The sequence below is a fragment of the Zalophus californianus genome, chromosome X (genome assembly GCF_009762305.2).
Source record: "Zalophus californianus isolate mZalCal1 chromosome X, mZalCal1.pri.v2, whole genome shotgun sequence".
In the NCBI taxonomy this organism is placed as follows: domain Eukaryota; kingdom Metazoa; phylum Chordata; class Mammalia; order Carnivora; family Otariidae; genus Zalophus; species Zalophus californianus.
In genome coordinates, this window is record NC_045612.1 from 127,641,045 (window position 1) to 127,713,133 (window position 72,089).

At 43.0% G+C, this 72,089-nt stretch overlaps 2 protein-coding genes across 2 annotated transcripts in view; both read right to left on the minus strand.

Moving 5' to 3' along the window:
• Positions 1–16,750: 16,750 nt before the first annotated feature.
• Positions 16,751–46,678, minus strand: ARSF (arylsulfatase F). The gene is made up of 11 exons (XM_027608961.2): positions 46,657–46,678; positions 46,483–46,570; positions 36,250–36,399; positions 34,769–34,890; positions 32,645–32,767; positions 29,409–29,832; positions 26,184–26,320; positions 22,754–22,888; positions 20,956–21,118; positions 17,549–17,670; positions 16,751–17,118 (listed from the first exon to the last, which is right to left on the minus strand). The coding sequence occupies exons 1-11, from the start codon at positions 46,676–46,678 to the stop codon at positions 16,751–16,753; spliced, it is 1,854 nt and encodes a 617-aa protein (XP_027464762.1).
• Positions 46,679–68,076: 21,398 nt separating this feature from the next.
• The window catches only part of ARSH (arylsulfatase family member H), an 18,229-nt gene continuing 14,216 nt past the window's right edge, over positions 68,077–72,089 (minus strand). The window contains exons 8-10 of the mRNA XM_027608688.2: positions 70,962–71,124; positions 70,238–70,359; positions 68,077–68,444 (exon numbers count right to left, since the gene is read on the minus strand). Of these exons, the coding sequence (XP_027464489.1) occupies positions 68,077–68,444; positions 70,238–70,359; positions 70,962–71,124 (653 nt within the window). The remainder of the gene's footprint in view (positions 68,445–70,237; positions 70,360–70,961; positions 71,125–72,089) is intronic.

Consider the following 72,089-nt stretch of genomic DNA (forward strand, 5'->3'; position numbering starts at 1 on the left):
TGTAAAACACAGACGAGCAAATCCTCTTGGTTTTGCATGGTGAAGCTCTGTATGCTGATCTGTCCAGTCTCCCCTTGGTCGGCATTCAGATGGCTCACCTTTATTTCCATGCTATACACCACGTCACGACAAATATGATCTCCCCTGCCATTTTAACATATTTCCTGATATGCCTGGATCCCTGGCTTCTCCCAACGGTCTGTGCATTCACAAAGTTGCTTTCTGAGGTAGCATCACACTGCTAAGAATGCCCGAAACAGCCTTATTTTTCACGGGCGTCGGGAAAACACATTGGGAAGAGCACCTGTCAGGTTCTTGGAAGGGATGGTTCTCAGCCTCGCGGAGACGCCGTGGACGGCATCAGCTCCAATACATTGGATCCAAGAATCCAATGAGCCACACGTCTCACTACCGGATCTCTGTGCCCCCAGCAAACCCTCAGCTTCCTGAGGCTTTGGGATTGATGCGGGACCATATAACTCAACGTTGGCTTTAACACCTGTAAACATCTCTTCAGGGAACAGGAGGCCTGATATTTCAGGAGTGCAGGTATCCAAAGTATGGATATCAGTACAAAATATCAGTACTCCTGATATTTGAGGAGTGCAGGTATTTCCAAAAGCACGACAAAAGAGAGATTCACTGGACCTGATTGTGGGTTTCCACGGAAGACACACACAGTCCCAGCTTCCCACTGATTTCTGTGTGTGTGTGTGTGTGTGTGTGTGTGTGTTTATAAAGTCATCTCAACCCCCAACATGGGATTCGAACTCACAGCCCTGAGGTCAAGAGTCTCACACTCCACGGATGGAGCCAGCCAGGCGCCCCTGACTCTGATTTCTGACAAACAGTTGGCTGCCCGCATGAAGACCATGAGGACCCATGAGGACCACAGCCGTTGCATATAGACAAGCCTGTTTTCACAAGGACGTCTCACATTTTATCAATGGATCCTTACGTAAAAATATACATATATTTTTGTAAAGTATAAGGAGAAAATGATTATTAAAAAAAACATATGCTTGAATGTTCTAAAAAGGCACGGTGGCTCATTTTCTACACCTCTCATCTGCCGAGAGCCTACTTTCCGGGTGGCTGGATAAGCAAGCCACTCCAAGAGCCACTCCCATAAAACATGTCAGCTGACAGCGTGGTGACCTTTCCGCACACGGCTCACCCATGTCCAGCTCACGCAAACAAGGTGCACGTGTGGCCGACAGGTGCAGGAACAGGGGCTCGATATCACGAGTCACCAGGGAAAAGCACATCGAAACCGCAGCGAGGGATCTCCCCACACCGGTTAGGGTGGGTATCACGGAGAAGACACGTGGCATCCCACGTGTTGGCGGGAACGTGCACACAAGACAGCCTGAGCCACAAAATCTATTCTTGTAGGATTATTAGACTGGCAGACGCCACGCTCCTGCCGTGTGCTTAGTATCTTGTGCTAGGAAGTGACGGTGTTCAGACGAGTCGGTGAGGGGAGGAGCCTTGACCGAAGGGAGAAAAAGGCGCCCGTATTTCAAAAGATCACTCTGATGTCTGGCCTCCCATGCTGGATCTTATTAGGACCCCCTCTTCCTGTGTCCCACGCCTCCACCATATATCCCGTGGCCCAGCATTTGAAGGATTCTCCCCAATTTGTAAGTCTGTGACCCACTGTCCACCCAAACATCTAACTGGAAAATGGGTGTCTTTGGGGGAACCCCAAGTGCCAGAGACTCCCCTTGACCCAGAAGGCGCTTCCCCACCAGAACTGGCACAGTGGGGGCCCCAACCCCAAACCAGAGCCTCCAGCCACCCCACCCTCCCCCTGAGGTTCCAACCTTCCGTTCTCCGAAAACATCAAGACTCTACTACAGCTGACCTCATCCCAACACACGTAAGAGGTAACCTCACCACGTACTTCCAGGAAAGACAACACCCGTCAGCAGGGAATTCGCCCCGCTTCCAGCTCCCGGACCCACTGACCTCCTCGTCCTTCCTTCCCATCTTCTCGCGGAAGATGATGCAAGGTGTGCCCTTGCATGCTGTTGTGGGTTGAATGGTGTCCCCCTTCAAAATGCACATCTCCCTGGAACTTCAGAACCTGACATTATTCGGAAAGAGGATCATTGCAGGTTAAGATGAGGTCGTACTGGAGTAAAGTACGCCCCGAATCCAAAGGCTGGTGTCCTTCGAAGAAGGAGAGAGGACATGGATCTAGAGAAGAAGTGCTTGTGAAGAGAGAGGCAGAGATTGGGGTGATGCTTCTACAAGCCAGGAGTACGGGAGGGAAAAATCTTTTTCCTCTACCCTGTTAGGTTCTGTAACTGAAGCCCGCAAATTAAACCGATCGTAGACGCATAAGAGAATAACTAGTTTGAATTATGTATTTATCTACCCGTGGGCGTTCACAAAGAAAGATATAGCTGAAGGAGGCATGGCTGGTGTCCTTTGAAGAAGAGGCGAGGACACCGATCTAGAGAAGTGCTTGTGAAGACAGAGGCAGAGAATGGGGTGATGCTTTTACAAGCCAAGAATAGGGGAGGGAAACATCATTTTCCTCTACCCTGCTACGTTCTGTACCTGGGGCTTGCAAATTAAGCTGATAAGAGACTCATAAGAGAACAACTAGTTTGAATTATGTACTTATGTGCCCGTGGGAGTTCACAAAGAAAGCTGTGGCTGAAGGAGGCGGTCGGATGATTAGGGTTTGTGTAGCAACTTAGACTATACAAAGGAAAAGGAGTTTGGGCTTCCTGTAGGAGGAGGCAAAATATGGGAAGGGAGTGGAGGAAGTGTGTGATAAATAGCATTGTCTTGTTATGTATACAGGACTCTCTCAGGTAATGAGAAACGTCGCTGGAATTAACTGTCTTTCTAGTAAGAGCCATCTCTGCAAATGTAGATTTCCTTTTACAAAAGGGGAAATTTATATGCTCTATTTTTAGGAGTTTGGGAAAGGTAAAGAGCTTTTCTTGCGGCTGTGGGTTCACAATCACCTTTAGTTCACCATATACATAATGCTTGATTCTTCTATGCGTACCATTGAATTCGAAGATTTATTTTTCTCATTCTGCATGTTTGTGGCCATTTTTTTGGTAGCAAGACAGCACCGTGTACAAGGATAAGTTTAAATAAGCGTAAATCCGAGTGGAGTCTGTCTGGTGGCAATAATCCCCATCGCATTTTCTCTGGCAGACAAGGGTTTCATATCATGTATGTTCCACCTACTTGGCTTTCATGCGGCGCTGAGCTGGTGAAGCATTTTCACGCCAAGCAGCCTCAACTGGCTCAGAAGCTGGGTCCGTCCAGTTGTGCCTGAGATCCGCACCCAACACCAGCAACCTTCCTAATTCCCCTCGTCTCTGACCCCAAAACACGCCCCGGGGAACACCAGCCCTCCCGCCACACACAACACCGTCCCCGCCATCCCTTCTCCAAAACGAAAAAGTAGAAAGAAAAGTAGAGGTCACACCCTGAAACCACAGATTTTGAGGAAAACTTCCTTCTTCCAGATATGGCTTATGTGCTCCCAGTTTGGAAGATGTAAGAGAAATGAAGTGGAAATGTGCACCATGCCCTGGGCTTTGCACATAAACACCCTTCACTGGGCAGCCGAGGGGCTAGCATCTCTGATGGGGAAACAGGTGCACAATAAACAGGGCCTGGGGTGTGTGCGGTTGGGGGCGGGGAGGAAAGTCCATTCAGGAATAAATATCTCGGTTCCGCGTCTGTGTGTGTATGTGTGTCTGCCCCTGTGCCCGGCGTGGGACCTTTCATGTGTGTTTTGATCACACTCCGCAGCTCCATGCCCCCAAAGGAAACCGTACCCCAACTCCCGCAACCTTTCCCTGGTGGAGGCCTCGGGTGCTTTTCCGTCCGTCCCTTCCAGGTTGCCTCCATGGGTCTGGTAGGGAAACTGACTCCAGACACATCGACTGGAGGAAAGAGACATCAGTTTAATCCTGTATGAATGGGGCTCGTAGACACAGGAGGGAGGTGACTGGAGCTGGCCGCCTCTGTCCCCTTCAGACAAGGAAGCAACAGATCGGTGAGGAATCCACGGGGCAAACGAGGCTGGGCTTGGACACCAAATCAGGAAAAGTAACACAAGCATTGTGCGTACAGCCTGGTCGACCCCCGGCTCCCTGTGTCTGGACATCAAGACACCTCCCCACATCCAGGTGCCCAGCGGCCACCAATGCACACTTCTCTCCTGCATCCAGGCCACAGACAGAGCCCCCATATGCATCTTGCACCGGCTGTGTCCTAACCAATTTTAATTCAGAGTTGGCACATTTGGGGGCAGCCAGCCCCGAACCCCAGCAGCCCGCCGCACGACCTGGACTGAGAAAAATAAAAAGCCGACCGTCCTTGCAGAAAAAGTACACGTACGTTTCATTTTCACCGTAGTGAGAAAAACAGGTGATCAAGTTCTGCAGCTGCTAAACCTCACTGAGATGGAAGACACCAATTCTGGAGCTTGCAATGCTGGAAGACGGTGAACCACCACACGGGACAGTAAGGGACAGAGAAGGCAGGTGTCCCGGGTCCCCTAAAAGTATGCAAATAACTCTAAAGAGTGTCGGCATGTCTCAATGGTGGGCACTAGACGGTCCTACAGTTTCTTAGCGCCCATCCTTGCAACGGGGAGACTATTCTAAACATCACAGACAGAAAAGACACGTCCCCCCTTCAACCTGATTCTCAACAAAACAAAAATGCTCGGATCAACACATTCTCGGCACTTGGAAAATCGCCCCAGAGCTCACACGGGCCACACCATCCCGGTGGATGCACGGCGGCACAGAAACCAGCCTGCCCCACACCCCAAACCACCCTGAGCAAGACTGAATCCGCGGATGCTCAGGAGGAAAAATCCTGAGCAAGGGGTCCAGAAGAGGAATGGGATTGGGTCAGGGGACTTTGTCTTCCCTGCCCTGCAGCTGGCTGAATTCCATCCTTCTTGGGAGACCCCTGGGGGGGGGTCTTTGTGTAAATAAATGCCATCACTCTCCCCCCTGGGCTTCCATGGGGGACTCATCTCTGCAAAATGAGTGGGTAGGGTCACCCTCACAGCCAGGTGTGAACCACCCTGCTGAGCCACCGAGACCAAGCGTCTGTATATTTAATAGGCAAGAAAGACACACAGAGATGGAGAGACAAGATGGAGAGAGTGGGGGACAGGGAGTCCCACTCCATGGGCAGGTACATTTAAAAAGCCAACACACCCCAGGCCTCAAGCAAGACAACTAGACAGAAAATAAATCCCCATAGTCAGATAACTAGATTTTCTCCATTCCCCAGGAGAGCAGATGGAAAGCCCCGACTTATTTTTCTGGATCCTGACTCATCGGGGAAATTCCTCCCACGTTGTGGCAGTCATGGGCGTGCCCATCCTAATTTAGGGCCCAGGCAAACTCTGGGTTTTCTGTGGGTGGCTGGATGGATGGATAGATAGATACATAGAGGGCGCCTTGACTTTCTGGGAGAGGTGGGCGGGGGGCATCAGGAGGTGCCAGCGAGCTGGTGTTTAAGGGGAAGCCCCCTTGCCGAAGTGGGCACTCACACTCAGGCTCCGGCTGTCAGCTGGATGCTCTGTTTCATGCTCTTTTATGTTCATTGTGATGCTTTTGCACATTCTGATTCTGAAAAGGAGCTCTTTGTGAACACCTTGTCCCTCCCCCGGGGCTCCACTGTCAAGGACCCTCCTGAGGATGATATGGAAAGGTGGGGTTGCTTCTTGTCGTTTGCAAATTGAGTCAAGCCTGCCTGGCATTTGCGGGGGGGGGAGGGTCTTGGGGTTTTGCATGACATGCCATCACGCAGCCCTCATCCGTGATGAGGAGCACCACTCTCCTACTGTGCACTACAGTCGAGATGCCCATGTAGAAAAACCTTGAAAAATTATCTGAGCTTCCAACTGTCCTCGGTTTCACATGGGAAGCAAGTCTGCAAACACATAGAGGAAGATTTGCTGTGAACATACATGTGCTTCACAAGGATGGATGCCAAACAGGACAATGTCACCTTAAAGATGATTGAGGATACATAGAGACGTTTGCTGATGGTTGAAACTCTCCAAAGTGCTTAATGGCAATAACAACTTTCTGTCCCCTTCCATTGCCCTGCCTGACACAGACGGAACATTGCAGCCAACTTTCAGAAAGTTCATTCGGGCTGTTGTAGCAACTGACAATCTGATTCAACATCCAAAAATTCTTAGTGAAAGTCTCTACTAATCAGTGAGTGCTGCTTTCAGAAGTATTAATAAAGTTAAGAGGGTGGCCTTGGATGACAGTCTTCTATATACCATAGAATAAGATAGTCTTAAGAAAAAGTGGTGCTTGGACATTTTTTTCACTACTTGACATGTCTGTGTAATTCTTGATTCAAGTAAGTAACAAAATTGAATGATTAACCAATAAAATATCTTCACATGAATCTATATATCATTTATCTGTCATTTGTTATCTAGCAATCATATCTACTACCATCTATCATCTATCTATCCATCCATCCATCCATCTGTCCATCCATCCATCCATCCATCCATCTGTTATCTATCCATCCATCCATCCATCCATCCATCCATCTGTTATCTATCCATCCATCCATCCATCCATCCATCCATCCATCCATCCATCAATCCATCTGTCCATCCATCCCTCCATACATCCATCCATCTTATCTATCTATCCATCCATCATATCTTTCTACGTATCTATCTTTTTTTAAAGATTTTATTTTATTTATTTGAGACAGAGAGAGAGAGAGAGAGCACAAGAGGGGATAGGGTGAGAGGGAAAAGCAGACTCCCTGCCGAGCAGGGAGCCCGGTGCGGGACTCGATCCCAGGACTCTGGGATCATGACCTGAGTTGAAGGCAGTTGCTTAACCAACTGAGCCACCCAGGCGCCCTCTATGTATCTATCTATTCATCCATCCACCCACCCACCCATCCATCCATCCATCCATCCATCCATCCATCCATCCATCCATTCTACCACTCACTCACCCATCCATCTATCCATCCATCCATCCATCCATCCATCCATCCATCCATCCATCCATCCATCCATTCTACCACTCACCCACCCATCCATCCATCCATCCATCCATCCATCCATCCATCCATTCTACCACTCACTCACCCATCCATCTATCCATCCATCCATCCATCCATCCATCTATCCATCCATCCATCTGTCCATCCATATCTACCTGTTATTTATTCATTGTCCATCCATCCATCCATCCTATCTATGTATCTATCTATCTATCTATTCATCTATCACCTACCTATGCATCTGCATGGTTTCATCCCTTTCCCCAGGACGATATCGACATAACGATGTGAAACCAAGCAGCGACCACATTTTCAACAGCGTGTTCTGTGTAGGAGGCATTTGCAAAGAGTCCACATTCCTTTCTCTGCAGGAAGTGATCAGAGCCCTTTGGCAGTGAAGCCAGCTAAGCTGTGATTCCATTTGGATTTAATAAATGATTCCATGTAACTCTGCAAAAACAACAAGTGAGTCTAGATTTCACGCATGGTGACAAGATCTGGGATATGCATTAACGAGAGAGAGGCAATGATGAACTTAACATTTGTCTGGTATAAATAAGATTTGCCATAGGTTTGTGTGTGTGTGTGACCCAATTATAGTTTCAACATCAATTTTTAGAATTACTCTCTGCTTTTGTTAAAGGTCAGTGATGCCTTGCGGTTTATCGTATATCCATCTGTTCAGAATTCTTCTAACATTTTAACAATTTCCGTTAATATTTCAACTCCACGAGTGATGTTTAGAAAGCTAAAGAGTTTAGACTCTGGGTTGATCCCACTGTTTCAAAAGCACCAGTTGGGCTTATAGTATTTGAAGTGGAAGAATTTTTTTTCATGGGAGTGGAATTTCCACATGGCTTTTTTAAAAAGCACCTATGAGCCATGAAGGGCAAGATAAAACGCTTCCCCTAGATTTGCAGTTGGGTGTATACCAAGCATTTGCAAACCCAAACAGGCACAATAATCAAGGGTGTTTATTTAATTTTGCCAATAAGCAGAACCGATAGACATAGGCTTGTTTCATTTTTTTAAGATTTTTTTTATTTATTTGAGAGAAAGAATGAGAGAGAACATGAGAGGGGGGAGGGTCAGAGGGAGAAGCAGACTCCCTGCCGAGCAGGGAGACCGATGCGGAACTCAATCCCGGGACTCCAGGATCATGACCTGAGCCGAAGGCAGTCGCTTAACCAACTGAGCCACCCAGGCGCCCTCATTTTTTTTTTAAGAGTTTATTTATTCATTTGAGAGAGAGAGCATGGGCAGGGGGAGGAGCAGAGGGAGAAGCAGGCTTCCCGCTGAGCAGGGAGCCCGATGCGGGGTTCCATCCCCAGGACCCTGGGATCATAACCTGGGTCGAAGACAGACAGTTAACCAACTGAGCCCCCCAGGCGTCCCCTAGACTTGTTTCTTTATACACAAAATTCTGTGCAGCTGCATGACGCATGGGCCCTCACGTATCTTCTGGGCTTAGACATCTGCACAACTCAGGTTAACATAACATATAAGATGAGGCATTTCAAAGAACCATTTCAGAGTTTCTCCCACCAGAATAGCCATTTTATACATTCAGCAGCTCTTCTGCTGCCAATATCAATCCATTTTCTCCAAATATTGGAATTCTTTCCTTTACAAAAAAAAAAAAAGAAAAAGAAATGTGCTTTCCTTTAGGTCAGAACCAGCAAGCTTTGTTTTTAATGAAACGAAATCTTGAAAGTCATTCTGCCTTCATTTTTCTACCCGTTTCCAACCAGCTACTTTTTCCATTGACGTCGACACGTACATGGAATTCTGCTCCCTCGGAAATTATATTTCTCTTGCTGGTTCTGAAGCATAAAAGGTGTCTGGTGAGCTGGCAGGAAGTAGTAAGGTTTTAAGAACTTTTGACTTTTCCTCAAATTCATCCAAGACTCAAGTCAAACCAGTAACCGTCGATTCCCTGCTATTTACAATAAAGATTCATTAAAGCAAACGTAGAGACTTTTTAATTTTGCTAAAACACCCAAGTGGTAGGCCAGGAATAACAGTTTGTGATCGGTTACCTTTCAACCCTCAGAAACACACAGAAACCCAGTATAATCCACTGGCCACTGGGCAGATACCTAATATGGCAACTTTTGTGGGTTAAATGGTGACTCCCGAAATATATGTCCAAGTCTTCATTCCAGAACTTTTCAAACTGAATTTATTTGGGGAAAAAAAAGACTTTTACAGTTGGAATAAAGTTAAGGATCTTGAAATGAGGTCATTTTAGTTTACGGTGGACCCTAAATCCAGTATCACTGTCTTTATAAGAGACAGAAGAGGAGACACAGACACAGAGGAAAAGCCATGTGAGGACAGAGGTAGAGACAGGAGGGATGTGGCCACAAGCCCAGGGATGCCTGGAGCCCCAGAAGCTGGAAGAGGCAGGAAGGACCCTCCCCTGAAGCCTCAGGAGGGAGCACTGTCCTGCGTCACCTGGATCTCAACAGCCCTGCCCTTCCTGGATCCCAGCAGCCCTGCCCCGCCTGGATCTCAGCTGCCTGCCCCGCCTGGATCTCAGACTTCTGGTCTCCAGAGCTGGAGGAGGATGAATTCCTGTGGTTTTAAATCACTTTGTCTCTGGTCATTTGTTATAGCTCCCCCAGGACACTCCTACAGATATTTCCTGGATCTCTTGGCCTCTAAGTTTTTAGCAACACCCATTTCCTTTGTCTCTTTATGCAGGAATCACTCCTGGATGAAAGCAGAATGGGCACCTGTTTGGAAGTGGGGCTGTGAAGGCCCGGCCTCTCAAAGGTGTGTGGGTGTCCAGCTGAGTCTTGGTTTCCTGGCCTAAAAAAGTTGTTCCCCAGAGCTTTTCCTGTCTGTGCCACATCCTGCCTGTCTTGCTGTCTCCAACTCCAGGGAAAGCAATAGCATTGCAGAGACCGGAACGGAGATGACACACCGCTTTCCACCTGCCAGAGATGCTTCGTGTACAAAATTAAACACTCAAGGTAGAACGTCTTCCCTTTATCAGAAGGAAGGAAAAACAGACCCACAGGGGAAAGGGAATTCAGAGGTAGTCGGTACAACTTGTTCGGCATAAGAGCTTTTCCCAAGCCAGCGTTGAGCTTGTGAACTTACAGATTCAAACCACTGTCATCACAGTCATGGAAAGACTGACCTTCAATCGGGGGCAAGTGTGACTTGGAAATTACTTCATTAACACCGGCAGACTCTTTCTTTTATTCCTGCTCCTGCTGGACAACATGGGCATTCTGCAAATCCCAGTTCGGGAGGGATCCCCACGTGGTCTCTCCTGGGCTTGCATACAAAGCGTACAAGTCTACGCCATGTAGAAAGGGAACATGTCTCTCTTTTTGCTCTTGAATGTGTGAGGGAACAAACCCAGGGAGCCCCCCTCTCATCCCCAGACCTTACCCAGTCCTCACCATGTCCAGCCTCCTTGGTATTCCCACCTGGACATTTGGTGGCCCCACCTCAAACTCGGAGCTTTCCACCTGTGGATTCCTCCCTCCAGCCACCGTCTTTGCAAATGGCCCCAGCATCTCTCCATCGGCTTAAACAAAGCAGCAGGAAGTCATCTGCGATAGCATCCTTTGTGTTCCTTTGCATCCCTTCCTCAGAACCAACTAGCAGCAAGTCCGGTTACTTCTACTGGCGATACATGTTGAAAAGCCAGGCATCCTTCGCCATCTCTGATACCGTTCCTGTGGGCGAGGCCACCATCATCGGCCACGCAGCCCGCTGCCACCACCATCTCCCCTCCTGTGCCTGTGTCCCGTGTATGACCTCCTTCACCCCCACAGCAGCTGGAGTGATGGCCAAATAAAGACCCGCCCTCCTTAAAAGCCAACACGCCTTCCCTGCCCCTTAGGCACATCCTACAAGCTGCTGTGTGGGACCTCAACCGCTTTTTCCCCATTTCATGCAGGCCTGCAGGGACCCGCTGGAAGCCACCCATCTCGGGTCATAAACCCTAGTTGTATGTCTTTCCTCCACCGCTGGATCCTTGCAACGTCAGCTCCTTCCCATCTTTCAGCGTCAGCCTAAATATAGCTCTTATCTTAGCCATCAGGAGCATTCGCTACAGGTTTATGCACATCCAGTCCCACCTCAAATGTCAGATGCTTTTGATAAGTACCGCAGCTCGTCCCGGAATGCCAGCACAGGTCCTGGAAGACACTTGGCAGGGAAATCACCTGCAGTCAGGGCGGGCTTCCTGATGCACACCCTATACAGTCACACAGAAGCCTGTCCCCCCCGCGACGGCCACACCTGGCTTAACGCTCTGCCATCCCCATCCCACATCCTTAAAGATTTTGAAAGACAGAGCCCAGGGTTTTCATTCCGCCTGGTGCCCCTCAAATGACACAGCCCCGTCCTGACCACAAAAGAGGACACCCCAAGACTGAACTTGCGTATGTGGTTATCGCTCAGACTGAGAACTCACAAAGTAGGTTCAGATACACAAAGCCTGTCTTTGCAACATGCAAATTGTGCATATTTCTTAATTAGATTTTTGGAGCGGTCCCTCAGGCACAGACCTCAATTTGGATTTCGGGGTGACAAGGCGTCTGGATCACTGATTAAAATTCCGCTAAAAAGAAGCAGGGATTTCCTTACAGTTAAGGAAGGATAACGGTGAGGGAGGTATGGTGGGATATTTGCATTTCCCTGGTGGAAGTTTCATTTGCCTTTTATCTAAATGCAGTAGAAATGGCGTAGAACATGCCTGGGGAGGCGGTAGCAAGCTTTCTGAGTCAGAAATCCATATTTCCATCCTGACACGCGTCCTACAGAATATGCCAGGGGAAAATATCTACTGTTGCCTTGGCACCATCCAGAGGTGGCTGGCTAACTGCCCCTCATCCCAAATCCCCCTCCCCGAGGAATCCAGACGAGCCACACGGATTGACCTTCTTGAAGACCTGGGCTGTTTCTGGACACAGCCCGCTGTGTCCTGGACACTCATTCTGGCCAGAGGTTGGGTTTCAGTACCAGAGGCCACATAAATGCTAGCCCTCCGGGTCTTTCCCATCTGCCAATCCATCCAACTGGGGATTTCCTCCAGAAACCCACTGGCATCCAGAGTCACATTTCATGAGAGATTTGGATTTTAAAATGCACTGCTTCTTTAGACACGTTATATCCAGATCGGAAGAGTAGCGGCTGAGTGCAACAAAGCATATTAGAAGTATTTGTGCGCATATCCCAGCTTGAGTTACCGTTCTTTTCCCAGTGCCTGGAACAAGAGGGTCTTAGACAGGAGAAAGGAGACATCTTTGCTCCATGTTTGTCTGGAATCTTCTAGGTGTTCGATTAGTGCTTCACCATTGCCGGGATGGATGAGCAAAACACATCACAGATACTACTTGTAATCAACGTATTATTGCTTAGAAAAATCCAGATGATAATTTATGCACACTGAGTGTTCTCTCCCGTTCTGACTGTGTGTCCTTCTTTAATTTTTGCTTTCTGTGATTCCTGCTAGAAAATTTAGGTCATACTCCCCCAATCCCATCAATTTGAGGGGTGTACGTAACATAATTACCCCTAAAGATGCACAAAGCACGTGGGGGCCACTTTCTTGATCCAGTCAGAGCAGATACATTGAAAGGAGAGTCCGTCCCTTGAAAATTCCCTTTTCAGCAATGGAGTTTAAACTTATGCTACCTTTATTTAAAAAAAAAAATGAAAGAAATGTATACATTTAGAAAGTTGTTTCTTAGGGATTTTGAGTCAGGGATGTACAGAGCTATATTTGTGTGCCCCCTAGTGGTTAAATTAATCTAATGACTGAAAGGATCACACGCTCAGTAAAGCTTAGATTATTAGCTATTAAGGATGGCAGAAAGGAAAGAAATTTTTTATATATAAAATATTTTTAAAGCATTTTAGTTTCACAGCAAAATGAAAAGAAGGTACAGCCTCCATGATACCAACTTAGAAAATAGACATTTTTAAGTTACTATATATCTAGAGAGGATTTTGTTTTATTTTGTCTTATTTTTTTAAAAGATTTATTTGTTTATTTTAGAGAGAGAAAGAAAGAGCACGAGCAGGGGGAGGGGCAGAGGGAGAGGGAGAGAGAGTCTTTAGCACACTCCCTGCTGAGCAGGGAGCCAAACCTGGGGCTCGATCCCAGGACCCCGAGATCATGACCTGAGCCAAAATGAAGACGAGTCAGACGTTTAACCGACTGAGTCACCCAGGCGCCTCTGTAGAGAGAATTTTATGATCTACAACTCCATTTTGAGACAATGGTTAATCCACGGCCGTTTTGACAAACGGCCAAGGCATGAGCCACTTTGATTTACGACATACTTTACATTTTAAAGATTTTATTTATTTGAGAGAGAGAGTGCACGTGAGCAGGGAGGGGGGCAGAGGGAGAGGGAGAAGCAGACTCCCTCCCTGCTAAGCAGAGAGCTCAACACGGGGCTCCATCCCAGGACCCTGAGATCATGACCTGAGCTGAAGGCAGATGCTTAACCAACTGAGCCACCCAGGTGCCTCAAGACTCAGAAATATTCAAATATTCAAATCTTCTCATTTGACCATATTTGACAGAAAAAAAATATTTTTAAAGCAACTTTTGGCATGATTTGTCCTATTTAACAAAAGGTAGTGCTAATATTTTTTAAAGCAACTTTTGGAATGATTTGTCCTACTTAACAAAAGGTAGTGTTACTCCTTCAACCCTTATTTAGACATAAAATGTGAGGGTTGTAATATTGCAATCCAAAGACCATAAAGTTATTGATATGTTTCTAATACCCCAATATGGTGTATATCCTTAAACTTTACAGGTGTCCCTCGGAGATATTGCTGGTTTGGTTCCAGACCGCCTCAATAAAGCTGGTGTTGGAATAAAGCGAGTCAAATGCATTTTTTTGTGTTTTGCTTGTTCGTTTTGTTTTCTTGGTGCATTTAGAAGTTATGTTTACACAATACTGTAAGGCAGATGCTTAACCGACTGAGCCACCCAGGCACCCCAGACAGACCTCATACTTTAACTCAAAAATTTAAAGGTATCTTCAAAACAGCTCTTGGAAAAGCGAATACTTATCTAGTGTTCTGTATGGGGCCATGTGCTAAGTCTTTTATAGAAATTATCTCCACGAATCTTCACAAAAGTGCTGTGATGGAGATCCAGTTGTTACTGGCATTTTGCCGATGGAACCACTAAAGCAGGAGGTAGCCCAAAGGCACCTGACTGGTGTCACTCAATACTCATTAAGTATGTACCGGTGCCAGATCAGAAACTGTACTAAGTGTTTTAATCCCCATGAAAACACTATGCTTACCGCTGACTTAAACTGGTGAAACTCACGCTCAAACCTAAACCCCCTCCTCTTACGTTACGCTGTAAAGAAACAAACAGAATGAACCAGCCGTCGTAAGAGAGGATCTATTTGTAAACCATCCGTTGCTGCCCTTGTGCCCTTGGCTCTGAGTGGGCAAGGGTTGTCTAAAGTCACTTGTAAGGCCTCCTGGGCTGGAAGTCATAGTTGACCTGGTGATGAAGAGGCTGTGGAATCCGGCTGACTGGGATCAAATTTTGGTTCTATCACTTGCTAGCTCTGTGACTGTGAACAAGTTTCTTAATCCCTCTGAGCCTCAGTTTCCTTATCTGTAAAACAAGATTATCCACAGCCTTGTGTGGCTTTGTGGGGTAGGTAAAAGCATCAGTTCTGGAGCCAAACTGCTCAGGTTTGAATCCTAACTTGTGAGTAACTGTGTGACTCGAGATAAATTACTGAATCCTAAAAAAAAAAAAAAAAAAAAAAAGAGCAAGCGCACTTGCTCTCCATGGTGCCCAATGGAAAGTGTGCCCTCAGCTGGACATGGCTTGCTTTTTCCTACAGACATCAGGGCAATGTGTGACTTGGGAACATGGAAGGGACACAGCTAGGATATAACAGGACCCCTGAATCCAGGGGTCACCAACCCGCAGTCTCGAGCAGGTCATCCTGCTCATGCTCCTATGTGGCCTCGGTCAATCCCCTTCATCACGGCACACTCTATCTCCTTCACCCACAAAATAAGGGGCGTTGGTGAGAAAGTCTCAGAAGATCTTTCTCAGGTTATCTTCTGTGACATCCTAAATTCAAAATGAAACGTCTCATAAGGTGGATCATCAAATAAGGATGTGTTGGAAACTGTAGGAAAATGAGTGGTGGAGACATGAATCAGCCTTTTTGTAAATAATCCTCTTATGGATGAATAAGGTCCAAGATGGCTACCTGGGATCACTTAGGAGAAAAACAAAATCCTTGTTCAATATCCAATATAAATACGGTTATTTGTGTTCAAGAGTTATGCATGGGGACTCGGTAGGGTGGTCAGGGGTCTGATATCAGTCCAACAACACAAGCCGTGTTCTGCCGAGCAAGTTACGGAACAATTACAGATAGTTTATTGGTTATGTAGGAGTGTTGTGGATTGAATGGTCTCCCTCGAAAGCATATGTTGATGTCCTCAACCCTATTACCTGTGAACGTTTCCTTATTTGGAAATAGGATCTTTGCAGTTGTTAGGATGACGTCCTACTAATATAATGACAGGTGTCCTTTTAAAGGGAGGGAAATTTGGGGGTGGGCTCACAGAAAGGGAAGAAGGTCCCAAGAAGTTGGAGACAGGGACAGAACTGGTATATCCACAAGTCAAGGGACACCAAGCATTGCTGGCCACCACCAGGAGTTGGGACAGATCCAAGCAGCGAAGGATTCTACCCAGACTTTCAGAGGAAGCACGGTCCTGCCCATGCTTTGATTTTGGGTTTCTGGCTTCCAGCACTGAGAGAGAACAAATCTCTGTGTTTGGAGCCACCATGCTTCTGGCGATCTGTGAAGGCAGCCCTAGCAAACTCAGGCAAGGAGTCATACGTACATCATGGTGATGCAGGAAGAAGGAAAGAAGATCAGAAAAAAGGTTTCCCTCGATATTTCAAGATTAGAAAAAGGTATCCCTCGATATTTCATGTTTTGTGATGCTGTAGTAAATGGTATTTTTAAAAAATGTAACTCCCGGTTGTTCATTGCTAAGATACAGAAATAAAATTCTATACTGGTGACCTTACCCAACTTAATTAGTTGCATAGATTTTTAAGGGATTATCAACACAGGCAATCATTGTATCAGAGCTCTGGCCCATCTTCAGGGGAAAATCCACACAGGGATCCCTCCCAGGCTTTTGATGTCCTACTCTCAACTCAGTTTCTGTGGATGAAAATAAATCCTTTTGGTCTGCTTAACGGCTACTTTAGACTACTTCCTTTCCATGCGCTATGATTTCATCCATTGTTATTTGTCAACTATTCAATTACCCAGATTGCAATTATTTCAATTATTCAATGCAAATTCAATCATAATTTCAATTATGATGCTTTAATGGTTGGCATTTTCCCTTTTCCCAAGCAACGAGTTGGATACACACAGGACCTTACATGGAGAGTTTGCTTTGGAGAGCAGCAGAGCCAATGGGGCCAAAGGATGTGAATGCTTGTTTTCTAGCACCAAAAGACATGTTTAGATACATACTTATCACCAAGAGCAGAAAAGAAGTTAACAGACACCATCACAACCAATGGGCATTCAGTAATCTGGAGCGGTACACAAATCCATTGCCTCTCCAATTCCTTCCTTGAAATTTTGCAGGTGCCAACATCAGCTGATGTTGGCCGCCTGATCTCAATTGTTGCTTCTCCTTACGCCTCCACAGCTGAGGTGCTCCGCTCCGTGTCACACAGACAGAACGGGAACACACCACAGCAAGGCTTCAGCCACGGGTTGTCGTAATTCAATTCTGTCAACTGTTGCTGGACAGGAAGGATGCTTTTCTTGTGTTCCTTCACGGCGTTGGCCACCGTTTGGATCACTACATCAAACAAGGGCTCCGTGTCCTGCGTCAGAGGTGTGGACTCAGAGGGGTCCCTGGTGATGTCGAAGAGCAAAGGAGGGTCATGGTAGGTGACCAGGTTGCCCGAACATCGGCAATAGAGAGTCTCATAGCAGGCTCCGGCTCCCGGTGGCTGGAATACGGGTGTCACGTAATGAACCTTCCACACTGTCTCACCTGGACCAGAAAAGACATGTCAGAGACATCCAACCCCTGTGCCAACTGACCTTGTGCTCAGAAGAAGTTCAGAAGAGCTTGTGTTCTTCTACCTTCTCAAGCATTTGTCCTGGCCTTTCTCTTTGCCCACGAGTTAATGCTCTATATCATTCAATCTTTAGAACAATACTAAGAAATCAAAATCGTGTAGTACAACTTGACATTTGGAAGCATCCATTCGTTCTGCTTCTCAACAGGCATATTTCTTCAAGACATCCCCCCGCCTTTCTAAAGAGAGTGGTTCTTGGGAAGTTTTCCAACAAGGTATTTTCAGTGGTCACCCCAGAATAAAAGGACTGGTCTGGGGGTGAGGGGGAGGGAGAAAGGAACAAAGTGTTGGACTTGAGCGTGGACTTGAGCGACCGTGACCTTGGCATCTGCAGGTACTCACTGTCCTTGGGGTGCCAGCGCACAGCGTGGAGAAATGCGCCACAGTAATGGAACAGGAACTCATGCTCCGAGCGCTGCACTTCACCCTGAAGCAAGGGCATGAGGTTCCGGCCATCAATCACCCTGCAGACACACACAAAGGACATCAGGTGAGGGAGGTGGGCCAGCGAGCTTTTGGAGGGATGCTCCGTGCATTCCATGACATTTCCTGGACCCAGAGCACAGTGGGCTGACTGTTCCAGAAATCCATGCACACTGTCAGGAACATTACATTCTTATGCGAAAGACAGGAAAAAACAAACAAACAAACAAACTCTAAGGTTTTGCAGTGAAATGACAAGACAGAGGAATGCATCAATGTGTGTCCATCTAAAGAGCACTTGGGTCCCTGGCCACAGAAGTTCTCAAAAGCTCAGTGTTCCTGATGACTTCACAAATCAAAATTTCATCTGCAGTTGCCTTGCTACCCTGAAACGTGATCTTGTAGAACCTCTTAGGGGTGTTTGGGTGGCTCGGTCGGTTAAGTGTCTGACTCTTGATTTCAGCTCAGGTCCTGATCTCAGGGCTGTGAGATCGAGCCCTGCATCAGGTTCCGGGCTCAGCTTGGAATCTGCTTGAGGTTGTCTCTCTCCCTCGGTCCCTCCCACTCTTTTGTGTGCTCTCTATAAATAAATAAATAAAATCTTTTAAAAAAAAACGAACCTCTAAAAATCTGATGCTTTTTAACTTATATTAGAAAACAGATCTTCTCCCTCATGTTAGAAAAAAATAAAACCTACCTTGTAATAAAAAATACAATAATAGGTGTCACATCATCCTAAAAATGATAGTAAAAGAAATAACATTGTCTTTATTCTCAGATACAACGATTGCCTGTGTTGATAATCCCTTAAAAATCTATGCAACTAATTAAGTTGGGTAAGGTCACCAGTATAGAATTTTATTTCTGTATCTTAGCAATGAACAACCGGGAGTTACATTTTTAAAAATACCATTTACTACAGCATCACAAAACATGAAATATCGAGGGATACCTTTTTCTAATACTAAAATTTTGTGTGCTGATGCCACAAAACATCCGATAAGAGAACTGAAAGGAGAGAGAAACAATGTTCATAGATTGGAAGACTCAACATTGTTAAGATCTTGATTTTCAACAAGGCGACCTATAGATTTAATGTAATCTCAGCCAAAATCCCAGACGGCTTTTTTGTACAAAGTGAGAAATGTATTCTAAAACTGACATGGGAGAACAATCTGGAATAGCTTAAATAATTTTGAAAAAGAAGAAAGTAGTTTGAGGATTCAACTAAATAGTTCCAAAATTTACCAAAATTTAGCAAGGGTAATCAAGCCAGTGTAGTATGGTCATAAGGGTGCGCAGAGGAATCAGTGAAACAAGAGAGTCCAAGAAACAGACTAATGCATATATCAAGCAATTGATTTTCAACAAATGTCCAAGGTAATCCAGTGGAGGAAGGAGAGTCTTTCTTTAAATGGCACTAGAACAACTGAATATCTAAATGCAAGAAAAATAAAGCTCAACCCATACCTCACACTACATGAAAAATTAACTCAATACGGACCATAAGCCTAAATGTAAAACCTGAAACTAAAGAAACCACCAGAAGAAATCATAGAGGAAAATCTGTGTGTGACCTTTGAGTAGAAAAATGCTTTTTAAAAATATTACAAAAATCACAATCTATAAAAGAAAAAAAGTAAATTGACCCTTATCAAAACTGAAAATGTCTGCTTTTCAGATAATAATGTAAGAGAATGAAGGCGAGCCAGAGATTGGAAGATACGATTGACAAAACACAGATCTGATAAGGAACTTGTGTTCACAATATGTAAAGAACTCTTACAATTCAACAATAAGAAAATAAAATTCCCAATGTAAAAATAATTACGGACAGATGATTTGACTAGACAATTCACAAAGAAGGGACATGGATGGCCAGTACACGGAGAGATGTTCAACATCATTCGTCACGAGGGAAACACATTCTAACACCACCATGAGATTTGCCTACAAGGTTACTATAATGGAAGATGGAAAAGAGTGACCATACCAAGTGTGACCAAAGATGTGGAGCAACTAGAAATCTTACACGTCGCTGGTGGGAATGCCAGATGGGGCAGCCGTTTTGAAAGTCAATCCAAGTTTCTCATAAAAATATATCAACAGTATATCAACACATATTGATAAAATGACCCAGATTTACCACTCTTGGGCATTTACTGCAAAGAAATAAAGCATTGATGTCTACACAAAGACCTCTATGAAAATGTCCAATGCAACTTTAATCATAAGAACCAAGTTTCCTTTTAGAATCTCATGGAGTCCTTCACCTCAGTTGTCCATTAAAGAATAAAAAAAAAAAATATGGGGAATAAAGATAGGACATTTTTAGAGTTAATTCTGAAAAAAATAAAAACCAGATCAATTCTATGAAAGAAAATCCTAATCAGAGCTCAGAGGACAATATTTCTTGAGATCATAATTCTGCATAACCTTTTGTGAGTCCAATATATAAAGTATAGTAATGTCCCAAAGTCAGTGAACCCCACTGATAGACTGGAAAGTTATTTTTATGACTATGATTGGCTCAGTTTAAAAAAAAGTAGATTTCCACTAATATTACTATTTTTTTAATAGGTCATTTAGCTGAAATTGATAAATACACTTCTTAGTAGAGGGGATTTGCATTCTGTTGTTATTTTATATAAATTCTCAATAAATCCTATGATTTGCTAAAAAGAAGGTAAGAAGAAAAAAGAGTGAGGAGGTCTTTCTTTGTCGCTGTTTCTGATTTGCTTCAGGAGGCATTCTATTTTGCTTCAGAAAGAGATGAGGTCCCTTGCATGAAGAAGGACACATTGGAATCTGTGTTTGGACTTACAAGGGACATGTGGCAGAGGCTTGGAGCCGCTGGAATAAGCTTATGAAGAAGTCACCCGCAAGCCTGCCTTGGTCATTTGCTCCCAGGGAGTGGCGCCATGCGATATGAAGGCTCTCCTCTTGCTCAAATTCAAAATAGTCACAACAGAGTTCTAAGGACCCATGGAATGCCTTACCTTCACATCTGCCTTCTGGATCTTGCACAATAGAGTGCAGCAAATCGTTTCTTCTCTTGCATGAGTGTTTTGCCCACCACAACTTCATCTCCAAACTCCCTCTGTCCATTTTCCTCCCCAGAGGAGGCCATCCAGTGTCTGGGATGTGCCATAGTCATTTAAGACTGTTGTCTGCCACACCAATAACGCTCAGTAGACCTAGCCAGAGATGAAACTAAACTTCCCTAGGTACTGGGGACAACGTCCAACCCGTTAAGATAGACTTTGTTGCCTCTGTCCCGAATGCTCTGAGAACAAAGATGATGTGAACGGAGGGTGTGACATCACCTGTCCTGAGGAACCATGCCTCCCGACATAGCCGCTAGCGTGGGGAACACGTCCATTAAACTTGTAGGTTCCTCAATCATTTTCCCAGCTGGCAATCTTCCCGGCCAGCGGATAAGTCCTGGAACACGGATTCCACCTTCCCAGCCGGCCATGCCTTTCCCACCTATAAGGTGAGGTAACAGAGTGCCAGTTAAAATGGTCATGGTAGCAAGACTGCATAGAAATGTAAGTGAGTATCAATGCAGACCATGTGCTCAGAGCCCACCCCATACAGAGTCCTGCAGAACATGTCCGTGGATTTATGTTTCCCTGGGCTGCTGATAGGTTTTTAATTGACTAACCAATCGTATTCTGTATGCAACATTTGTACAGGCTATTTTGTCTGCCTACAACACTGTTACCCCACAAATACACCTGCTACGTCCCCAGCTGCCTTCATACGTTTGCTCAAAGGTACTTTCTCGGTGGCAAACTTCCTTTAAAACGACAGTCCCCCTGCCCACCCCAGAAGTTTTTCTGCTCTTCTTTCCTTTTTTTTGGAGATTTTTACTATCCTCTAACATATCATAGAATTTATATATTCTCTTTTTCCTGGTGTGCCTCCCTCCGCTAAAATGTAAGTTCCATGAAGGCACTGATTCTTTGGTTTTGTTCCCTACTGAATCCAGCAACCTGAAAACAAACTGAACAGAATAGTATAGGTATATGCTAATTTATTACCCCAAACCAGGGTATTATAGAGCATGTACCCAGGAGGCAACAATGACCCTAAGACAAGAGTTATAAACTAGGGTTCCCTTGAGTGAACCAGGAGGAAAGGCCATTCTATGGTCTTAATGGAGTTTTATTAGTTCATTAAATTACTTAAAGTAGAGTTTCAATCACAGCACATGGAGAAATGGAGATTTTTAAAAAGATGTCTTCCTAGGTAAAAATAGAGTTCAATAAGAACACTTTCCCTTATAGGATTTATTTGCTTTCCTAAGTATGCACTTTACTTGTAGAAGCCCTAAAAAAGCAGACATCCATGCCCTGTGGCCAGACTGAGGCAGAGACTATCCCATTCATGCAACAATCATTATTTCCTACTGAATCTGTATTATCATTATTCATGCAAATCTAGGCTGGGTTGTTTTGCATTCAGTGGCAAAACATGAATATTATATTTTCCTCTGGAAAAAGCTTTGACATGTCTTCCAGTAGATAGGATAGCATGCACTGAACATTTTCCAGATAATTTTCTTACCACATCAAGGCGCATACTATGGACCAGGCCAATGTGGTGGCTAACGGAACACGTTTTCATGCACTAACTGCCCTGCCTGGACATGGGGCTGGTATCTGTGCATTTAATTATAAAACCAGACAGAGGCTTGCTACTTTGTGTGCTAAGCCATATCCTCACAAGAGGGCACCCAAGCTTCCTTAATCATCAAAGACACTCTGGGTTTCATACTCTGTACTCTGCCTACCACACTGAATCTTCTATCAACAGCCTTGTACATGGAATCAGTGAGTAGGTAGATATTCAACTCAAAAGCATGTGGTTAAGTTGATGCTTTATCATCTCGCAGGGTGGCCATGGAGGCAGATTTCTAGATGCACCTTCAGCAGAAGGGCTAGCCTCCCCCATAATGTATCATTGGTTACTCACTCCACTTTATTTTACCCAGAGTCAAATAAAATGCACTTGTTCACTTTTTCACGGGTTCGTCTGTTCACTTCATGGATGCCCGTTATCATGAACATGGGAGAATTTATTCACAACCATACCCCACTCCCGATTCCCACTCCTCACCTTTGTATATTCCGTTCCACCCGCCACGCTGGGAATGGCCCACCCGTGCCTCCAAATGCCCCCCGTGGTCTGATGTAAAGTAGACAAGCGTGTGGTTCCTCAGACCAAAATCATCGATGGCACCGAGAATCTTGCCTGAAAGAGTAAAAAAAAGGGACACATATCATGAATGTCATCATGAGCTTTGGGTTATAACGCCAGTCCGACTTGCGGTGCATTTCACTACAAAACTCTTTCTCATCCACGAAGCACCTGCTTCCGGTGGGTGGTGTGTGAGCTCAAGAATAGCCACGTTTTCTGAATTCCTCATCAGTGCCTCATGTTGGACAGATGATTATATTAAATTAGGAGTGAAAATGGATTCATTCTTTACAATTTTACTAGTATTCATTGTTACACTACTATTGCCTAAAAATCATTTATTTTTTATTATGTCTTATTATGTGGACACCAACATTTATACTTTTAACTTATAAGTTATATTGAGCTTTTGCTGATTTTTCTTTTGGGGGTTTCACTGTTTCTGTTCTCGATTTATACAGACTCCTTTATTAACGAATGAAAGCATGTTACATCGTTGCTAAAAGTTCCTCTGCAAGGAGCATCAGGTGAGCTGTTCATGATGCACACTTGTGGTATTTCAGGAAGTTTCGAGGTCTCTGCCTCTCTTGTGACTTCAATGTGTTCTAGCAGCTCTGCGCTCACGTGGTCTCCTCATCCGTGCATGCATCTGGGCCTTCACAAGGCAGACGGGTCTTCTGTGGTATGCCTGTGTTCATGCTTCTTGTCTTCTTGCACGCAAACTTGTCCCATGGCATTAGGACCCACCCTAATGACCTCACCATAACCTAATCCCATCTGCAAAGGCCCTATTTCCAAATGCTGGCACATTCACAGATTCCAGGAGTTAGGACGTGGACCTTTCTTTTGGGGGACACAATGAAACCCCCAACACCGACTTTGCCCAAGATATTCCAACCCTGCCACTCTGAGTTAATTTCCTCCCTGCTGCGTTCTCCTCACTGGACCGTCTCCATGGCCACCTATTTCTGCTTCCCTGATCTGAAAGTCAAACCTTCTGCATGTAGTTTAGTGTTTTAAGTTCTATTTTTTTTTTTTTAGATTTTATTTATTTATTTGACAGCGAGAAGAGAGGGCACCAACAGGGGGAGCGGTAGACAGAGAAGGAGAAACAGGCTCCCCTCTGAGCAGGGAGCCCAACACGAGGCTTGATCCCAGGATCCTGGGATCATGACCTGAGCTGAAGGCAGATGCCTAACCGACTGAACCACCCAGGCGTCCCTTAAATTCTATTCTTGATAACTCTTTCTTTGCAACCACGCAAGTGCATCTTGATCCTTTCTCTTAACTGGACTCCCATCCGATGTCCTTGGGCAGTTTCGTTTCTTATCACTTTGTTCCCATCTGTGTACTTCATCATCATCTTGGTAAGGTGGGCTCCCCAGGTAAGAGTAATGGATACTTTCATTAGAATCACATTAAGCCTCGATATTAATTTTGGAATCCCTAATATTTTATGAGTCACCGTTCCCATCCAGAATCTGGTATATTTTTATTTACTGAAGTCTTCTCTAAGGACTCAGTTGTGTTCTATGTGATCACTTACTTTTTGAACATATTTCTATATATTGATTGTTGATATTGGAGCTGCTATGAATAATACCCTATCACCTATTGTATCTTGAAATGGGTTATTTTTAACATAAAGAAAAAGTATTACTTTTGGTATATATTTCTAACAGAGAAACATTGTAGGACATATATGTTTGTGCATATATATTAAGCTATATATATATATATATAAGCATAATAAACTAATTATAACATTACACTAATTCCATACTAGGAGCATACTGCATAATTATATCAATAACATGTATTATCTCAATGCCTATATTATTATTTATATTATTGCTATAGTATATACTAATATAGCATGCCCTGTAACCTTGAGCAAGCCCCCAATATCTTGTGCCCTTGTTCCCTCATCTGCCAAGAGGGATAACAATGCTGAGTATGGTCCCCATCTCCTAGAATGTTTATGGGGATCCCTCCAGAACACACTTGCATGCCCCATGCATCAGAGGGTTCGTTCAATCAATAGATCCCACTGTTTAACAGTTAAAAGGGCACTTTAACAAATGCATCAGTATGATATCCCAATCAGGAATCAATAAAACTTTCTAACAAGGAGAGCAGCAATTTCCAAGACTTGGGGTTTTGTTTTAGCTTCCAAGGTGGATATTTTGGGGAAAAATAAACGTTTTAGTATTTCTGAAATTACACATCGAAACAGATGATCATTTTTCCTGAAAGCTCAGTTCCAACTGGACAGACAACACATTCACAGCCCATAGGTACCAAAGGTCTGTGAACCTCAGGGACACTCTTTCAAAATATGGCTTTCAAATACCCTGGCTTTTCCGCAAATATTCAGCACACCCATGGATAGCTGTGTCATTACTGAACAGCACGGAAAAAATCCCATGGAGATCAAACCGCACCCAAAGCCCCTTATTTGGTGTCTTAATGCCACATCGTCTGTTTTATTAGCTTAGATATTTTGAAAACCTTGTCTTGATTTAAAATTTTAAAGCAAATAGAATTCGGTTTTATTCTTTGTTTGCCTGTTTTTAGTGATCACACCCGCTACACACACCACACACCCAGACACACACACACATAATGCCTTCTTAAGTGTAGACATCTGTGCCTATGTTTCATTAAATAGTATTTATATTTAAAATAATTTTTAGAGGTGCCTAGGTGGCTCAGTCAGTTAAGCATCTGCCTTCGGCTCAGGTCATGATCTCGGGGTCCTAGGGTCAAGCCTGGCATTGGGCTCTCTGCTTAGCGGGGAGTCTGCTACTTATTTATTTATTTATTTATGAAAGAGAGAGAGTGTGCAGGGGGAAGAGCAGAGGGAGAGGGAGAAGCAGATTTTGCATTAAGCACACAGCCCAAGGCAGGGCTTGATCCCAGGATCTCGAGATCATGACCTGAGCCGAAACCAAGAGTCAGGCATGCAACCTATTGAGCCAGCCGGTGCCCTGGTCAGACTGGATTTCTAAAGCCTCTCTCTGCTTACTAAAATCCATTCCATGACAACATCCTACGTTTGGAGATGATTGTAACCCAAAGCTTCTGTCCTGCCAACACACAAGGCCAGCATCATGTGCTTTGCTGTCTTCCTTCTCAGAAAACTTGAGTCTGATTTGCTAATATACGTATCATGGAAACTCGGGGACTCACAGGGACAAGGCAAGCATTGCGCGTGGTTTTGTGCTGACTTTGTCGCAGGCTTCCACCTGCTACTTCATTGAGGCTGCCTGGGGCGGGGAGGCATGTGTCTGGACGTCCTGAACTATTAAAGCACAGACTTCTGGTCTCCGTAGGTCCCGCCACTTACCAACCATGGAGTCCATCTCCTGCACGTTGTCCCCATATAAACCATACTTGCTGGTCCCGATGAAGTCAGTCGTCGTGGGGAGCGGCACATGTACATGCAGAAAGGAGAACACAAGGAGGAAAGGTCCTTCGCGGTGCCTGGGGAGACATCAATCATTCCGCTTATGAGTCTGCAAAGTCTGCGAAAGGGAACCACACCATTTTTTGTCACACAGACCCAGTGTCCACTCATTATCTGCATGCCCCAGGAGAGGGGATGAAAGCATGAGACAGCCCCTTGGAGAGAACATCCTGGCTGGGGTGGATGCCAACATCCTCCAACATCTGGACCGCTCCCCAGGACATGTGTGGGATGGCTCGATTCTTGAGTGGCCCTGCCTGGCACAACGCAGCTCACAAGCCCATTCAGCTCTGCTTGGCACACTTTTCTCATGGCTGATAAAGTCTCAGGCCAGAATCACACCAAGGGATGGTGGCTCAGGAGTGGTTTCTTAGAAACGCCAACTCTTTCACAACTCCCAAGCAAGCATGGACAGAACAATCTGGGCAAGCTGTCTGCATACCTTCAGGTCTCCTGGGAGGACACAGGAAATGAGGTTGACCCATTTCAAGCCCTGACAAGGTAGGTCATCAGCTAACTAGGGCAGCACACAACACAAATGCCACTCTTAGGGAAATTTCTTCTCTGATGACATATGAAAAAAAGTTGGGTCATGGTGAGCTGGGTTTAATGGCATCCCTTCAAAACTGGTGCCTACCTCGAGGCTCAGAATGTGATCTCATTTAAGAATGGGGTCTTTGGAGATGCAATTAGTGGAGAGGAGGTCATCTTGGTGTAGGGTGGGACCAGAACCCAAGAACCGGTGTCCTTAAAAGAAAAGGATGGTCGGCACGCGGTACTGAGGATTGAGATTATATGGATGTTGCTTAATGTTGCAAAAGGAAATTTGCAGATGGGATTAGGTTCAGGATCTTGAGATGGGGAGATAATCCTGGATTATCTGGTTGTGGACCCAATGCAATCACAAGGGTCCTTGTAAGAGGGACCCCAACACAGTAAAAATCAGGCAAAAAATAGTGTGGATAGGAGGTAACAGAAGCAGTGATGCAGCCAGACAGCTATATATCAAGGAAACCCTGCAGCCCTTCCAACCTGGGACAAGAAATGGACTCTTCCTTAGAGCCTCCAGAATGAGCTAGTCCTGCCAATGCCTCGCTTTTAGCCCTGTAAGAGGAGATTCAGGTTCCTGACTTCCAGCACAGTAAAATAATAAACTTGTGTTGCTTTAAGCCACTCCCACTTGCAGAAATCTGTTCTAGCAGCCACAGGAAACTCACACACCAAGAATCCAGATAAAAGCAATTTCTAACATCCATGAACCTAAGCCACTTGCTCCTGGCCACATCACTAATCAATGGAGTAGCTTCCAAATCTTCGGAGTCCCTGTTCACTTTCCACATGGTGCCACTGTGGATCATATAGACATATAGACACCAACACAGGTTTTGGTGATGGAAGCACATTTTCACACCCCAGCATTTGTTCTTGATGTACTAATGTAAACAGTAAGCAACAACATGTGCAGGTGTCTTCAGACACATTTTAATGTGTCCTTTTGCAAAGAATCTGCACCTCTGTACATATGGAAGTTTCCAGGAAATGAGTTTGCCCTAAAAGAAACCAGCCATTCCATTGCATCTACAAGGCAAAGGTGGTTTAATCTCTCTCAGAGTCTAAATTTGTATTGTGCCCACCTTGGCTATAAGGTAAAGACAAAGCTAGCTACAGATTGCCCAAGATCCTTTGCACCACTAAACAACTCTACTTGCCCGTCAAACACACCAGCTTACAGATCCCTACCGCCAGGATGATCTCATACTCACAAATTCCACCTCTGAAGACCCTATTCCCAAATAAGATCACTTTCTGAGCTTCCAGGTGGACATGAATTTTGGAAGGATGCCATTTAACCCAGCTCACCATGGTACAACTTTTTAAAAAAATTCTTTTTTTCCTTGAGGAGGGCACGTTCTGCATGGAGCACTGGGTGTTATGAACAAACAATGAATCATGGAACACTGCACCAAAAACTAATGATGTAATATATGGTGATTAACATAACAATAAAAAAATTAAAAAAAAATTCTTTTTTTCCCATTCTTCTCATTTTGATATCTCATCAGAGCAGAAATTTTTCAGAGTGGCATTTGCATTATCTGCTGTCCTCATTAGCTGAGGACCTATCTGCCTTGTGCTTGAGTTTCATGCAGTAATGCCTGGTACCCGTTCTTCATCTTGTTCTTGCTCACCTTTGAAGATTTAGTTAACGTGTGTTCTCAAGTATGGCTTCCCTGATATCTTGGAAAGTCTCTACAGTTTGGACTGATAGCACCTGGATTTATGCCCATTAGCTTATTTCTTATCATGGGCTTGTACATCTGTTGTCATTACTAACTGTGAACTTGTCTTTGAAGTCCAGACCCCAGGATGGTGATTGGTAAAGCTAAAGCCTTGGGCAATGTTGAAACGGTGAGTAAAAAATGTGTTCACAGCCTCTTAAAAAAATGCAACAACTGGAGGCCCATAAATGTGACTCCTCTGGAAAGTTTCCAGCAATTATGTTCTGGATGCATTGGGCTTTATAATTATCACCACTGATCTCAGCCGAACAATATCACTTACATACCTCATGCTTAACGATAAGCCCTCTGATTTTGATTTCGCAAAGAAGTTTCTTTCCTAGTAGGAAAACAGTGCAGTGGTCAACTTATTCTACTATCTAGTTTCCTGGAAAATACATTTCCCATTGTGCATTAATAGGCAGACAGTATGCACATAAATGCATATGCATATGCAATATAAATTAACAAGCTGGATTTGTAATTTTGAGTCTAGTGTGAGTCTACCTGTTTGGTCTGACCAAATATGAATTTCAAGACCAATGGAGAAATTGTGATTTTTAATAACAAGAACTCAAACGAGATAGCCCTCCTTAGGTACTGCACGAAGAGTCCAGCTTGCCTCCAAAACATATGGTATTGTATTGTCTAGCCCTAGCTAGTAATATTCCATTTCTTAATTCAATATTGTTCAAATCATCAGCTTTTACCTTAAAAAAAAATGCTCATCGTGTCATGTTTTTAAAAGACTCCTGTCTTTAAAATACTGTGTCTTAAATCCATTAAGATACATGGATTTTTTTTTTTTTTTGTAAATTACCTTTACCTTTCCATAAATGAAATTGCCTCCTTCACCATGATGGAGCCAGCTCGCTCTGCCTTCATGGGCTGTTCGGTGATATCGTGCTCTCGCATTAGGAGGCAATCCCAGTACAGAGGAGATGTGTAACTGGAGAACCAAAAGTAGCCCAGCAGAAAAATAAAAAGAATCATAGAGAGGATGAGGGACCAGGGAAGAGAGATGAAACCACTCAGTTTGGCCAAGGTGAGAGTGAGTGCAGCAATGGCAACCAGCTGCACACAAAACCAGATTTTGTTCTCGATGGTTAGTTCTGTGTCACGAGAGGGATCTGGCCAGCAGGGGTCGATCAGAGTGAATGGCATGCCGTAGAAGTAATCAAACCCATAATGATATGGATGATGGCACTGGTCATGTCGGGACTGGCAGTTTAAGCCTTCATGCCATTTGCCTGAAATTACAAAGAGACAAATAAAGCATAGTATGCTCGCACACCATGAAGACCACGTCAGTACTCTTCCTTCAAAACGAATGACTTGTGCACAAAAATGGAGCAGCAAATAGTTTTCTTTTGCCTAAAAATCTGAGTTTCGTCAGCACCCAATTCATCTTTTGCTCTCCTATAGTTCACAGAAATTTGTGTTAGGATCTGGTTGTGAGTGACAAGATAGGATGAAAAATCAAGGGAGGAAAATACAGTTGTGAGTTTGTAGTAAGGATGTAAACTGGGCAGTTTCTCATTCACAGAAAGAAAAAAATCATAGCAACAAAGATAAATACATGACAGAGACAGGGTAGATTATATGTGGTGGATAGATAGATGAGTAGGTAGATAATTGATATTAGATAATGAGATGTATATGATATAAGATGGATGGACAACAGGGAGTATGGATAGATGATAGATAGATGATAGATAGATGATAGATAGATGATAGATAGATATGGATGAATGATGGAGGATGGATCAAGCATGGATGATAGATGGTTGGATCGTTTGCTGGATGGAAATCCCAGGTCTCCTACTAAAGTTCACTGAACTTTATTTGATAAAACTTGCCACACCTTGAAGAGTAACAAAAAGACCCATGGACATCCTGTTGGCATGTGGACTCTAAGAGAGTATGATCGTGTGTATCTACTAAAACATGAATGGTTCCCTGCGTGGAGTTAGGACTACATGAGGGATGCATGTACTCATATCTCTGAGCACCTGAGGGGGTAAACAGATGAGAAGCAAGGCTATGGCCCAGGTTTTTCTGTCCTGCACCTCCACTAAGATTGTCTCCTCTTATCAATGTGAAATTGGTTACAAAAATTGATTTAAAATGGCGTGCTATGGGAGAGATGGGGTGGCTGGGTGATGGACATTGGGAAGGGTATGTGTTGTGGTGAGTGCTGAGTATTGTGTAAGACTGATGAATCACAGACCTGTACTCCTGAAACAAATATTACATTATATGTTAATAATTTAAAAAATGGAAAAAGTGGAAGAAACTGAGGTCCTTGAAATAATTGTTGAACCCCAGAATTAACCAACTCTGGAATGACCCTACCCCAGATTTATTTTATGTGAGTTAATAAACGTATCAATGGCTTGAAAAAAAATTAAAAAGCAAACAGAAACAAAAAATAACAAAAGTAATGAGAGGGTACTAGTCTGCCATATTTTAAAATAATTAATAAAACAGCATATGTATTTAGCCTCCCAAAAAATAGTAAAATAAAATGACATGTTATTTTCATGCCAATTGAAACCCAGGCTGTGAAATGGGGACAGTAAGTTTAGCTTCCAATGAGTCATCATTGGTTGACATCTATCATCTTTGGCAGTGAGAAAAAAGACATCCGTACAACATCCATGGTTCCATTTTAATGAAATAATGAGGTGGGCAAGAGAACTTATATTGAGAAAATATTCAAGCACAGAGATGCTGAATATTTGGACAAATTTGATTTTATTGTGCAACATTGGCATTAAAACATCTCATGTGTCTCTCAGCCTTGGAAAGAAGCAATTTCCCTATCTTTGAAATTATTCTCAGACATCCCTTCTGCCTGTAAGTTACCAATGATTGCATCAATGTGCAATGCAATTAAGTAGGGATCATGATCATTACCATCCCAATGCAATGCAATCTGGAGACTAAATGCGGACTTAATCATTGCCAAAGGGAGCAGCACAGTTTTCTCTTCTGCATTGACTCTCTTGAGCTGTGGGAGCGGTGAAAGGAGGAGCTAACCCAGGGGGACAGACTGGAAGCGGCCAGTGGAAACTTTCTGAGGCAACTGAAATGCTCCTTATCTTGATCTAGGTGACAGATACAGGGTGTAGACCTTTTTCAAAAGGCGTTTTTTTTAAATACATTTTTTTTTTCTATTTGGGTGATGGATATATGGTGGAGACAAAAGTTGACACTCCATAAGAAGTTAATGATGCATAAAGCTACTTGTGTGTTCTTGAGAGGGCTCGTCACATTTCTTAAATCATACATGGTGAATGAGATGAAGGATTTCAGAGTCAGCAGAGAATAATGTAGTAAGACCATCATAGTATGGTGGGTTCTATGCAAAGATGAAGAACACAGGGTGATACAGAAACACATGGGGTGGCCATCTGGCAAGGTCTGGGGGTCAGGTGGGAAGGGGCCTCCTGTTGTGCCTGAATTATGTCTTAAAAGGATAAACAGGTGCCATTTAGGAAGGAGGGTGTGTGTGTGAGTGTGTGTTGGATGGGGAGGGTCATTCTGATAGTGGGTCCCAGGTGAGCAAAACACAACAATGAAAGAGAGTTCTGGAGGACATGGGGGACACGTTTACTTGAGAAAGACCATATAATATATTAAGCAGATTAATGTTGAAAAGTAAAGAGAAAGGTCAGAGGTAGCCAATGAAATGGCAGATGTAGGGCCTACATCATATGGAGGGTCTTCTCTGCCATAGCCAAGATGCACGCTTATTCTGAAATAAAGGACTTCCAAGAAAAGCGTGTCAAGTAGAGAATACAGGGGCACCTGGATGGCGCAGTCAGTTAAGCATCAGACTCTTGGTTTCTGCTCAGGTTGTGATCTCAGGGTTGTGAGCTCAAGCCCTACGTCGGGCTCCATGCTCAACCCAGAGTCTGCTTCAGATTCCCTCTCCGTTCCCCTCTGCCCCTCCCGCTAGTGCTCTCTCAAATAAATCAATAAATCTTTAAAAAAAGAATAGAACAACACATATTATCTCTTTATAGTAAATAAGTCATGCCTTTGGCCACTTGTTACCTATGATCGCTGTGCTGTATCCTTGCTTTTTCAGTAAGGCTGCAAACGTCGTCTCGTTACGAGGGAGTCCAGCAGGGGCTCCAAGTGTGATGATGACACGGTCCACTATACTAGAAACCATTCCTAAGTGGGATGGAAAAACAAAACCAAAAAATAATAGAACACACACAGTAGATGAGTAGATGCCCATCAGCTGACGAGGAAGTGAGTTATGGAGGGTTCAGGAGCTGGAAGGTGCAAATGTAACAAGTGAGGAACAGAAAATCATCCTGCAGGGGAGGAAAATTGTGTTCCCCAGACAGAACTCGCGCTGGTCCTCACTACAGACCCCTTTACAAGCTTGCATGCATACACGCAACACTACCAGCCACGCACAAACACACCATTCAAATAGTGGTCTACACATAGCCTCCAGCATGTTTATGATGACACAGGGTGTCATTTCAATAGACACTGGCGATTGAACGTCTAACACAGGCTATCCTTGGCGGGGGAATCACCGTATTGGAAAAAGAGCCAAAAAATGAAATCTCGTGAAAACTTCAAACCCTACTGTTTCGATAATGGATTCTTTTTCTGACAATAGGTTTTTGTTGTATTTGTACAAAAGATGGATAAGCCAAGTGTCTGTCAAAAACATTGACATTGGGGCATCCGGGAAGAGTGGACACATAATTTTTGAACATCTCCATTCCTTCCCCAAAATAGAGCAATAAGAAAAGAAAACTGCTCATCCATGGACATCACTAATGACAAATCTAGGTGACAGGTAGATGGGGACATGTCAACCACAAGCCCAAGACCTACATTTTACAGAAAAGAAGCAGAAGAAAACAAACCAGTTTCTGAAGGATCCAGTAACCGAAGAACCTCAGAATAGCCATCAGGTGTTCCCCTGATGAGAAGCAAAAACAGAAGGACTTTTCCCAGTCCTACTGCTAGTGATTGAAGGTTTCTGGGTGTACTGAAAATGTTGGAGCAATCCGGCCTGAAGAACTCCCCAAACCGACCTATCCTGGCTTCCTTCCAAAATGGCGGCCCAACCTTGAAGCAAAATCTGGGAGTGGAGAGGAAATTGAATAAGACAGAACAAAGTGGGTGAAAAGAAAGAGAAATTCTAGATAAAAGCAAGAGAGGCAATTCGGGTGGAGACTTTCAGAGTGGGAGCTCCCACTGTTTAAATCCGAGATACAAGGAGGCAAGAGAAAAGTTTTTCAAGTTAGATTTGGTAACCATCCCCTCTACACGGAACCATCTCCTTCGAAATGTTAGGGAAGCTAGTTTTACATACAGTGAGCAGCACAGAAAAAAAAAAGGAGTCAAATCACCTATAAGTTTGCTATAAGAAAGAAAAGAATAAAGAATTTAATGTTTACCAGACCTGATTCAACTTAGCACCAGCTAAGCAAGATATCATCAACCTCACGGGATGCAAAAGGTTACGTGACACCCTCAAGGAGCTGGACAAGGGGCTTCTCGAGCTTGACTGAGAATTGGACATAAACCCTGACCTAAGAATTGTATGCTCTGCTTCCTCTTAAACTACAGAATCTATGCCCATAAACCATGGCCGGTCTGATCACCCTTGAAAATATAACCATATGGCCATCCATTCCACCCCTTGGTAGGTATCCAAAAGACCTGAAAATACATGTTGAGTCAAAGACATGTATGGGCAGGTACACGGCAGAACTATTCATAAGAGCCTAAAGCCAGAAGCAATCTAATGGTTGGTCAATCGAGGGATGAATAAACGAGACGTATTACAACCATACAATGGTTAAAATGTGTGATAAATGTTTGAGACATTCTGGCAGGTCCTCCTCATGACACCCCAAATTAATGCAGATGCATCTTTTTAATTACTTCCTTCCAAGACAGCTTCTCATTCTTGCCCTAGGATGGAAAGTCCCACTTACCCTGATCACAGGACACTCAGGATACACAGTCAGCATGGGGTGAATAGACATAGCCGTGCGCGTGTGCGTGCGTGTGTGTGTGTGTGTGTGTGTGTGTGTTTGCACTTTTTTGGGGCAAATTTTTCTAAATGGACTAGCTACATTTTCATTTCCTCAAATCCTAATGTGTCCACAGAGGGTAACAGAGGATGGTCCATCTACACACCTGATCGGATGGGGTATCTTCCCGTGAGGAAGGCAGCCCGGCTTGGGGTGCACATGGAGGCTGCAGCGATGTTGTGATTCAGCTGCACTCCTTCCCTGGCTAGGCGGTCGATGTTTGGCGTCCTGGAAAGAGAAACAGAAACGGAATTGCAGAGAGGAGGAGGGGAGACACAGAGGCAGAAACCAACACCTCAGTTTACGATGATTCCCTGAGCTCAGAACAGGAGAAAAAGAAACCGCACACAGCGCCCTATTTCCTTTTTCTCCCCACATCATGGAAAAAATACAGCTGAGGTTTTAGGTACTGGCAGTCTATTGCAGGGTTGCTATCATTTGCTTCTGCAATATGGTGTGTACTGAGTATATGGCACTGCCTTCTAAAATATATATTAAAAAACTTACGTGTCTGTGGACTGTTTAATTAAGGCTAATGACTTACAGACCTTAGTTATGCCTAGCTACTTATAGGCACAAGGACGAGTTTGATGCACACGTTCCATAGACAGATGTCCTTGCTCTAGACAAAGGTTGCAACCCCTGCTTTGTCATTCCCTGTAAGGATACCTGGAGATTGGAGACCATCAGACAGACTTGTACAGAAGAGTTACTTGGCTGGATGCCAATAAAATGTAACGAGACCTAGTTTTCTTCATGAGACAGATGATAGAACAAGATGGAGTTATTAAAGTGTAGGATTCACACATCTTGCTGAGATGCTCTACTAAGCCGCAGCGTTGGCATGACATCAACAGCTTTTGTCAATGGCTTTTGTCGCCTACTATAGAGCCCTGACTCTGTTTCACATATGTTTTTTCTTCTTTTGGAGTGCCCGTATTTAAAGTAGAAGGATATCACCTTAAAAGTCTTCCAAAATTAGGAAGCATAAAATGACCAGTTCCACCAAGTAAAAGTATGCATAAAAATCATCACTCATTAGGGGCACCTGGGTGGCTCAGTCGGTTGAGCGGAAAACTCCTGGTTTGGGGTCAGGTCATGATCTCGGGGTTGTGGGATCAAGCCCTGAGTTGGACTCCATGCTCAGTGGGGAGTCTGCTTGAGATTCTCTCTCTCTCTGTCCCTCCCTCGCTCTCTCTCTCCCTCTCTAAAATAAACAAATCTTTTAAAAACTCATCACTCTTCATAATATTGCATATTACAGAGGGTTCACTATGTACCAGGTATCTACTCTAGATGCTTTGCACATATGAACTCACACCTGTATACTACCCACCTGTGCGCACAACCAACAAGAAAGATAAGCAAGGCACACAGAGGTTAAGTAACTTGCTAGAGATTTCACAACCAATAAGTGCAGACCCAAGATTCAAATCCAAATAGGCCTGATTTTAACATTATTTGCTTCTTTTAAGGACAAGTTGCAACCCATGAATTTGGTTTTCCATGTGATGTAGTCATAAAACTTTATCAACCTCCCAAGCCCAGACAACAGATGAAATAACATGACTCAGCTGGAAGCCATACCTCATTGTGTCATTGCCATAGCAGCCCAGGTCCCCAATCCCAAGGTCATCGACCATCATCAGGACTATATTAGGCTTATCATCATGCTCCTCTTGGGACTGACATGGGTTTAAGAGTACACATATCCAAGACAGAGAGATGAAGAGGCTCCTGAAAAGCAAGCATGGATTTTATATGTTGATTTTGGGAGCTCTGTCCCATTGCAATGTCCCCTTTACATGAAAGCAACAGGGCTCACTGGAGACCAGGCACATCTCCCTGAGGAACAGTCGAGCCTCTCGAATTTCTCTTCCCAAGCATTGGCTACTGTAGTCGAATGGGGCCCCTGATGCTCAAAGGGAGCCTATCCTGGGTTTCCTGCTCACATACACTGCATGCTTTTCCAGGAGGTGAGGTCTGAAATCGTTTACTCAGAGACAAAACATTTCTTAGGCCAGAGGTGATAAGACTTCTGAGGTCACATTCTGGGAAGAAGGAGCCTGCTGACTTTCCTTCACACCAGACAGAATTCAAACGTGGGCAGGTGTAAAGCTTTGCTTTGGTTGGAGCAACAAACAACAGCAACAAACAGCAAAAAAAAAAAAACAAAAACAAAAACCCAAAAACAAAACAAAGAAAAAGCAACCCTAGGGTAAAGGAAAAGGGTGAAGAACTGAATTCTGGAGAAGGAACAGCCTGGAATCTGAAGACCAGTCTTGTCCCCTTCATGATGCTGCTCAGTCCCAACCCAAGTCCCATTGTCTCAAAGAAATATACAAATCCCTTCCCACCAGATCCCTACTCAGTTATCAGGTAATGAATATTAGACACTTGAACAGTTGGTTCAATCTCCATCTTGTCTTTATCCATATTTCAAAACCCACCTCAAATATCTCCTCTGGAAGGGAGGAGAGAAATGGACGCTGACCCTCATCTGCTCTCAGAACCCTTTGTAAACACTCAGAAACAATGCTGGTCACATGAGCAGCAACACTTTGCTTTTACCCAAACATATCCCCCCAAGACTGTGAACTTCTCAAAGGCAGGACCTATATGGCCAGGAATTTTCCCATTGCCAAATCATGATAATTACATGCGTGTTTTCATCTACCCAACATGGGTTGAATTGCTTTTCTCATGTTCTATTTTTACAATATTTCATTGATTTTCATTTTTGTCACTGAAGTGTAGTGAGCACACAGTGTTACATCAGTTCCCGGTGCACAGCACAGTGATTGGACAAATCTCTATGTTATGCTGTGCTCACACTGCAAATGTAGCTACCACCTGTCACCATGCAATGCTAGTAAATTACCTACAGCATCTTAAAATAATATGACTATGTTGGAAATCTGCAGTTTACATTTGTATCAGTTGCAAAGATATCTCCTATTTTATCATAGACTTACTGAATCCAGAATATCAATGTAGACATCTACAACCAACCATAGCTAGAAAATATGACCTAGAATGCCTGTTATCCGTAAAGCTGAATTCACAGGTGTCCCCAGATTTTCCATTACATTCAACACATTTGCAAAATTGCTGACTACTTCCCTCACCTGGGCTTCATCACACAGCTCCGAGTGCCTTCCTATTTTCCTTGGCCAGAGATAAATTGTGCTGAAAATAACAAAAACAGGCATTATTTTCATGTTAATGACAATAGTCCCCATTGTTAAATCCTCACGAGATCACAAAGCTATATTTCCACTTCTGATATTTAAAATTCGTTTTCCAAAATCTGTCAAGACACAAACCTTCCACCATCAATGTCTCTGCCACTCTTAGTTTGTTTTTAAGGACCTCACACTGTGCCAAGTCCTGGGTCCACCGGCTTCTTTCTGCCTCTTAAGTCAACTGGCCCAGTCCCTAAATCTACCCAAAACACGTCTGGATGACAGTATCATCTTGAGGAGGTGCTGAACCTAAGGGCTTATATTCAGAATGTCTACATGGGATGAATTTGGGTCAGCTGAAAAGAGGTAATTACTTGAATGTATCTACCATTTTGGTTTTGCATTAGGATGAATCAACACCACCATACAGTGATTTTAGGATAGTTAATCACCATATATCATGAGGGGGGGCTGTGATGAGTACATGGCATTACCGCAAAATTCATTGCAATGAAAGAAAACACTCATCTTTTGCCTGCAAACTGTCACTCATATATGTACTTAAAATAATATTGGGGACATAATATGAACTACCTCCTTCATCAATCTGTCTTATCCAAAGCAAGATGCCAGAGACCACAGAGAAAGAGCTGTTGGCTAATACGTGAAGGAAGGAGACAGAAAGGAGAGAAACTTATTCAAACAAACATTGGTTTGGATTCAACCTCTCAAAGCCTAAGCTGATCCATTGGGCTCTATAAAATAGTCTGCCAAAGGGGCTTCCAAAATCCCAACTCTGCCCCGATAACAAACTAATCAAGAAGCAAGAAGAGTCAAGAATGTCTGTCCTAATAAAACTTCCTCGACTCACCTGTCACTGGTTTGGTCCACCGGTCATCCAAGACAAAACCAGAAGGCCGTCTTGAAGAACTCTTGCTTCTCCTCGACAGCTACCTGGACTCATTAGCCAAATGTCACCCTGCTGGTACCACCTCCCTCTGCAATGTGGAGGCTGGTCAATGCTCTGCCCACCCAGATGGTTCAGGTTTGTGAGACACAAATGAGGCAACCTGATTTGCCTCCCTGATTTGCATCTCCTTGTACAAACCCAGGGGGGAAATGTCATAGTCAGCAAAGCCCTTGGCACCTTCCCTGTAGTAACTGAGTGTTCTTATCTGTGACTACCACCAAAGTGATTCATCAAGCTGCTCTACTACAGAGACACAATCGCTTGAGTCTGGCCATTGCATTCTGATGACTTCACAAACTCCAGCATTGCCCTGGGGTGATGTGTACACCCAACCAAAGGAGGGGAAATACAGTCTCTCCCAAACTCCCAGGATTATTTCTCAATTCTGCTCAACAAGACCAACTATGGGGAATAATCTGGGGGCTCATGGATTTACTATTTGTCAACGCCATGCCCTAAATGGATTGCCATTAAGCAGCAAGTGAAGCACAGTGAGACAGAGACAGCCACCTTCCCACATAATGAAAGGATCTGGGTGTATAAGAACCGAGGCATTTTCATCCTACACACAAAGAAAAGCTCATGAACACCCAGTTAAACAAACCAGAGCAGTTTGCCTGGGGATTAGCTGCACAGATTCTCATTCTCCCCTTTTCCAATAGAACATAGTTTTGTGGGTTTTTTTTTTTTTTTTTTTTTTTTTTGAAATGGGATGTTTTATTCCAGATGGCACTGTGTGGTTGCATCAACTTTAGATACCAGATCCTGGACCATCAGACCCAAAATACAGATGATCCCCAGGTCATCTTTGTTCTCAGGGAGCTCTGCATGGGAATTGCATAAAAACACCAAAAAGCATGCATGAAGAAGTTCTGAACCCATTCTCTGGAATGAGCACCATGAAGAGTATACCAAGTTTTTATCCTGAACAATAAATTTTAAGGCATAAAAGTGTTTCCAAATACAGATTCCCATTACAGCTCCATAATCACCTGGTTTAAAGTCTCATTGGTGTGTTCATTCAATGGTTCTTCTCCTTCCAGATTCTGGGGGCTCTCGTTATGCAACCCATCTTTCCTTGTATTGTGGGTTAAGTTTCTTAGGAAGTTACTCAGGCCCTTACTTATCGTACCATAAAAGGTTTTCCACTCATGTACATTTGTGCTCCCTGTTAGTAATTTGTTTCCATAGGATTTGCGCATCTTGGATATGTTTGGTACTTGTTGGCTGCCACTTTATGTTAATAAATGCAACTAAGTGACCACTGTCTGTCAAATTTCAAGTGTTGATTAATGCTACTTAATCAGTCATTGTTATGTAATGCAATACCGCTATCATAAGCAACCATCTTAAAGTCCAGAAACTAAACCATTGGAAGAAAAGACACAAGACGTTGGCCAGACTGGGGGCGTGTTTCTTGAGTTGTATTCATCCGATATGATCCTGTTAACGACGATTTGAAATCAACCCTGTCCTCAGATTGAGTGCTTGTGGAAATGAGTTGGAAAACCCTAAATAGGTACGATTTGGCACTTGGCCACTCTCCTCAAAAGAAATGCATGAATCTTAAGATATAAGCCTTAATGGACACTTAAACAGGACTTTGAGTACATGCGAACATTTGTGATCACGTTGGGCATGGTGTCCCTCGTGAAGATCAACGTCTTCCAAGAAAAACTGATAGGATGTCTGCCTTGTCAAAGTTGGGATTTTTTTTGAGAATGTAGATTGTGCCTATGGAACAAGGAGTTGCCTCCGATCAGAGGTAGAGTTAGATTATAAACAGTCATTTGCTTATCACAGATGGTGGAGACCTTTGCTAGGCTCCTTAGACTCTCAAGTTCATTTTCTGAATGGATGAAATCATGTTCGCACTTTCATGTGTACATATGCACTGTTATTAAGGGAACCCTCTGAAGGACTCTCCCTGGCCTCATCCACTGATAATTTCAGGTGTCCCCCGGAAAGGGGGTCATCATTCTCATCCTTCACAGGGATCAGATGCTGAAGACTGCATAATTCCATACCCAAATGATACGGAATCAGATTCTCTGGCCCTCCCTAGAGATGAAAGATGTGTTAGCCAGATAAGAAGTACAAACCCTATCCTGCCTTTCAAACAAAAACATGGCCTGCCAATAATCCAGTTTCAGGGAACCCATAACACACACATCGTTTTTGCAATGAGCAACACACTAAGAATAGCCTTTATGGAAAAATGGCCAGGGGCACTTGGGTGGCTCAGTTAGTTAAGCATCTGCCTTCAGCTCAGGTCATGATCTCAGGGTCCTGGGATCAAGCCTGGCATCGGGCTTCCTGCTCAGCCGGGAGTCTCCTTCTCCCTCTGCCCCTCCACCCAGCTCGTGTTCTCTCTATCACTATCCCTCTCAAACAAATGGATAAGATCTTAAAAATAAAAGAAAGAAAGAAAATGGTCGGACTCCCACCAGATGTTGGAGAACTAACTCTTCTGCCTTCAAGCAAAATTGCATTTGTTCAATGAAGTTTTAACAATGCTAGAGAAGCATTTGATATCTGCAGTAGATATCAAAGTTACAAGGCTGAGTCGGAATGGCTCGTTGCTCAAAAGAGAGCCTTCAATTCCAGGACAGGCGAGAAATGTGGAAATAACCAAGTGGAATAAAAGATCACAGAGGAACCCCTGAACGCATCCTCGGTTGAAACGAGGACACAGATGAGAACGTGCAAAGAATTCTTTTTATTTTTAATTATGTTAATCACCATACATTACATCATTAGTTTTTGATGCAGTGTTCCATGATTCATTGCTTGCGTACAACACCCAGTGCTCCATGCAGTATGTGCCCTCTTTAATACCCATCACCAGACTAACCCATCCCCCCACCCCCCTCCCCTCTAGAACCCTCAGTTTGTTTCCCAGATTCCATAGTCTCTCATGGTCCATCTCCCCCTCTGATTTCTCCCCGTTCATTTTTCCCTTCCTACTATCTTCTTCTTCTTCTTTTTTTTAACATATAATGTGTTATTTGTTTCAGAGGTACAGGTCTGTGATTCAACAGTCTTACACAATTCACAGCGCTCACCATAGCAAAGAATTGTACCTGGGATGATCAGAGGGGGATCTCGGAAAAGGTAACTCTTGGACTGAAGTCCTGACAGGGTGCATCTAAGTCAGGTCAGAAAGTGGGGGTTTGCCAGGGGAGATCCACACAACACAGGAGGAAATAAACCATAAAACGCTGGGAACTTGGACTTTGCTATGTGGAGCTTGGATTCTAGCTCACAGCAAAGGAGAGCTACTCCATGATTGATGATGGATTACTGAGTTTGCAACAACTATGTTTGAGAAAAGGAAAGCATCGATGGCAAAGAAAATGTGACAATTCAGATGTCATGGTTCCCTCGAGGGTATACTGTAGGACGGCATTTGTGTGTGTCGTGGTTCTGGACAAGTGTGTTTGATTCCTCCCCAGAGGCACAAGACGCTGAACCGTGGACAGGCTAAACCACTCGGGGCTGTGTCCTGTCTCCCATACACAACAGCTGGGGTGGGAAGTTTAGTACCCCAAAATACTGCTCTGCCTGATGTTGCTGCAGCCCCCACCTTGCCTTCCAGACCTGGATAGGGTGGAGAACAACATGCCTGTCTTCGGAGAGCACACAAAGGTGTGTTTCCTGCAGCCAGTACCCTCCACGTTAGCCCTGTCCACGCAGGCTCCCCGGGGCCACTGAAGGGATTGTTCTCTAGCACACACGCTGAACCCCACTCTCGCGGGGTTACCAGATGTAGTAGATAAATGCTCCCAGGTCATTTTGACTCTCAGTGACATGTGCCGTATTCATTTTAGCGCCAAGTCCGTCCCAAATACTGCACGGGGACTTCACACTGGGGAAAAGCATTTGTTGCTTATCTGGATTCCAAATCTAACTGGAACGTTTAGTGTTGGGCCTGACCCGCGAGCTACAGAGCGGTTTGCACGATTTACGGTACGGGTTAATGTGACACCCGACCTCACTGGGAGGAAGTAGACAAAGTCACACTGTCAATAATGGCCGAGACCACTCAATACAATTCATAAACATCCACCATTAAAAGACAAAACAAAACAGCAAACTGATGATAGAGTGTTTTGTTGTTTTTCTTTAGAAAGGGATGATATGTGTGTGTGTAAGGGTGTATCTGTGTGTGTGTATGTGTGCGTGCATATGTGTCTGTGCATGGATATGTGTTTTTGTGTGCCTCCGTGTCTCTCTGTGTGCACATGCATGGTATGTCTCTGTGTATGCTTCTGTGCATGTCTTTATATGTGTGTGTTTTGGTGTGTGTGTGTTGTGCATCTGTGTATGTATGTGTTTATCTCTGTGTGTTCACATGCATGTTGTGTCTTTGTGTGTGTATATACGTGTGTGTGTGCACTCCTGTGCATGGCAGCATCGGCCAGCTTATGAGCACAATAGCAGAGGCAACTGCATTAAAATCCAGGCAGGGGTGTGGCATTGGCCTACTCTCCACTAATATTGAACTTCAGTTTTGGAGGCTCTGCCCAGCGAACCACATAATAACCACAAGAAGGAAAGGATAGGGTCTTGCTATTAATTATAAAAGAAATGTTCAGCTCGGAAAACCAACAGTCAATGGAAAGTCTGATGAAACTAATTAACCAAAAGTCTTAGGAATCTACACCAAAGTGATGGGTCGTGGTGTCATAGCCAACTACATGGTGTGAAGCAGAGTTAGTGATGGTCCCCAGTGCAGAGGGACAGACAAGGTGAGGGTGGAGAGACACCTGGGATGTTGGATCATCATGGCAAAAAGGAAACAAAAAGCATCACTGGTGCCATAAAACACGGATGCCATGGTTATGGGCTGGGATGGTGAGTTCCCCTTAGCTGGCATGCCACTCGCCCACGGGACAAGTCTACGTCTGCAGGGAGGAGGATGCGAGGCAGGGCAGGGAGAGGGGCCACATGCTCAGGCAGCATCCGAGCCTCTCTGGGGAATAGCCCAGAGTCCCTGCTTTCCAAGAATTCAACCCCTGTCAGCACCTCCTTCAAGACAGACCCGATCCACTCCACCACACCCCCAAAGACAAGTAAACCTTCCCCCGTGCCTTGTGCCACATAATCGCACAGGAAAAGAAATGCCCAAAGGTCAGATACAAGGAAAACAACCTGACGCTGGGAAAGACTCTATAATCCAATACACAGACCGCAGACATCCTTCAAAAAAATCAGAATATCCTAGGAGATGGAATTTCTCCATAAAACAGAAAAGCCGTGCTAAGACTACTAATGTATGTCATCAGCAGAACTTTGTCACTGGCAAAGGGAGGCACCATGAAGAAGCAGGAATGATACTTCATAGTGACAAATCATTACTGAATTAAAACCGGCCAATGGTCGTAATACCACAGTGAAAACCCACAGGACGTGGGATGGAAATTTATGACAGGCCAGGGAGAAAGAGCAAAGGGTGTGGTGGATAAAACTTCTAAAGATACACAAGCTCTATGATGAAAGCCACTCAAGAAAGACAAGAAGGAACACACACACAAGACAATCCATAAAAACCCAGAAGACTCTTTTCATGAGTCCAAAGGATTGCATAAGAATCCAACAAAATGGTCAGAGTGGACGCATCCTGGTAATTTGTTGGTTTTCAGCTTCACGTGTAAAGAATAAACCCAGGGTTATAGAGATCAGGAAAGAAAGACAAATTAAGTGTACATTTAACTAAACTACAGTTTGTCTACAAAAACAAAATATAGTTTGTCTCTATCTGGGAGAAGTGAACACAGAATTTTGGAAGCTTACAGATGTAGGGATGGATGGTGCACAAGTTTCTTGGAGCTCCTGCCACAAATACCCACAAACTTGTTGGCTTAAAACAACAGGGATTCATTCTGTCCCAGATCTGGAGACCAGAAGTCTGAGATCTAGGCAGGGCAGCGCTGATGAGATCCAGGCAGGGCAGGATTGGTTCCTCCTGGAGGCTTCAGGGGACAGGCTGTTCCATGTCTGTGTCCCTGCTTCCAGGGGCTGCTGATGGTCCTGGGCATCCCTTGGCTGGTCCCACCTCGGCCTCCATGTCCACATGACCTTCTCCCCATGTGTCTATGTCCAAATCCGCCCCCCTTTTATAGGGACACCAGGTCATGCCCCACATTACTTTAGGATGTCCTCACCTTAACATAGCTGATTCAACCTGCAGCAACCCTATGTCCAAATAAGGTCACATTCTTATCCAAGGTACTGGGGAATTAGGGCTTCAGCATGTGGTTTAGGGGTGAGGGACCCCATTCAACCCACAACGAGCTTCAACCCTGGCCTGTTACCTCCTCCCTGAACACAGACACACAGACAGTTCACCTAGCTCCTCTCTGATGCTCATCCAGCGGCCGTCCCTCCTCTCCAACCCCAGGCTCTGCTCCACCATCATGTCACTACCAGAAGATCCCTCCCTGACCACCCCTCCCTCATTGGCTCATTACGTGGATACCTGCCTGGTGAACCCAATGCCCGGGAGCCTCTTCTGATGACCCATTGTGCCCCATTCAAATGTCAGGTGCATGAGGGCAAGGACAGGCTTTGCCTCCCCGCCAGCTGCATTCCCAGCACCCGTAAAACCCTCCATATACAAACCCAGATTTCCAGCTTATAACTTCAAGACAGAACCATGAAGCCAGGTCCTATTCTATGACATTTCGCCATGACTCCGCCGAGTCCCCTTTTGGACTTAAAAGAAGACCAACAAAGACCCATTAAAAGGTTGCAGTTCATTTGAGCAAACAAGGGTCTGTCTGCAGCAGGCACCACCAAACCTAACATGGTCCTGAGCTCTTTAGGGATGGGAGCTCGGGAAAGGCTTTTATAGGACAGATGCAGAGAGGTGGTTATCAGATGGGCTCTACGGCTTTTGGGAAAGCCTAGCTGGACTGCTGTTTGTGGCTGGTTCCTCTCCAAATTTCGTTTCCTTGGGTACAAGTGTGTTTGCCGGTTTCGGTCTGCTCTCTTCCCTATCATGGTATCACAGCCACTTCATTCCAGCACACTTCTTGTTTAATTAATTAGAAGATTAATAGTACCTTGCGGCATCTTGACACCTCCTCCATGGCCACTTTTGAGGTCACAGTGAAGACCTCCATCCATGTCTCAGTGGGTGCCAAGCAGCTACATCACTTCCCAGACCTGTGTCCCCCAGGCAGAACACGACCTGAAATACGCAGTGTATGCTCTCTGAAAAGTACGGATGGTTCAAGGCCACAATCACACACGGGAGTCCCCAGGACTTTCATGCATCATTGGCTGATAAATGCCTCCCTGAACAAGGCAGGATACAACACCAAGTATCCAATACCATCTCCTTTGCGGATGAATATGCCCAGCATTTTAACCCACACATCGTTAGGCGTGAAGGAGCATATATTCATGAGCCTCTTTTCTCTGAAAACATGTTCATATTTTTGGGTGGTTCTTTTTGTTTGTTTGTTTCTTTTGCTTCAGACCAGCCACCTGCCCTCTCAGCCCAGCTGTGCAGCCAACTTAGACCAGGACCACAGAAGCCCCATTTGGCACTGCAACACTTCACTGCTCCTTCAGAGCCTGACCCGGGGGCTTGTCCAGGGCCCCGGAGACATTCTGGCGTGTCCAGATTCCTATGCAACCAATGCCGATACCCCTTACCTTAGCTCAAAGCTGTGGATCCCAGGCACTGGGGTCAGAGGCACTGAGTTCAGAGGGATTTTCAGAATTTTCTGGAGGAAGTCTCTGCCTGCAAATCGTGGGTGTGCGGTGAGCTTATATGTGCAATTTCCCTTTTGCGAATGCAGGGGATTACTCTTTACTGCCTTTTCTTACAACACGTCTCTATCTTGTCCATCCCGATTGGTTAGATATCCTAATAACACACATTGGGGTTGATCTCAGCCTTTTTCTTCTGAGGGTGTTTCTTGAGCCCTGAAAAAATCCTGGGTTGAATCCCATGAAGCCTCCATACTCAGCCACATCGTGACAATGCCATGGGGTTCAAGTCAACAGATGCAGGGCCTTTTCTTACAACACGTGTCTATCTTGTCCATCCCGATTGGTTAGATATCCGAATAACACACGTGGGGGCTGATTTCAACCTTTTTCCTCCAAGGATGTTTCTTGAGCCCTGAATAAATCCTGGGTTGAATCCTACAAAACCACCATGTGTGTGTGTAGGTCATACCAGCCTCATCGTGACAATGTCATGGGGTTCAAGTCGACAACAGACTCAGCTCCTGTCCCTGCGGACACTGACGCAAGTCTCAGATTTGGAGGACAATCACTGTGAGATCTTAGAAGGCTGACATCGATGCCGAGTTAGCCATACCTGTACAGGTAGGTGCAGATGTGAAATTATGACGCGGTCAATGCTGCATAGACATGGTATTGATTGCCAGGTGCAACTATGGTGGGAGTTCATTCCCTGTCGATGCACGAGGATATTAAATGACACTGACCATATAGGGCATGTGATGGGCTAATCACAAAGACATTGCTTCCCTCAGCTCAGAGGTCCCACAACTCTGAAATGCAGGGGGACACGTGTCTACCACTCAGAGTTGTCACGAGGAGCAAGCATAGCATAAATAGAAGTCTCAGCCCCCGGCGGGCGCTGGGTTTTACCCATTCCCCAGTCTTTTCTCCATCCTGCATCTTATTTATTTTAAGATGACCGATGTCAAGTGTCCCGTCATGCCCCTTATTGGCAGACTATTCAAATACAACAAATACGTACTCGTGTTCTAAACATGGCCTGAAACCGTGAAGCACATCCTTGAGCAGCAGCATGTGCCTTCTTGCAATTATATAAAGATGAGTAAATTGTATACACTTAATAAATTAAGTGTATGCCAATTGATGTGCACATTGTGCATCCTGATGCGCAAGAATGATAACAGAAGCATAGCATCCATTACAGCCTTGTTCAAGTCTTTCATCAGATTTGGACCTATTCTCATCGAGAAATACTAAACAATAGAGAAGATAGAAAGTGTTTTGAGGGATTAAAATGGAATAGATTGGAAAAGTGATATAAACAGAGCACCTGTGGGTTCCAGAACGGGAAAGGCAGGCAGGCACCCTGTCAAGTAGCCGGGAGATGTCTCTTTCTTGTGTCTGCAGTGGGAAAGGTAGGAATTCCTACAACCAGGGCGTGAACAGCAACACGCCTAAGGTTTAAGACAGGGTAGGATCATCATCTAAGACAGGTGTGCTGTCTCCGCAGCTAATTGCACGCACCCAAATCCATAATTAAGTGCTAGTATTATGAAGTATCAACTCAGCAGCCCCGGACAGTCATTCCCTTGTGCAGCTGACAACGAAATGCGTCTCCATGCTCATCGGCCGACAGGTCAGAAGTTCTCCTTAAATGAGACGTCCCTGCAAAGTGCACCACCCACCTGGCATTGAACTCACAAACTGAGCTACTCGTTATATGTGTCAGGAACAACCTCGTGATGTCTCAGGCGGCTGGATGTCATTTCTGGAAAAGTGAATTCCTCCAGCAGCCTCATCCCTGGGCAAAAATTGGCAAAGCTTCAGCTGAGCGCTAATTCACAGGGGCAGCCCGGCCACCAGCCTAGCTCATGGAACATTCTCCCGGTTTTTTTTTTTAACCCACGATCAATTTTATCTTATCAGTGGTCAGTGAATGATTCGCAGTTACTATAGTAAAGTTACACGACTGGCATGAGCTTCAGAGACAGGGGACTCCTGAAAATATTCTGGGAGTTGCTCTTAGGCTTACAACAAAAATGTGACCATTCTAAATTATTTTTACTTTGAGGTGAGGGTGAGAAAGAAAAGCAGGTTTACGGAAAACAAAGACAATTGTCATTCAGTCATTTGGGAGCTATGTTCCCTCACTTTGCACTTTTCTAGCAATGAACTGTTTTGCTGTTACTTCTTAGAAGGTATTTCTACACGAGAGTGTAATTTCGAGCTGTTTTCTTTGAATGGCTGAATTGTAAAGCTTTGTAAACCTGTGTCGGCAATTGAAGGCAATTGCACTGGAGTCTTAAGTGGGACATTTAGGGCTATATTTAGAGAATATGTACATTATATTTATTTTGAAAATATATAAATCTATGATAATAAATAAATATATAGTAATATATATTTTAGTAATAGTAACAATAATACAACGTATTATATGTCTACAACATATATACACATATTTAGTAATAATATATATTATAGTAATATATAACAAGTATATTTTATAGTAATATGCAATAAATATATATCATAGCAATATGCAGTAAATATATATATTAAAATATATATTTTTAATGATCGGTAGGCAAAGTCAGCTACCAAAGCAGCAATATGAAGGAAGTGATCAAAAGGAAGTCCTCTCTAACACATTAAACGTTGGTGAAGCCATTAAGTTACTGAAGAGTAGAGTGAACGCCTACACGCGTCTAGATGTAGAGTCTGCCAGAGAATGTATGTAATTTTGAAAGGCGAGCTTTCATCTTCCATCGGGGGAAGCTTGGTGTGAGGCAGCAAGCACGGTGGTCAGGAAGGCTTAGCTCTCCCACAAGACCAGGACTGAGAAATCTTACCGGGGACTCTCAGGTAGAGCAGTGAGTGGTTATGACCTAATGAGTCCACACAGAATGTTACGGGCGATGACAGATCACCGGGCGTTTGGGAATCTTGAGTGTGGAGAAAGAAAGAGACAGGTAAGCAGGCCAGCCCTTCCTAGCTAGCAGAAATAGAAATGGTGGCCCCACAGGCTCCGGGAAGCTGAGACCCGTGGGGTGGGGGGTCTGCATCCTGCCTAGGAAGAGTCCCAGGGAACAGGTGACAGTTTTGGGGACGGCTGCAGGAGGCCACATCTGTGTACTTGAAGGCCTGTGCACCTGACCTGGAAGTCAGGCCATCTACTCTCTCTCCGCTAGGAAACAACTCTCAGTCCCTAGACAGGCTCCTCCCTGTCTGCCAGCATCTGTGTCCCTATTCGCAAAAATTGGGCAGGCTTGTAGCCATGTCACTGGTTTGTGCATGAGAGATGGGCTACAACAGAGGCTCAGTTGTGTCTATTTTATTTAACTTATTCATTTATTTTATTAACCTTATTTTATTTATTTATTTTATGTTATTTATGCTATTAATTTTATTTAATTAATTAATGTATTTTATTTATTTCGTTATTTATTTTATTCATTTTATTTATTAATTAATTTTATTGATTTATTTCACATATGTTACTTCTTTTGTTTAATTATTTTATTTACTGAATTAATTTTACTTTATCTTATTTTATTTATTTGTTATTTATTTAATTTATCTAATTTTAGTTTTTGTTCATTTTATTTTGTCACTTACTTTGTTCTATTTATTAATTTAATTTATTAAATTTATGTTACCTATTTTTACATTTAATTTATTTGATTTATTTCATTTTGCTTTTTATTTATTTTATTCATTTTATGTTACTTTATTTGTTTGTTTTATTTTGTTGCTTTACTTGGGACACCTGGTTGGGTCAGTCAGTTAAGTGTCTGACTTCAGCTCTGGTCATAATCCTGGGGCCCTGGGATGGAGCCCCACATCGGGCTCCCTTTTCAGGGGAGAATCTCCTTCTCCCTCTGCCCCTTTCCCCACTCATCCTATCTCTCTCACTCTCAAATAAATAAAAGATAAATAAATAAAATCTTTTAAAAATTCTTTATTTAATTTAACTTAATTTTATTGAAGGATAATTAACACATGGCATTATATTTTAAATATCTTTATGTATCTCCTCAAAGATCCCATCTTCCTTGTGGAAAAAAACCCTTGATTGCTATATCTTTTTCTTGGTGTTCATAGACTTTACAAGCGTGGTATGTGAAGACCCTGGGGGCTGGGCTCTTTCTTAGTTTCGCCACTTACACCTGGGTGATTGGAGAAATTTAGCTAAATATAACATGAGGATTATAACCATTCCTACCTCACAGGGTTCCTGTAAAGAATAAAGGCAATTATGCTTATAAAGCCCTCAGGACAAGTGCCTCATCTATATATATGATATATATCTACATAATATATAGACATATACATATTTATACATATATATACCATATACATATATAACATTTATATACCAGTTACATGCACCACATACATATGTACATACCATATATATTATATACACACAGCGCATATATGTAGTCTCTCTATATACATATACCACATATAGATACAATGTATATACTCCATGTACATGTAGACACACAATATATAAACTCTGTATATATATATATACACTCCACATATAAATACAATATATATACTCCATACATATGTACACACACACACACACACACACCACCTATACATACAATATATATTCCTCCATATATATATGTACATATATATACACCATATATGTAAACACACACCATATATACAGAGAAAGAGTATATGTGTATGGCATTTATATATATGGTGGGTATATACATATGGTGTATGTACATATAGATATACATATATATGGTATGTGTATATACTCACCATATATAAATACCATATACATATTCTGCTGTATGTATAGAATCTATAAGTTCGCATTATAAATACATAATTACATATTACATATATGTGCATACATAATACATATTATAAATCCATGACTCTCATTTTAGGTCTTGCACCATTATTCCTGTAGAAATCTCTGATCGTTAGCCAGATGCCCTATTTTAAAGCACATCTTCCAAATTATGTAATATATGGTGATTAACATAACAATAAAAAGATTAAAAAAAAAGAAAAAGAGAGATTAGGGGAATCACTGAATAAATGACAAAGAATAAATCAGATGGTTGATTTTATATATCTTTATAAGTCTGGAAATATTAAGAGTTTATCATTGGTTTTGTATTTTTCAATTTCAGCAAATGTCAATGTGTACCAGAAGAACTAATTTCTAGGGAAGCTACTGAAATGGATTATTAGGTCCAACATATTCTGTACTTAAATTTTGGAGTTTTTTTTTGTTTGTTTGGTAACTTTTACTCTTTTTAGGAAGAGCCTAAATTTATTAAAAAAGTAACCTGAACTTTAAATCAAAAAAAAAAAAAAGCACATCTTCCAGACATTCTGATTTATCTATTGCTAAGATCATGTCTGCTTCCGATTATGTGTGTAGGAAATAGCTCTCTTCTGGGGTAGGATAAATCCGCTTCAGAGAGCTTCCCTCAAATTCTCTGAGTACTGATCAGTGGTCCTTCAATTCCGGATCGGTGGGATTAGTGCAATTCCGGATCAATGAGGTTAGAGCATGTGCCCCTTAGCAAGGAAGGACAGGAAGAAACAGGCAGACATTCGTCTCTGCACTTTCAATGGCCCCCCCGTGAGAAGCATCGCAACCTAAACCAGGGAATCAGCAGCCAGCAAACAGAATTGTCAAGGAAATACTCATGCATTCCCTAAAAAGACTATTGGCCGTAACTTTTCAATTTGTAAATGAGATGTCCAAATTAACATATTATGCAAGGGTATTCACTGGTTATGGAAAAAGCCATGTAGCCTGGGGTCCCAGCTGGTTTATTAGCTTGCCACTGATACTAAAGATCACTCTCTCCTCTTTCTAGAGGCTGAAATTCTCCACTGCCTATCATTTGGCCAAAACCAAGTTGTGGGGGCTGTGCTCCCTCCAGCTGCTCTCAGGGAAGCTCCTGCCTTTGAGAATTAAAAGAATAGAATAGAATAAATCTGCCTAACTGACTCCAAGTCAAAACCCAAACTGAAATTATACATGATGTTTCCCTCCCAGACAATGACTTCTGCTTCAAAAGAGGCAAATCCAGCTCATCTGCTCACTTGTCTTCACTTGCAAGATCAGGTCACATTGAAAGCAACACGTTCCCAACTGTCTTTGCAATGCCACAGGGAAAGCAAGCCTGTCCTCAGCTGGTTGGATGGGTTTCAATGGGACCAGACCGTAGCAGGATGATCCTCATGCGGAAAACACAGGAGCGAGCTTGGAAGCCCAAATGCGTCCACGGGATGCGTGCCATGGGCATAGCTGCCACCCTTCTCCTGACAACCCAACTCCCAGACGACCGGGCATGGAGCCAGAGAGAGCGTCTTCCAGAGCCTGATGGATACCAGCTTCCCCAGTCCCCACACGGGGCACCCCCCACTGCACTCAGAGCTCACTCCTAAAAACACTAGCGACAAAGCATCAATAAGAGAAACCCTGTAGGCCCGGGGTGAGGAAAGTCTCATTCGGGAAACGGGGGCTGTGCAAATTGGTACTTTCTTGTTCTCTTTGACTGAGAGGCCATTGGGCTGTATGTCATCAAAGTGACAAACTCTTCGTTTCTGACCCAGCATCTCCTCCCCTGCAAGGAGGTGAGCTAGGAACCCCTTCCCAGGTGCCTGCCTGTCTGCATTTACTGACTGAATCGTTGTTATTCATAGCATAGAAGTCGAAAGAACCTAAATGCCTATCAACACACTGCTGGTGATATGAGCTCCATGTTTTATTAGACGCATGCATTGCACATACGCTCCTGTCTATACAGTCGTGCCATTGGACAGCAGCTTTCACACTGGCCCCTCAGCAGGTCTCACCTTGTCTCACCTTGTCTCACCTTGTCTCACCTTGACGGCCAGTTCATTTCCCACTGGGTGTCGAACACCATAAAAATAAAACATACACCATTAATGCTCACTTTTGTAAGAGCTTATTGAGGGCTGAGGTTGGGGGGTGGAGACAGACGTTTAATTGCCACCTTATGTCCTTTTAGTTGCTGCAATTTTTAAATGGGAAATATGATCATTTTTTACAATTAAGTTTAACTTCTATGTGTTTAAAATACCAAACAATTTTTAAAATTAAAATAAAAAATGTGTTTTGAAAATCGCACTGCCAAAATGTACCTTCCTTTTTTTTTTTTTTCTTTTCTTTGAGAGAAAGCAAGAGCACTTGCACACAAGCCGCAGTTGGGGGTAGGGAGAGACGGAGAGGGAGAGAGAGAGTCTCAGGCAGACTCCATGCCCACCCCAGAGCCCGATGCAGGGCTCGATCTCACGACCCTGAGATCATGACCTGAGCCCAAAGCAAGAGTGGAACACTCAACAGACTGACCACCCAGGCACCCCCAAAATGTAACTTTAAAGCAGAAAAAGGGTGAAATGTAAACCTAGGGGATGCTACAATTTACATATATAATATACATTTATATATATTTATATATAAAATAAGTGTTTATGTTTTATATATAAATTTATATGTATTTGTATAAAAATATATGAAATTAATGTTTATGTTTTATATATACATTAATACATTTTCATATAGAGAATGTACAAAATATACAATATATTGTATTATTTTATATGCATTTATTCTACTATTTGTACATTTATATATTTTATATATTTATATACATTTTATATATATTTATATATTTATTTATGCTATATATATTTAAAACTGGATCTCACAACTGGACCTCAAAACACATGGACTTTGAGGAGCCTAAGAATTGGGCTCACATTTTTATTTTTCTATGAATTAAATGTCAGAAACATTAATCCTTGTCTTTGGGGGCAAAATGTATTTTCATTTCAAAAACACGTCATTTAAATCATTGCTTAATTGTAAACAAGGGTGAACTGACATGTGCTATTATTTATACTATTTTACTCTCAATAAACAAGTATGAACTGACCTATGCTATTATTTATTTTACTGTTAGTAAAAAAAAAAGTCACGTCAACATGTATTGAGGCTTATAATCCTTTTTTTTTTCATTCTGAGAATTAAACGGAAGGTATCCCAACTGTGTGATTTCAGACACCTATCTGTCTTTTCAAGGAACTTTGTTTCATTTGGCAAGAGCCAAGGACACAAAACCCAGATGAGCCTTTGTTTTTTGTATCCAGCTGCAAGCGAGTGAGGTGGCAGCCTTAGTCAGAAGGCTTGTCGTGGGACAACCTGTTATAGGATTTGTGTCCCCTTAGTGCCCACGGTTCTTGCTCATGCCCCTTCTACGAATGAAGAGGTAGACCAGATGGAGAGTGGTGGGCAAGAAAGCAACGTTTATTGAGCAAGAGCACAAAGTTTCCAGAGAAGGAGGGGGACCCCAGTGGGTTGCCCCTGGAATTTCTAAGTTTAGGGGTTTTTTATGAGCTCTTTTGCAGAACTTTCTTAAGCAATCAGGGTGTGTTGAGTCATGCCAATCAGCGCTTTGGTCAGGGATCTGTCTACCTACTAGGTTCATGTCCATGTGCTGATGGTCTGACATCTGGGGGCTTGGGTCTTAACTGCCCCTTGCCCGTGATATTGACAAAAGCTTTTATGGTTCATTGTCTTATTTTAGGACATTTTGCAGAAGTCGTTTCTGCAAAGGCGGCAAAGCAGAATGTCAGTGTGGTCCTGTCTAAGCTGCAAAATAGGATGTCAGTGCTGTTTGGTCTTAGCTGCCCTGACTCCACGTTTCCTTGTTGGGAACCCTGGCTCTGACTACTTAACTGTCCAACTCACTTGTAATAAACCAACTTCTCCTGGGACCAGCAGGTGACCTGGTTCACTTCCGTGGAAGGTGGGGTGGCCCCAGGAGGCCATTCAGGAGGTGGACATTCTGCACGTCCCCACTGGCAAAACTATGAACTTGAGAACTGAGTCAAACCACAAATCCTCCCAGGATTCAGCCCACACCCCTGCAACCTACTCCACTAGGACACTCGGCTTAGTGAAAACTTGAGTAAGCAGTCAGGTTCAGCCAAGATGCGTGTTCTGCCACCAAAAGCCATCAAAATGCTTTATGAGACTGCATACACAGGCATTCCTTTTTGTCTATAAAAGTCCCTCACTTTTGTTCTCGGGGGTGAGGAGAAGGGCACTCTTTGCTGCCAATATCTCTATTCCAATATTGCAATTCTTTTTTTTAAAGATTTTATTTATTTATTTGGCAGAGAGAGAGAGAGAGAGCATAAGCAGAGGGAGTGGCAGGCAGAGGGAGAGGGAGAAGCACTCTCCACTGAGAAGGAAGCAGATGTGGGGCTCCATCCAAGACCCAGGGATCATGACCTGAGCCAGAGGCAGATGCTTAACTGGATGAGCCACCCAGGTGCCCCCCAATATTGCCATTCTGAGACCCCAGATAAATACAAGGGTCATTCCATCTTGAAAAATCTATTTGTATAAAAGAATATTAAAACAGAAGGTGATCACTTCCATAGACAGTCTAAAGACATCTTGAAAATATCTTATCCATCCATATTTTTAAATGCTCTTAGTGAAATAAAAATGCTGTATTAATCCCTTGGTGTAGTAGCCAAGGCATTACGCAGATAGACACACACACACACACACAGACAAGCAGACACTATATGTGGAAACAAATGCCTGCTTACAGCTGGATTCTACACATGTCCCCTGAAAGGCACAAAACAAGACACAGGAGCTCAGTCATTAGAGAGTAAGGGTATTAAGGCCAAAATTAACATCTTTTACATAACCAAATAAAACATAGACAATAGAATGAAAAATAGCTCCAGATAACTATGGCAGGAAACATAAAATACATAGGAGTGATAAAATCTATATTAAACAAACCAAGAAACAAACACCAATAATTCCACAAAGGGTTTTGTTTTTGTTTTTGTTTTTAAGTTTTGCAGAAAGAACAATACAAACCTTTTCCTGAATGGGAAAATTGAGTGTCTTAAAGATATGACTTCTCCCTATATGAATCCATGTTTTAAAAGGAACCCCTTCCAAAAATCATATTGCTTTTGTAACTTGGCAAATTGACCTTGAATTTCATCTAGAAAAATGAGCAAAGCACAAACTATTTCTCTGGAAAATTACAACACAAGTGGACCTGATCCTCGAATGTGTTATAAAACTGCAGCAAAGGAATATTTTCACTGTGTAACAAAGAAAGAGGAACCAGTATGTAAGCTGTATACATTACTTCACATCAGCTGTGCAATTATAGAAACACACCCAGGATCTATAACTTGGGGCGAATGCCAAGAGGTAGCAACCCCAGAGTTCTACACACAGCGGGGCTGGAGAAAAGCTATCCCCTCCCTCAATTACTTGGACGGGGTGACCAAAGTCATAGAATGGCCATCCACGCACCCTGAGACCAACAAGTGGATTAATCCAAATGTCCCCATGCACAAAGAGGATCCGTACTATCCGCCCATACTGAGCTCAGGGCAGGACCCCCCATTAGCAGCTGGCTCAAACGGGTTCTAAACAAGTCTCCTACTGAGAGATGAAATCAGTATTGTTTCACATTGTCTACACAGTAGGTGCAAGTAATTTCTTGTTTGCAACATTTGTGTTGCTGGTGTAATAAAATGTACTATATAGTAATAATAACTATGTAACAATATAGATATAATGTGTACTTCACATGCCCTGTTCCAGAAATTGGCACAGCTTTGCAAATTATTATCTTTTCCAAGGATACATAATGAAACAATATATCTACAAACTCTCTGATAGGCAGTATTGTGTAACTATTTTGCAACAATCAGTTACCAGTAGGATGCATGCACATGTGTTTGTAAAAAAGCAACAACAGCAGCAACAAAAGGATTCTTTTTAATAGATATAATAGAATTTAAGATTTAATAGATTTTACTGGATTTCATCTATTTTAATAGATTTCATCCTTTAAATGGATTAAATAGTGCTATGTCTGGGTGGTGGGAATATAGATTCTTGTCATATTCTTTTTAGTGTTTTTTACTTTTCAGTGTTACAAATTTAATTTAAGACACAGGACAAACAAACTCTGCCCAGAAATCCTTTTTTTTTTTTTTTTTAAGATTTATAAAATTTATTTGAGACAGACAGAAAGAGCACAAGCAGGGGGAGCAGCAGAAAGAGAGGGAACCCCAACGTGGGTGGGGCTTGATCCCAGGACCCGAGATCATGACCTGAGCCGAAGGCAGATGCTTCACCGACTGAGCCACCCGGGTGTACCCAGAAATTCTTTTAAATATTATTGCCACACCTTGTCTTTGGATTCCTAGGTGCTGTCACTGTTTTTTGCCTGTCCCATATGCGCAAGACTTGGTGTGTCTTAGTCCTTCTGAACTAATTATCCAAAACTTCCCTTGATTTTCCAGTCTCCTTTATGTTTCTGGAGCCAGAACAAAGGGTCACTCAGGAGGCTGGATCTGATAGCTGACAGCTCCCATGTCAGCCGCCCAACTTGTCTCTGGATTTTTGGCAGAGTCCTCTTTCCTCACTAACTACAGATGGTGAAAGCCATGATTTATAAACATAAAAACCAACCAAACAAAAACCCTCCTGATCCTTATCTGCCGTGTGAGATCAGGGTATGCGGAATATATGAAGATACTCCTCTCCGTTTCCATTTTGCTTGGCAAAGACATGTGTTCCTCTCACAGACGTTGAGAGCCTTTGCAGGTGCAAAAATGAGATGCAGAGCTCCAATATGTCTAGGATGTCGTGCCTGTGTGCTTCGTGATTAAAAAAACCATGGTGTGGTTTTTAAGGAGATGACTCCGTTTATTTCATCTAGGAGTCTGCTAGCCAGACTGTCTACTTGTGCCCATTTCTCTGATGCTCAAAGTATTTGAAGAATGTCACAAGTGCCGGATACGTAAAGACACTTAACTGGCACCTTGCTTTAGGTTGTCCTTCTCCTCCAAGCCATAATTATTCCACAATTCTCAATCAGGCGTCCTGGTAATACTTCAGAAAATGTCCTAAAAAACAATCAGCTCTGAGATTGTGTCACATATCCTGTTGCAACTGAGGTGAGTTTGGGATTGTTCGATTTCACTGGAACAGAAGCAGGCAATCAGTGACTCCCGTGCGAGTTGAATGGAAAACGTATTTCGTGACAGCTCAGTGCCTATCTTTCTGGGTCACTTTGTACTCCGGCCATAGGTGACAGTTCCTGGTTTGCACAGGTGTCATCTGGAAGCCTCTCATCCTCCCATGGGACCTCCTCACTCTGGCTCCTGGCTCGGGATCCCCTCTGCATTCCAGACCATTAACAACTGTATTGATAACCCAATTAGGCAGAAAGGGTTTTTAACATCTATAATCATATGAAGAAAACAAACAAAACCTGATAATATTTTTTAAATGTTTAAAAATGAAATAATTTTAAATAAATGGAAACTAAAAGTAGAAATCGTTTATAACTATTTTGTACCATAGAGGAGTATGATAAAGTAACCACCAGAAGAACTTCAAGCTAAAAACCATATGGAAAGCCATGCGGCAGAGGCGCTAAACTGGTAAAGGGAACAAAATTTCACAGAGAAGAAGCCATTTAGCTTTCTGACTGGTAAAGAGAAGCATTTTCACATTTGTTTTTTTTTTTAATACTTGCAAGATTAGATCTTCAAAGGCCAGTGGTCAGTTGCATTTGAAAGTATTTAAAACACAAGTGTAACAGTGTTATCTTTAAACATCAGTACTTAACAAAGAGCTAGGAAGGCCACCAACTCTCCCACAGGAACAGGGACAAAGCCAAGAAAAGATCAGGAAAACACACCCACCGCCTTGCCACCTGACCCCCCTTCCAGGTAGAAGTGTGCTTTGTCACATCTGTGTCATCTTGGGTACCTACTGAAACACTTTAAAATTCATTTTCCCCATGAGAAAACGGAGGTCATAAAATTCTTGCCTCATACGAGTTACATGGCGTGTTAAAAAAAAACACCATCTAACTGTGCTGCAGGAGCTGAGCCCTCATGGTGGGTGACCTCTCTCCTCTTCCGCTCTGTTCCAAGCAACCAAACAACCAGAAAACTAGCCCAAACCCTCACAGCTCTCCTTTACAGCCCTAAATTTCTTTTTAGTCCTTGAGGATTATTGTGATGTCAACGTGGTTTGCAACTTTTTTTTTTAATGGAAAATGCATATATGAGCATATAAGAACAACATGTCAAAGGCTGTTTTTATGTAATTTTGTTATTGAAATACACACAGAAGAAGCAGTACAAATTGCAAGTGTGTGGCTTGATACATTTCCACCAAGGGAACACAAGTGTCACCAGCCTCCAGAGCATCTAATTTGCCAAGTACACTATATTGATTCTCCCCTTTTTCTTTTGCTATTTGTAGGATTTTGAGTTTTTTCCTTCTGTAATCCTCATTTTGTGTGCTTTCTTCCCCCCCCCGCCCCCATGGGCAAACTGCATAAGATTTTGAAGATGAAACGCATTTCTCAACAGGACAAAATTCTGTGTTAAAAATAAGGACAGAGATAGGTCTGGAGAGAAACAAAGAACGATGTACATTTCAGTGTCTTAAAAAGGAGCTTGTGCAGGTGTTTTTTACATCATTAAGGATGAGTGTCAAAACCTAACTTATTTAGACTGAATTAAATGCATTTCCAAGGTACATCAGTTTTATTTCTAGATAGCAATGTGTACAAAAGCAGTGTCCGCCTCCATGTGAGCTCACAATAAAAAATGTATAGGTCAATGCGTAAATATTTTAGAAGGTACATTTTTTTAAATTGTCAACTTTAGCAACTAATAACTTACAACAAAATAGATGTGTGTTAAGTGTTGAGACCAATGACATTTGACAAAGAAAAAAAGTTTTTTAACATTATACTGATGTAATCCCCATGAAAATCTATCTGCCTACCTGAAGTCCAAGCCCTGGGCAACCACAGATTTGTTTTCTCCTACTCTATCGTTCTAGTGTCCTTTTCTCGAGCTTCATATAAATAGAATAATACTATAATGCCATATGTACTCTTTTGGTGCCTTTTTTCTTAATTTCAGGATGGTGGGTTTGAAATTCCCCTCTGGGTGTCATGTACATCCATGACCTCTTCTTGTTCACTGTTGAGTACTACTCCATCCTATGCAATTTGTTTATCTGTTATTCTATCAATGAAAGACAGAATTTCAGTTATTCTATCAATGGGCTGGAAGTAATTAATGGCTATTATGAATACAATGTTTATAGGAAAGCTGAACAACCAAAGTTTAAGGGAAAGAAAAAAAATCTGATAAAAATATGGCAAAGACTCAGTTCCATTATAAGACAAACAAACGAGTGCTTGACTAGTTTGTTTGGAAACCACTGTGTCCTATAAACATCCTTGTACAGGGCTTTTCATAACCATATGTCTCATTCCTCTTGGGTAGATACCCTTGGAATGCATGACTTCATAAGTATGTTTTCAGTGGTGTCTTTACACCATGTCACTTACTTGGTACATTCACACAGGGAAGTCATGGTGGATTAATTCCTTTACACAGTGATAAATTAGACTCTGACACTTTTTATTCCATCCTGATGCTCTTGATCTTTTAGGGAAGCATTAAACTGAAGGGAGAAGGAGCTAGAAGCCAGAAGACAGCTAATATTAGCCTCAGAGGAGCAGAAAGTAAGGCAAGACATGGCCATCTGCAGGTAGTGTGAACCCTATGAATGAGTCTCACAAACCCTGGACAGGCTTCCCACATTTTGTGTGCTTTCTTCCCCCCCGCCCCCATGGGCAATCTGCATAAGATTTTGAAGAGAAAACAGGAGAAAACAGTCTTCTTTCCTACTAGAAGCAAGTTCATGAGCATAAATTTAGTATCTGTTTTTTTTTTAATTTTTTATTGTTATGTTAATCACCATATATTACATCATTTGTTTTGGTGTAGTGTTCCATGATTCATTGTTTGTTCATAACACCCAGTGCTCCATGCAGAATGTGCCCTCTTTAATACCCTTCACCAGGCTAACCCATCCCCCTACCCTCCTCCCCTCTAGAACCCTCAGTTTGTTTTTCAGAGTCCATCATCTCTCCTGGTTCGTCTCCCCCTCTGACTTACTCCCCTTCATTCTTCCTCTCCTGCTATCTTCTTCTTTTTCTTTTTTCTTAAAATATGTTGCGTTATTTGTTTCAGAAGTACAGATCTGTGATTCAACAGTCTTGCACAATTCACAGCGCTCACCGTAGCACATACCCTCCCCAATGTCTATCACCCAGCCACCCCATCCCTCCCACCCCCGACCACTCCAGCAACCCTCAGTTTGTTCCTGAGATTAAGAATTCCTCATATCAGTGAGGTCCTATGATACATGTCTTTCTCTGATTGACTTATTTCACTCAGCATAACACCCTCCAGTTCCATCCACGTCGTTGCAAATGGCAAGATCTCATTCCTTTTGATGGCTGCATAATATTCCATTGTGTATATAGACCACTTCTTCTTTATCCATTCATCTGTCGATGGGCATCTTGGCTCTTTCCACAGTTTGGCTATTGTGGACATTGCTGCTATAAACATTGGGATGCACGTACCCCTTCGGGTCCCTACATTTGTATCTTTGGGGTAAATACCCAGTAGTGCAGTTGCTGGATCGAATGGTAGCTCTAATTTCAACTGTTTGAGGAACCTCCATACTGTTTTCCAGAGGGGTTGCACCAGCTTGCATTCCCACCAACAGTGTAGGAGGGTTCCCCTTTCTCCACATCCCCGCCAACATCTGTCGTTCCCTGACTTGTTAATTTTAGCCATTCTGACGGGTGTGAGGTGGTATCTCATGGAGGTTTTGATTTGGATTTCCCTGATGCTAGTATCTGTTTTATACAAGTGAATCTTCCGATCAAACACCCTCTCATCTAAAGGAAAAAAAAAATCCCCCCCCCCGCCAAAATAATATGTGATATCTGGACACAAGCTTCTTCATATCTAAGTGAAGAAACTATAAACACACTCAGGTGTGTCATATGACGAGGACCATGACTTGCAAATTGCATGTTTTGTAGGACATAATAATAGGGCGTTACTTTGAAATTCTTTGATGAGGTGATATAGTTTTGTTCTGTCAAATCACTCATTCAGCCAAAAGTTTCTTTCTTTCTCTTTACCTTTTTTTCGGCCCTGTGACCATGAATAGTTTCTACTTGCCCCCTCTTACTAATCTTTCCAGTCCTATATCCTACTTTCTTTAAGAGGGATGCAAATGTGGGGATTCCTTCCCAGGAGGCCTCCTGGGATGCCAAGAGTAGCAATGGCATGCAAATTTTGACCTAGTTTATTTGAGGCCATACCTATGATTGAGGCATACAATCCAGTGAGGATGGTCTTCATAGGATGTGCACACAACTCTTTGACTTAGCTTTCTGCCTTGAAGCATGTAAGGTTATTTTCATTGAAGTTATTATAAGTTGGTTGGAGACCACAAATCATTGGAGAAAATGTTAACTTGTTCATGAAGAACATGGTCTAATTCCCAATGGCGTGAGAACACAGCATCCAGTGAAGCGCAGGTCAGTGTGCGTGTAATTTTGCTCCTATCCTGCACCGTGATTTGCTGCCATCTGGCTAGCTGGAATTGTTGCCAGCCCATGGTGCAAACACGTCTACTGCTCTTGACTATAACAAACAAAAGCAGTGAGGAATCCAGCAACTTCAAAACTTTGGGACAATAAACACAAAACTATGCTACTCTTTAGATTTCAGACAGGTCTCACTGTCACTGATGTGACCGTGACACACATGCATTATATACATTTTATACATGTGTGGTTGTATTTATAAGAAAGTTCAGACAACTAGTCATTTATTCATCTTTATTTTTAGTCTGGAAAGTTCCTTTATTTTTTTTTCTACTGAAAGAATACTTCACGTAGATCTTTTAAGTGCACAATATAATATTGTTAACTGTAGACACAATGTTTTACACCTTATTCATCTTGAATAACTGAATTTTTATACCCGTTGAACAACTCCCCATGCCCCCTCTCCTCCAGCCTCTGGCAGCCACGATTCTACTGCATGTTTCTACAAGTCTGACTATTTTAGACACCTCATGGAAGTGGAACCATGAAAGATTTGAATCTACTGTGTATTTATGTACTTAATGTGTGCCCAGCCCCACAAAATCACCATGAGGGTTACGGAAGAAAAAGATATCATTATAATTACTGAGGACATTGAGATAAATCTGTGATGAGGAACCAGCCATGTATTTTTCTTAAAACATGGTAATAATTAAAAGTAATCCTGTGAGACCAGTGAGTCAATTTCCATGCTTAATGAATGTGAAATTCTTGTGTTCACTCTAATAGCAATAATAGTTGTGTGGGATTTACATTGTAAATAAATTCATGATGCCTATTGTTAACCTTTAATGAGGAGGGATGGATGACTGTCTACATTTTCCAGGTGAGATATTATAGGGTTACAAAGAGGTGACTCTCCCCAGAGATAGGATGAGTTTGGCTCTAGGGCTTAGTTTACTTAGTAAGGTTGGCCGACTTATCTCTCTAAAGCAAGAAATTAGCCTGTCGTTCCACTCGTACAAAGATCCTTAGGAGTAAGAGCAAACATACTCTTAATCGCTTCATGGACACTTAACAGTTTCCATGATTCACGTACGAAACTGAGTCACAAAAATGGAATAGTGTCATTGAGGATGGTTGAAGCGAATTATTGCAATGTCTGATGCCCAAAACCATTGGCTCAAAAGGATTGCTCTGCTTTCTACCTCAAGAATGGATGAGCAAGGTCCTGACAGACCCATCTTCCCAGAGATCACAGCTATGATCTCTACACAAAATACAAAAAAGAAGTAGTGAAAGCTCTGGAGAGTGGACAAAAAAAAGGCAGATTCTGGAGAAGAGTCAACATTTGGAAGAAGGGGCCATCCAGAGGTGACTTTTTCTGGTTTTTAAGGCTCTGAATCCATGAGTGGCCTACAGATGATACCACAAGGGGCAGCTAAAGCTCAGATAGGATTCAAGAATAGAGCCCAAAACATCCAAAACGGGTATAAAAGAAGGTGAGTGTCACAGAAAGAAAAGAAGGAGCCTGAGTGAGATTGTTGGAGACACTGCATATAAGCTTGGCCCAGATCTGTGTCTGGCGCCAGAACCACACACATGCAGGGCAAACACAAAACAACGAGTTAAAGATAAAAGATCGGAAGGGAAATCTGAGTTGCCACCTAGTAGGCAGAGCTTTCGATTTGAGTCCAACCAAGTTAACTCCCTGATAAAACGAAAAACATCAACACTCTTTTGATGACTATAAAAGAAACCAGAATCCCCATGCATCACTTTCAAAATGTCCAACACAGAGTCCAAAATTACTCCGTGTACATAGAGTCAGGAGAATGTGACCCACCTCTGTTTTTCAACAGAAACCAACCCCAGGATGACCTAGACAAGGACTTTAAAGCAACTGTTATCTTTACGCTCGATGAGATATAGAAAAATATGTTCATATCAAAAACAAAATAGTAAATCTCAGCAAAGGCATAGTAAGATCAAATATGAACTAAATGTAAATTCTAGAATTAAAATGTAGAACTTAAATAAAAATTCCCTGTAAATGCCTAAGAACTAAACAGAGAACAAAGGGGAGAGAGTCCATAATCTGAAAACAGATCAGCAGAAATTATTCAATTTTCAGATCAGGAAGAAAAAAAATTTAAAGGAAGTCTTATAAAACAATATCAAAAAGTCTAAATTAGAGTCACAGAGGAGAAGGGAGAGAGAATACGATAGAAACATTATTTGAATAAATAGAAAATTTCCAAAATTTTCTGAAATCCATAAATTTACAGACTTAGGAAGCTCCGCAAAACTCAAGTACGATAAATAGGAAGAAAAACATGTCTAGGCCCATTGTAAACAAAACGCTAAAAACCAAATACAGAAGGAAAATCTTGAAAGTAGCCCAAGAAAAATAATACGTGAGATCCAAGGGAACATCAATTCAAACAACTGCCGATTACTTGTGAAAGATCGGGAGACTGAGGGATCAACATATTTAAAGTGCTAAAATCAAAGAAAAACCAACATTTAAATCTGTAACCTGTGAAAGTACCTGTCAGGAATGAAGATGGAATAACATTTTTAGATAGATATTCAGGAAAACGTTAAAGGTAAGAGAAGTCATCATCTAAAGACCTGCGCTGTAAAAAAAGGCTAAGGTAATATCTTTAGTCTGAAAGGTAATGATGACTGATGAAATCACAAGTCCCCCCAGATACAAAGAATGTGAAAAATAGTCAATAGTGAGCTAAACGTAAGAGACGACTCTTTCTCTTGATTTCTTTAAAATATATGCCTGGTTTAAAGCAAAACAATCATACTATCTGGGGGCGACATAACGCATGTAGTTGTAATACATATAACACCTAGAGCGTAAAGATTGAGGGAGTGCTCACAAATAAATATATAGAGTAACAAAGTTTTCCATTTTATGGGAGGTGATACGATATTAACTCTAATTAGACCACAATAAGCTAAACATATATATTAAATTTCTAGAGATCCAGCACGAAAAAATGCAGAGGAATACCAAAAAGACAAACGATAAAAAGAATATTCTAAAAGAAAAAAAAATCGGGTAACACAAAAAAGTAAGAAACATAGCAATAGCTGGGGCAAACAGAATTGGAAGACCCAGATCCAATCATATCAATAATAATTGCACTAAATGTTAATGGACAGAATATTCCAATTCATACCATAGATTATCGGAATGGATAAAAAAGCAAGACCCAATTATACGATGTCTAGAAAAGGGGCACTCTATTTTTTTTTTTTTGATTAGTCTATTTTTTTTTTTTATTTAAGAATAGTTGACAGACAATGAGAAGCAGTTTAAATATAAAGCCACACCTCGGTTAAAGTGATGAGAAAACATACACCATTTAAATACTAAGTAAATTTTAGTTTTTTTAAAGCAAATTTTAATTTAATTAAATTTTAACACTAAGGCTATGTTCATTTCAGCTTAACTGCACTTGAAGATAAAGAACATGACCAGATATAAAGAGATAAATTACATAATGATCAAAGGTTAGATTCATTAGGAAAACAATTGTTCAAAAAACTTCTAATACCAGAGAGCTTCAAAATACACAAAAGCAGGTAAAAGGATAAAAACTCCAAAATAATAGCTGTATGTGTTTTTAAATTTTTCACCATCATTATCAAATAACTTAAGTAGGTAACTCTGGGTTGACAGTTTTCTCTCAACACTTTGAGCAGATTATTCTGTTGTCTTGTGGCTTCCTTTGGGGCCATTAGCAAATCTACTTTTGTTTTAATACTTTTTATTTTCCTCTGATTGATTTAAAGATCTTTCCTTGGTCTTTTGTAGTCTGCAGTTTTCCCATGATTGTTCAAGGTATGGATTTATTTTTGTCTATGCTGCTTAGAATTGTTTTCTAAGTATGCTTCCAGAATGCCTTTCATCAATTGAAAACCTTTTTCATCCATCTTTCTCTATTTTATTTTTTATTTATTTTTTTTTAAAGATTTTATTTATTTATTTGAGAGAGAGAATGAGAGATAGAGAGCACGAGAGGGAGGAGGGTCAGAGGGAGAAGCAGACTCCCCGCCGAGCAGGGAGCCCGATGTGAGACTCGATCCCGGGACTCCAGGATCATGACCTGAGCCGAAGGCAGTCGCTTAACCGACTGAGCCATGCAGGCACCCCTTTATTTCTCTATTTTAAATATTGCCTCTTCTATATGCTTCCTACTCTGTACTTCACGAAATATGATGAATTACAATTGACAACAATTACAACATTCGTTACAATAACGCTGATTGAGTGCTTACTGTACATACGGTGATTTCAGGTGAATTAATGCATGTAACGCTCACACCTACTACATGCAATAAACACTGGTTTTCCCCCATTTTACACATAAAAACACCAAGACACAACAAGTCCTCCCCAATCAAAGGTTAGCAGGAAGAAGAACCAAGACTTGTAGAGAGGCATTTTGTAAGACAGGAACAGAAGGAAAGATGAAAAGAGGAAAGCAAGGAGTGGAAATGAGTATGACATCACTTCCAGGGTTATGTACACCATCTGCTTCAGGCTGAAACAAAATACTTATCATCGCTGATGACAAAAATAAGATGTCTGGGTTGAGGATCCGCAAGTAGAAGTTTCTACCATAACCGCATAAAAACAATGCCATCAGACCTACCACTTCTAATCACCTTCTAAGAACCACAGATCCATAAGAATCTGCAGAAGGTCACCTTGGTCTATCTTTTTGCTTGAACAATGACACAATATATAAAAACACGACACCACAAATGCTCTACTCTAAGTGCACTGGTGTCCAGGTCCGCTTTCACGTCACTGAGCTCCTGGACATGACTTGAAGAAAGAACTGAAATCTGAGGGTTTAAAAAAAAAATGGTGGAGGGCATAATTATTTGTCCCACATGGAATGAATGAGTCAGCTGAGAGTTCTTCCCATGCCCTCTGTAACAGTGTGTTGGTGGTGGGCAACCAGTGTTCCCTTTCTGCTCACCAAGCAGTGGAAAGGATGTCATCTTCCTTGTCACACCCACAAAAGGGGAAAGTCCCACAGCAGGGCTGTAGCCATGGTTTCCAGATGGTGTTGAACACCGAGAACTGCTGTGGGACAGGTGTGAGCGTCCTGCGATGCTCTTTGATGGCCGCCTCGATTTTCTTGACAACCGAGTCAAATAAAGCTTCATTGTCAGGGTTAAGAGGTCGGGCCTCAGAAGGGTCTCTGGAGATGTCGAAGAGCAGGGGAGGGTCGTGGTAGGTGACATCTCCAGAACACGAACAGATTCCACTCCCATAGCAGGCGTCAGCTCCATCTGGGGAGAACTTGGGAGTCACGTAATGGACCTTCCACACGGTTGCACCTGGAAAACAGGGCTCCCCTGGAATGCCATATTTCTTCTCATTTGAGGACTCTTTCCCTTGAAAATATATTTCTCGAACACTTTGGCCAAAAATTGATACTTTGTTTTAGTTTATTTTTTTTTAATATTTACGTCATTCATTTGAGAGAGAGAGTGTGCGTGGGCATGAGCTGGGGGAGGGGCAGAGGGAGACGCAGACTCCCCACGGAGCAGGGAGCCGGATGCAGGGCTCGATCCCAGGACCCTGAGACCATGACCTGAGCCAAAGGCAGACCCCTAACCAAGTGAGCCACCCAGGAGCCCCTGATCCTGGAAATTCTAACTCTAATCACTCCTTTGCTCTGACGGGGTATAGGCAAAGTAGAAAATTTTCTAAGGCTAATTACCACTTTCAGGTCTGATATTGACAACGGTGACTTGGCAGGACCCATCATTCCCTGTTCTTTTCTTCCTCCCTCTGTCCCTGTTTCTTTTTTCCCTCCTTGTTTCCTTTCTTTCTTCCTGCATATAAACGGTTAGCAGTTCTATTTCCAGAGATCAATTTTAGATGGAAAACGTGTTTCCAAGCCTCTGATCAACGAGGCTTGCACAGAAGTCTGTGGGTTGGGTTTTGTAGAAAGGCTATGCTTTTCTAATAAAATTAGGCTAAATCACCTGGCTCATCCCTTTACCCCGTTTGCTCTTCTCTCTCCTTCCTGCATGGAGTGCAGAAGTGATGGTTGGAGAAACAATAGCCACTTTGCAACCAGAGCCTTAGAAGGAGCATGAGAATGAAAACCGGCACGCCAGAGAGGGCGGAGTGGAAATAGAGAAAGAACCCAGATCCTGGTCATGGCATTGAGCACGGTAACAGCTCTGTGCTTCCAACTTCTGAAATCCTCACTATGATAATATGAGTAAAATTCTATTTGTTTAACCCTCTGTAGTTAAATTTGGGAAGCTTTTGTTGTTGAGGGGAGCTGTTTTGTTTTGTTACTTACCATTGACCATGCCCCTAACTGATATAGAATCTAGAAGGAAGAGATTTTTGTTGGTTTGTTCTAGTTTTATGGGGGAGATTCATCCACACTGACCTGAAGAGTGGATCACGCCACAGGTGATGGGTCACATGAGAGATAAATCCGTATATTTTCTGAAAATTAACTTAACTCCCATCAACTAAGAATTCTGGGGTCTACAGATGTAAGGAAATGAATCTCTCTCTCTCTCTTTTTTAAGATTTTATTTATTTGTTTGACAGAGAGAGACACAGCGAGAGAGGGAACACAAGCAGGGGGAGTGGGCAGAGGGAGAAGCTGGCTTCCCGCCGAGCAGGGAGCCCGATGCGGGGCTCGATCCCAGGACCCTGGGATCATGACCTGAGCCGAAGGCCGACGCTTAACGACTGAACCACCCAGGCGCCCCTGAATATCTCTTGTTAATTTATATTTGTTTCCATGACTCCTATAGCACGAAGGTAAGGCAGAGAGGATGAACTGGAAGGGGGCAGTCACGGCTGTGTGGGTCACACTGCAGACTTTACTCCTTGTTGCCAATTATTTCTGTGTCCTTAGTAGTGGATATTCATATTCTCTCTCTCTGTCTCTTTCTCTCTCTGACGTATTCGTGCATGCAAGCTTGCACACACCTCTAAAATCTACCACAGAGCAATGGCTGCTTAACTGACTTCCCTAAGGGAAAAGAACCATCATGGCTGGGTGCTGTTTGTCCATGGCCCAACTTCCCCCAAGACGAAAAGGAAACAGGGTTGTGCCTTTATCGTGTTCCCCCACGTCTGCCATGTTCATACTCACAGTCCTTCTGATGCCACCTGGCTGTGTGCAGGTAGACCCCACAGTAATGGAAGAGGAACTCATGCTCCGAGTGGGACGCCCTGCCTTCCAGCAGGGGCATTAGGTTCCGACCGTCGATGACTCTTAGGAGAGAGGGAGATGAAGAAAGTGGTGAGAGAGGCTTGGGTTGGTCACACATATTGTGATAGGAGGGGGAAGGGAAGGGGAAGGAAGGGGAGAAGAAAAAGAGCTCTTGACACTCATTTGATTCAAATAAAACGTTGCCGCAGATGAATAGACACTAGTCCGCACACATGGAATTTCATCATTAGAGCATGAAATGCATTTACGCGTCTCAAAGCCCACAGAGAAATAAGCCATAATTCATCACACGTACATTAACACGTACTCACTTTTATTCCGTAGTTCACCTAATAAGTATTTGCTTAATGGTGTGGGTGCTGTGGGGGATATACAACCGAATGAGAGTCGATCCCAACCATGAGGACAACAGAGCCTACGTCTGTGTAAGTATGAGAGACAGAGTAGAACATATTCTAAGACGGAAACAGGCAAAGCTACCCCACCATCTCTTAAGGGGAGACAGATGCTGTCTGGCAATCCTAGCCGATTACTGAAAGTTAAGTCATATAGCACACATGCACACAGAACATGTGCTGGTATAGCCAAGCGCGGGTCAGATATATCTGCCTATAGGTTAAGGACAAATGCTGTTTCCATATACCTGTCCTGCGGCCATGTCCCTCCACCTACATAAGACAGTGTCGGGTAAATGTCCATGAGGCTCGTTGGTTCGTCAATCACTTTCCCAGCCTCCAGGACGGTCGGCCACCGGAATATTCCTGGGACACGAATGCCCCCTTCCCATCCGCCCATCCCCTTGCCACCTAAAACCAAAAATCAAATCAAAGATGAAGTCAAGTCAGCCATATTTCTCCACTCAGCTGGAAATTACATCTAGATGGAACGTTTTCTGTCACTTGTCAAATTCCTGCCAATGTGCTACGTTCACACACACAGAGAGATACAGACAAACTGAGATATGTTTCTTGCTTTCCAGAAGTTGAAACTCGACTTGTGAACATCTGGCCGTCAAGCGACAAACCCATCTATAACCAATAAAAACAAGTGATGTCCTAATACGGTGCGTTATTTTGTGCCAGTGAGTGCCACGGGGTTTCACTATTACGAGAAAAGAGAGCATTCTGTAAGCCGGCAAATCTTCAGTCTTTATTGGAATCACACTGGGCTCTAAAAGATGGGTAAGTAAGTGAGGCTCCAAACAAGACCAGAGAAATAGGTTCTACCTGGGCCATGCTGATCCTTGAGAGAAAATAAGGAATTTGGACTTCATTCAGTGATCCCCCATACGGACAAAGATAGAGGTCATGGGCTCGTGAATGGTGCAGAGGTGAATAAAGCATTGAGGATTCCATCTCAGACAGAGGACATTTCAGGTGTTTCCGAGCACAAAATAGATGAGCCCGTGCTTTAGGACCTATCCTACAGTCAAGATGTTCATTGCAGAATAGAGATACAATTCTAAGCCAAATGACATAGTCAGGATCATACAGACTTTTTAAAGGGAAAACAATGAGATTCTCTGGGTGGGGTGGGAGGAAACTCTTCCAAAGTAGAACAAACATGAAATGTTCATGGAACACCTTTTACGTGCTGGTCACTCTGGCAGTATGAATTACAAAGAAAAGACGAGATGGGATATCTCCAGGCAGAAGGGGGGAGACATTAAATGGGAAAACATTTAGGGACAAAGACTCCGGTCTAGCCAGTATCCAAAGCCGTCTGAGGTCATCAGCACCGTTCTTTCTGGAAAACTTAACAAGCTCCCTGC

Bases quoted from the DNA above. Each gene is read 5' to 3' on its own strand.
- ARSF (XM_027608961.2), bottom strand. From the start codon at position 46,678: ATGGACAAGATAGAGACGTGTT. The intron at 36,400-46,482 runs GTAAGGGGTATC...CTTGCTTTTCAG, and splicing joins ATCCACAGCTTTGAGCTAAG to GAGCCTCTTCATCTCTCTGT. The intron at 17,671-20,955 runs GTGATGTCACAC...GTGTGTCTGCAG, and splicing joins GGCATGGTTCCTCAGGACAG to GGTGATTGATGGCCGGAACC.